Source organism: Sciurus vulgaris (assembly GCF_902686455.1).
Source record: "Sciurus vulgaris genome assembly, chromosome: 14".
Lineage (NCBI taxonomy): Eukaryota > Metazoa > Chordata > Mammalia > Rodentia > Sciuridae > Sciurus > Sciurus vulgaris.
Window position 1 is genome coordinate 2,117,279 of NC_136475.1, and position 72,089 is coordinate 2,189,367.

At 47.0% G+C, this 72,089-nt stretch overlaps 1 protein-coding gene across 1 annotated transcript; it reads right to left on the bottom strand.

Annotated features, from left to right (window-relative positions):
* Window positions 1–10,899: 10,899 nt before the first annotated feature.
* LOC306644414 (uncharacterized protein) lies at window positions 10,900–52,791 on the bottom strand (the record flags this gene model as incomplete). The annotated part of the gene is made up of 10 exons (XM_079111370.1): window positions 10,900–12,597; window positions 17,888–18,014; window positions 37,247–37,528; window positions 46,771–46,910; window positions 48,970–49,083; window positions 50,419–50,494; window positions 50,847–50,937; window positions 51,304–51,371; window positions 51,867–51,976; window positions 52,749–52,791. The coding sequence occupies 10 exons, from the start codon at window positions 52,789–52,791 to the stop codon at window positions 10,925–10,927; spliced, it is 2,724 nt and encodes a 907-aa protein (XP_078967496.1). The 3' UTR covers window positions 10,900–10,924.
* Window positions 52,792–72,089: the final 19,298 nt, after the last annotated feature.

The window sequence follows — 72,089 nt, forward strand, 5'->3', positions numbered from 1 at the left end:
TCGGGAAGGGCAGGAGCCACCAGACCACCCCTGCTCTCTGCGCCCCGGTGCGCTCCGCAGCTGCGCTGGGCTGAGCTGTCACCGTCCCCAGCTGCGGACACGCACTCCTGTGTGGTGGGGCAGGCCGGGGCTCTGCGACCCGGCGTGGAGCCTGAGACAGCCCGGGCCTTCCCAGGGTGGGGGCGCTGGGAGCGGTCGAAGCTGTTGCTTCTCGGGGGCATTTGGGGCGGCAGGTGATCACTCAGCCGCCATCGTTCAGCCGGGCTCTTCTCCACCTGAGCTTTGCTCTGACGCCCCCGCCCCTGCCCCCAGCTTCCTGGGCGCCCTGGATCCACTCACTACCCGGTTCCTCAGAAGCCTGGTTCCAGGTTCCTGCTCACTGCACGAAGCCCAGGTGACTCGTGAGGCTGTGACGCACTAGTGAGGGTGGTTGGGCCTCTGCGTGTTCAGTGGAGGAAGAGAGAGCTTTGTCCCAAGCGGCTGCGTGATGGACTCATCTGCCTGATTTCTTTCCAGGCCATTGACAGGCCTGGAATGCCTGTCTCTGTCCAGGGTTGTGACAGAGACAGGCATTCCTGCGAGTTGAGTGGCCATTGCAGCTCTTAATGACTGGCCCTAGCAGCTCTCCACCAATTTCCTTCTGGGTTCTTTTCTCACGATTTGGAAGAATGAACTTCACGAGTAACAACGGAGGGCGGGAGTGACAGGAGTAGGATTTATTGAAGTGAGAAGAAAAGAGAGAGCACTGTAAGGCTAAAGGGAGACTGGTAGCAGGTTTCCACTTGGGTGTACCAGCCTAGGGACTGATGACCTCCTGGGTAGGGACATTGGTCAAAATCGGTGCTGAACAGGTATTGTAAAATTGAAGCCAGTATGAAAGATAGGCAGTTAATATAGAATAGGTGATCAGGTCCAATGCAGACAATGGCAGCTGATTTGGGTGCAGGAAGTTAGAAACCACCCCTGGGAGATTGGAATGTTCATGTTCCCAGAGCCCTTTGATACCACCCCTCCCAAAAAGGTTGTTAATGAAGCAGCTCCTGAGCAGACAGAACTACTGATCAATGCCACCTGGGCTGCTGCTCGCTCCCTCCCTGCCCAGCACTCTGCCTTGGCCACCTGCTTCCTCCCTGCCATTTCACAAACATCTCCCAGTCACTATGCAGGATGGGGGAATGAACAAGATCAGGGAGAAGAATGCAGGAGAATGAAGGAAACTTTATTCTATAAAAGGAGCAGGGCGCTCCCACTTCTTGAGATACCAGAATACCAGCCATGGTCCCCTTTCTCCCTCCCAGATGTTTGTTACTACCTTTAAATAAAACATGCTTTATATGATTGCCTGGGCACGCTTCTTTAATGTTCAAACATCAACATTTAAGGAGGCAGAACTCATCATGGATAGCTGATGGTATCACATTTGGAGGTCCCATCAAGAACTACACCGAGGTAAGCTCCTGTCCACACAACCCTCATCTGTTTGAGGTGCATCTTTCTGTCTCTTTCTTTCTGGAGGGAAAGCTGTGGGGAGCTATCTATAACTATGATGAGACTCAAGACCTAACCCCAACCCTAACTTGAGGACAGGAATTAGAATTCATGGTGTATCATCCTTAAAGAAAGGGAGACTGTAAAACACCATGTCCCGGTATGTCCACTTTTCTGTTCTCAAAATGCCTAGCCATGTTAAAGGAACAGTGAGAGCAGGCCTGGGCCGGGAAGTCCAGACACATGCTACCCCAAAGGACGTGGCCTTTCCCCTGTGCACACTGGGACCGAGGGCAAGCTGGTGTCCTCTGTGTGAGCCTCTTCCTTGCATGTACCACAGGACTGTTGCTCCTTGGGATGCAGATCAGACAAGCACACCTAGCACGCTAAGGCTGATGATGTCACTAACAAAGACCCCTCTCTGAGTGGGGACACCTAAGGACACTTGTCTCCTGTCCACCAGCCACCACTGTACAAATGCCGTGAGGGAGGCAGCACACTGGCCAAGCCCCAGGAGGGATGGGGAGCTCCCTGTCAGCCTGTGGCCACTGACCTCTCCCTGGGGAGGCCCTGATCTCCCACGAGTTTCTCCAATGAGCCACACATCTCCCTGCTGTCTCCAGGCACTTCCTTCAGCTGTGTCACCATGTGCTCCACGGCCCCAGCACAGCTGGACTGCTGACCTGCTTGTCCCCAGGAGCAAGAGGGAAGGTGTGGCGTTCTCTGATGAAGTGGAAGGACCTGCCGTTCACAGCCAGGATTAAGAGACAGACTCTCCACGCAACCTGTGTGTAGAGCAGCACATTCCACAAGAGCCGTGTTGTGCCACCAGCCCAGGAGCCATCGATACACAAAGGATAAAGAAAATGTGGCACGTGCACGAGGGAGTTCTGCTCGGCCATGAAGAATGAAGTGAGGACGTTTGCTGGTAACTGGACGGAACTGGGGAACACGCTAAGGGAAAGAGGCCCGACTCAGAAGTCACGGTTGAAGGTTTTCTCCCACATGTGAAAGCTACAGAGAAAAAAAGAATAAAAATGTTTATCTTGTAAAGAGAAGGGAGAGGGGTAGAGTGGAAATGGGGAACAAAGGAGAGGGTGGCTGGAAGGAAAGGGGAAGAACTGGGGAATTAAGTCCACCAGCGACACGAGGGGCATGTGAACAAGCCACAGTGCATCCAATGTCACTCATGACTCAATGCACCCCTTTGACCTAAGTAAACAGGAGGAGCAGCAGAGGAAGGGCAAGGGGAGCGGGAGGAAGGGGTGGCACTGGGGTGGAAGTGGAGACAGCCATGTTACGTGCAGTTACGGACGAGCCAAAATGAGCCCCACCGTTACGTATGACTACAAGGACTAAAAATAAAACAGTAATACAGAGTGCAGATTGTCCAACAAGGACAGGGGATGGGGCTCAGAATCAGTGTGGGTCACAGGTGAAGTTTAGGGGAGGCCTGGACAGCGCAACTCCAGGATCACAGCTCCGAGTTAGAAGCCACCCTCCCCTGCCCTCTGAGTCCCGCAGAAGGGCTCCGGCTGCCCACCCCCAGAGCCAGGGGGCACGCGGGACTTCAAGCACAGCCCAGGTTTTCAACCCTGCACCTGCTGTTGGTCTTGACAAACGAATGGATCCAATTGAAGATGTACCTGAGCCTCGTGCTACAAGGAGCTGATGGCGCTGGAACGTGCTAGCACAGCGGGCGTGTGCAGCCCCCAAGTGAACCCCAGGTGGCCCTCAGAAGGCAGTCGCCAGGGCAGACCCAGGCCAGCGGAAAGGGCGGGGTCTGCACAGGCCAACAGGCAGCCAGGCAGGGTCCTGCAAGGCAGCACGTGGAGGCTGTCCGCTGGCCTCCTGAACACGTGCAAGCCGTCCTGCAGGCGTCCCCATGAAGGTCAGCGCAGCCAAACTTACCCAATCTGTAGTCCACACCCCAGAGGGTTCCAGCGTGGGGAGGAGGCTCCCTCCCCAGGCCAGGTGACCCCAGGTATCAAACAAGGAACGCTGATGGGCACTTCCTGGGCACCGGCCACCTTCCGCACAAACCCTTCAGCACCTACTAAGTGCCTGCTCAGTTCTAGGCACCTGGGTCCACAGTGAGAAGAGAACAGATGTCCCCAGCTCCGTTAGTGGGATTGGACCCAGCACCTCAAGGTTGGTAGGTAGGGAGGTAGGGAGGTGGAAGGTAGGTGGGTGAAGAACAGGTTTAGTGATAGACTGTTTGACAGATCATAGATGACAGATAGATGATGGATGATAGGCCACAGACAATAGATGACAGGTAAATGATAGATAATTAGGTGGATAAGCAGATAATCAATAGATGACTGGTAGATTATCGACAGATGATTGATTGGTAGGTGATAGATGACAGAGAAGTGATGATAGATATTGATAGAGGATAGATTTATAATGATAGATGATTGGCAGATGATAGATTGATATTTGATCGATAAATGAAGCATGCTAGGTACATGACAATTGGTAGATGGATACGTAGGTGATTGATAGATGATAGTTGAGTGACAGATGATGGACTGACCCAGAACAGATGACAGGTGACTAATACACAGAGGGTAGAGGGCACCACAGCTTTCCTTCCTTCCAGGTGCCCAGCCCAGGCCTCGGGGTCCCTCTGCACCCCTCCTCTTTAGGGAACCTCGCATCCTCTCATCAGCTAATCCTGTGGCTGCTTCCACAGCTTTTGTGGGGCTGGCCCTACCTGCCACCTCACCACTGCCCTGCCCAGGCCACCCCTGCCCCAGGGTCCCACCGTGGCCCTGCTGGCAGCCCTTCCTCTGCATGCCCAGGTGTCTCCCGCCAGGACAGCGAGGGGTCTGAACCCAGAGGACGGCCTGTGGCCCTGAGCCTCAGACCCTGCTGGGGCTCCATCTCTTTATTCCCAGGGACCTATGGACTTTACTCCTTCATTTTCTTCACTCCACTCTAATTACAACCACTCTGCCCCTCAGGCTGCCCAGCTTGGGGACACGTCTTGGGACCTCCCTTTTCCCGGGAGGCCCAGTTCCCTCTCTCCTTCCCATGGTCAGCGAGGCCTCCCCTGTTGGTCCCCTTGACAACCAGCTGCCCCGCCCTTCCCTGCTCTGTTGCTTCCCATGATTCCTAGCACCCTCTGACCCCACACACAGTAGGAGGGCCATCTGTCCCCACCACTGCACTGCACACATACAGCAAAACTCACACGACAGGTGCTCCATGAATACCCACAGGATGGAAGCATGAGTCTTGGGGCCAGGCTCAGTTAAGAATGGTTTTATTACTTAAAACCGCATGCTGACAAAACTGCACAGTCAGTTGCTCTGGAAACAGTTTGGTAGTGCCTCAAAATATTAACCAGAACTACCCCATAATCCAACATGTTCACACAAAAACTCAACATGAACGTCCACAGCAGCGTCATTCACAATGGCCAAAAGGTGGAACAGCCCACATGCTCATCAATAGACGAACGGGAGCAATGTGATGTATGGGGCTGGAGCTGTGGCTCAGTGGTAGAGCACTTGCCTGGCATGTGTGACACCCTGGGTTTGATCCCCAGCATTACATATAAACAAACAAACAAACAATAAAAGAACCATTGACAAATAAAAACAAGAGCTCAGGAGGCTAAGGCAGGATCATGATTTCAAAGCCAGCCTCAGCAATTTATCAAGGCCCTGAACAACATAGTGAGACCTTGTCTTTAAATAAAAATACAAATGGGCTGAGGACGGGGCTCCATAGTTAAGCAGCTCTGGGTCAATCCCCAGTGCCAAAATAAATAAATAAATAAATAAGTGAATAAATGAATGAATGAATAAATAAATAAATAAGAAACAAAACACTGGTACTAGGAGTTTTTGATGACTCCATTTCATAAATGAAGAGACATGCTTCAGCGACCATCTTAACCTTAATGCCCACCAATCTGGCATGTCTACATGATGGCAGCGTAGTAGGTGGAGCGTGGCCAGCCTGTCTTGTCCTGGAAGGACACCAAGTCTCCTATGGGCAGCCTGCACAGCCTCGTGCCAGGAGGTCTCCCAGCTGCTCCTCTGCTTCTGTGGACAGCAGCCCTCTGCAACCTCACCTGCCTCTGCACCATGGTCTGCAGCTCCAGCCAGGTCTGAGCTGCTGCTCGGCCACAGTCAAGGGTTGGCTTCCGCTAGCAGAACCACCTGCTCTGGACCCCAGCTCGTGTCATCCTGCAGGATGGGGACACCATGCTTACTGCTACTGCTTTTGTGTCCTGTGTACGTGACAACTGTCTGAATCCATGTGGCTTAACAACTCCTCACAGCCTGCCCTGGAGAGTGACTGGCCAGCAGCTGCTGCCAGGTGCTCCACAAGACCCCCAGGACCGCCAGGCTGTTGCTGTGGGCACACTTAACAGGAGATGCAGAGAAAAATTCGTGTTCCTAGGTCCACCACCGTGGAAGCCAGGTCCTGTGGCAGGGGGTCTGACTTAAGTTGGAGAAAGTGAAATCTGTCTGGCATGTTATCTGGTATGATGAGAACTTAAAGTGAAGGCCATTCCAGAAAACAAGAGGTTCACTCTAGTGTTCTCTGGCCCCTTCCAAAAGTCTACTTACCTTTACTACAACAGATTCTGGGAAATCAAAGAGCTCAGAAATGTCCTGCAGGCATGAAGACAGAGACTGCCAGGAACTTCTGGGTTGACTGTCAAAGAAGCCACCCAAGACCTCAGAAGCACTGAAGAGGAACACGTGAACACTTCTTCACAGAATTGGAAATCAAGCTGGTGCTCTTTAGGCTGCACGGGAATGCTGTCTCCAGGATGGCCACTGCAGATTCCCAGGCAGAAAGTCCTCCTCCACGAGGGACCCTGGACCTGTGGCACCCTGACCCTGCAGCTCCTCTTCTGTCCTCAAGATGACCAGCTGGCTCATTCCTGGGAACCAGAGGCAGCAGACCCTGAGGAGTCTCATCGTGTCTGTAGTGCAAGACCTGCTTCAGTGGTCACGGGGTGTGCAGGGAGGGGCCTTGCTCCCTCCTTGTTCTCTGAGACGGGATCAGCACCGGGAAGCGGCTCCATGCTGTCAAGAGGCTGCTGTGGGGCCACAGGACCATGCCTGGGAGGCACCACATCCCCAAGCAGGCCCAGACCTCTGAGGTCTTGACTCTGAGCCTTGCTCCTGCCCCATGAGTGCCAGCTGGCTGTCATGAGCAGAGATAGTCCATGAAGGCACCTGGTAGCCTCACATCTGGTAGGCGCCAGCCCTGTCCAGGGAGAAAGTGTCTGGGGAATCACACCCCCCCTGGATGAGAGTCCTGGAGTCCAGGCCACTGGAGCCCCCAACAATCAGATTTCAGGGAAGCCCAAACCAGCCTTCCTCAGGGTCCCCACTGAGTGCAAGGTTACTAGAGAGAGAATAAAGCTTGTGGGTAAGGACAGCTGGGTCCTGACTCAAAATATAAAATGAAAATGGCTGGGGACGTAGTTCAGTGGTAGAGCACCCTGGTTCAATCCCCAGGACCAAAATTTAAAAATATCACCCAGCGAGAACACCTCCCTCTTGCCACAAGTTCCCCACCCATGACCCTCTGTGAAGGCCCACTGGCCCTTGTCCTGCCCCTGCCTTGCTAGGCTCTTTCAGGTGACTTTGTGTGGCCGTCTGGGCATGCTGTGCCTCCCTCTGCTAGGACCTGTGAGAACAATAACCACTTTAATTGTGCATGCTTCTCCAAGTGTAATATTAAATTTCTTAGCACTATATTTAATGTTATAATGTTAGGAATAAAGTACATTCAAGGTAGAACACAGTCTCTGCATTTTAGGAATTTATGAGAAGGATATGGAATGGTTAAATGAAACAAACTTCACAAGGAAGTAGCCAAGAAATCATGGTGATCTTAACCATGTGTTACTTAATATTATCTCAAATCATAAAAATGATGTTTATATTATTTAGAGTTTTTGTTTTTAAAGTTCTATATGCACCTGGTTTCCAAGTCTAGCAGTAGCCGAAGTCTATACTGAAACGGCTGACTTGCTGCTCTCCTGTCCTCTGCTCTTCCCTCCCCGCCTCCCCAGAGGCAGCCACAGAGTCGACCTCATTTCCTACCAGCGTCTCTACTTCACAGTGCTCACACGCTGCCCTCTCCGGACAGCTGTCTTGCTGCTGGTCACTGTCTTTCGCGGACTTGCCGCCGGGCAGGAGAGCGGCTGGCCTTCTTCCCGCACCCCTCCAGCGGTGCCCACCTCCGAGCCGCTCCCAGCCCTTGCTGTCCCCTGACCCGGCCTGGCTCCACTGCGGGGCTGGCCTGGACGTGGCTGCTCCAGCCCTGGCCCTCTGGGTCCCAGGGCTGCGCTGGTCCCCACCCTCGGGGTGCCTCTGTTCCTGCTGCAGCCCGCACCCGCGCTCCGCGATCATGCGACTCTGTGGCCACCGAGCAGCGGGCTTCTGCGGCCGCACTTCCCCCCGCGTCCCCATTCTCCCGACTTCCCTGGGGTTTCTGCAGGACCCCCAGAGCCAGAGCTGCGCAGGCTCCTCGGCAGGCTTTGCTGCAGCGCGGAGGCCTCCTTCCCGGGCTCCCCGCGACGCCAGCCAGGGCTGCTGTCCCTTCTTGCCCTGGCGCCGCAGTCTGAGCGTAGGTTCCGCTGTGTCCGGTGGCTGAGGAAGGACGCGCACTGTGTTTGCTGGTCTCCTGGGGTCGCGGTTCTTCCTCGCAAGTCCAGATGCACGTGTTTCCTGTGTGCTTCATGGACGGCGCGGCCAGGTGAGGGACGAGTTCTTGCCTGGACCGCATGGTCACTGGGCTGGTGCAGCTCGCTGGTGGAGCGCGTGCCAAGCACCGCCAGGCGGTCATGTCCACAGAGCGGGCGCTGATCCTCACCGGGAATTCGGCCAGAGATCCCCACTGCCCTGTCTTCCAGTGCTGGCGCTCCGCCCTGCTCCGGCCTAATAACAGCATCCTACCTCTCCATAATGGAACTCCAGCTTCTGGAGGGTGTCTTCCGCTTGGCCACCTTGACTTTAGCAATCGTCCCTCATGATTAAAAAGAATGTCAATGGGTCTCTACTGCTGCCTGTGGTTGGGTCACCACAGCGGAGCCACTTGATTGATCCACTTGAATGACCCTCTAGCTCTAGCGTCCATTGTAGTCCCCAGGAGTGGCTAAGCCTTGGAGGAGCTGATAGGTAGGCAGGGAGGCTACTTTCAGCAGCCTATTGCACTGAAGGATCCAGGGGAAGGTGACCTGCCTCTGAGTCTCTTGAAAATTAAGTCAGAGATTGTCCAGCTCCTGTCAAACAAATCTAGTGTTCCTTTTAAATCATCTTTTTCCTGCCAAAGAGAAAACGTAAAAGCAGTGGACATTTTTAAAAAAAAAAAAAAAAAAAAAAAAAAAAAAATCTCTGTGTGGAAGCAAAATTCTTCCCCTGCTAACAGAGCTGATTAGTCCATGAGTGTTTCTCTAGTCCCCTGGGGTGCCCAGGACCCCCACTACTTCCAGCACATATGGCATGGAACAGCCCATTGGCTGCTATGCCCCATCCCAGCATCACACCCCAAGGTGTCTATGGAGGGCTGTAGAGCAATGGCAGTCCAATGGCCCGAGGGCTGCTACTGGGCCAGTCAGTGTACCGGGCACTGTTGCCCACATACATCAGCAGTGTCTGCTGCTTTCCAAGGGCATGCTGCACCAGACTTAGAGCTTTTGGAGACCACGGGATAAGAAACCAGGGCACAAAGCACTCCTTAGTCCCAAATGTGCCCCCACTTTGCTGGGAGGTGTCTGGGCTGCGCCTGTCCAGTTCATGCACGGTGGGAGCTGCTGCCTGCAGAGAAGGCTCCACTCCACTCAGCTCTCCACGGTCCACAGGCCTTCTGCAGGGCCATCAGGGTTCTTCAGCAGCTGGGGCTGCTCTGCAGTCAGTCTCAGCGAGGGACGGAGTGATCAAGGCCAGGCATCCCGTCTCCTCTGGGGTGCAAACAGTGCTGTCCACCCCAGTTCCAGGGGCACAAGCCCAAACTGCAAGGATGTTTGTCTTTCTTCCTGAGCACCTTTTGGGGTCGACTAGAGGCCCAATTGCAGAGGCTGCAAATTCAGTGGGGACAGAAAGCTCCTGAGCCCTTTGCAGAAGCCAGGGAGTTGGACCTGGCAGGTAATCTGTTTTATTTCTACCCACACAAGGTCAAGTTCACCTTTCATGGTGTTTAGTTCAGTGCCGGATGAGTATCACACTATTTTACGTCTTGAGGCGTATGTCAAGTCCTACAATGTATTGTCCTGTCTTCTTCTTCTTTTCCTCCTTTTAGTCCAGAGGAAGGTTTTTGTTTGTTATATAAAGCTAGGCCTTAAATCCACAGGCACTCTATACCTAAGCTACATCCCCAGCCTTCTTCATGTGATTTTATTGACTCAGAGAGAACCACTATCCACATTCCAATTATCCAGCTTCAATGTTGGATTTGGGATGGCTCTGTGTCCTGTTGGAGGCCTGTCAGGGAATGGCAGTACCTTGTCCTAAAGGAAATTATCCTGCAGGGCTTAAGGCCAAAAGAATGATTTTCTTTGGCAAGTAACTAGGATCTTTACTACAGATAAGAACTATGAAAATAAGCTAAGACTGTTCTCTTCCTGGTGGATGAAGTTTACATTTTCATTTTTGTTCCTGTGTTGATGAAGTCTTCCAAGTCTCAGTTGGGGGTGCTTTATGTCACATTGTTGCTCAGCTTTTCCTGGAAACAAGGAAGGCATAGCTGCAGAAATTTACTCAGGTAGCAAAGAAGCTGCTGAAAAATAAAGGAGAATCCTTGTGCAGTAGAAAATTCCAGTTTTTACCCTGTTTAATCCAGAGTGTGGGATTGGATCTGACCACATAACTAAGCACAAATAGGAAATATTTAGCAGCCTGTTGAAGTCAGCCATTATTCCTACTTCAAGAGGGAAGCAGTAGACAGAGGTGAACTCTTGACCTGGTGTGTCAAATTGTTGTGGATGATGGACGAGCAGGGAGGTGACAGGAACACACTCTTCAAAGGCATATGGAATCTTATAGAAGGATGGTGAGGGAGATGCATGATTGTTACTGTCATCGAAAGAGGATTGAGATTTATTAAGAAAATAAAAATATAGAGACATTGGACGAAGAAAGGGATGGGAGGGAGGAAAAAAGTGAAAAAAGGAAAAGACTAATAGAAAGGCTGACAGAAATAAACTTAGATGGACAAGAAAAACGAAAGGGAAGGAAAGGAAGGAGGGAGGGAGGGATGGAGGGAGGGAGGAAGGGAGGGAGGAAGGGAGGGAGGGAGGGAGGGAGGGAGGGAGGGAGGGAGGAAGGGGGAGGGGCAGGGAGGGACGGAGGGAGGGAGAGAGGAAGGGGGAGGGGCGGGGAGGGAGGGAGGGAGGGAGGGAGGGAGGGAGGGAGGGAGGGAGGGATCAGGCGGATCCCTTCACTCCAAGTCAGCAGCCCTACGAAGCTGCACACCATTGGAAGGTGGTTGAGTGCGTGGTTAGTTGCTGGGGAAACTCATTGCAATCCAGTGCTCTGGGTCCTCGTAGCATGTTCAGTAAAGACAGCAGGTGTTCTGGGATGCTGTCATCGGGACTCTCCTTCTCTCTGGTGTGAATTCTCTGGTGTCGAGTAAGGTGTGCTCTTCGAGTAAAACCTTTCCCACATACTTCACACTTGTAGGGCTTCTCTCCTGTATGGATTCTCTGGTGTTCAGTAAGGTATCCTCCTTGAGTAAAACCTTTGCCACATTCTTCACACTTGTAGGGCTTCTCTCCTGTATGAAGTCTCTGGTGTTGAGTAAGGTGTGATTTTCGATTGAAACCTTTCCCACATTCTTCACATTTGTAGGGCTTCTCTCCAGTATGAATTCTTTGGTGTTTAGTAAGATTTGAGCTTTGATTAAAACCTTTCCCACACTCTTTACATTTGTAGGGTTTCTCTCCAGTGTGAATTCTCTGGTGTTGAGTAAGGTATGCTCTTCGATTGAGACCTTTGCCACATTCTTCACATTTGTGGGGCTTTTCTCCTGTATGAATCCTTTGATGTTGAGTAAGGCTTGAAAAATTCTTAAAAATTTTGTCACATTCTTTACATTTGTAGGTTTCCCCACTGCTATGCCATCTCAGGTGTTTAGAAAGGTTTGAGTAAGTCTTAAAGGATTTGCGACATTGTTCACATTTGTAGGGTTTCTCTGCAGTATGAATTCTGTGCTGCTTAACAGGGGGTGGTCCTTGATTCAAAGTTTTGCCACATTCTTTAAACTTGTCATGTTGATCACTACTGTGGTACCCGTCATGTTTAGAAAGGGGTGCAGAACTCCATGCTTGGACACGCTCCTTCACTTTGCGTGGCTCCCTTGCAGGCTGAGCTCCCCTGTGTTCAGGAGGACTTGCAGTTGGATGGGAAGCTCGCTCACATTCCTCACATGTGCAAGGCTTCTCTTGGCTCTGAGTACCTGGAGGGGCAATGAGCTCTGAGCACTGAGGAGGGACCTTCCCACACCTGTCGTCATGGTAAAGGTTCTGGGCACAATGAGCACACTCGTGTTTTCTCGTATTGCAACCAGAGCTGAAGTTCTTCTGTGTCTTGCTACATTCATACTTTTCTCCTCCAACATAAGTACACTGGTAATTGCTTGGGGCAGAGACCTGGCTGAAGGTGTTGCTTGCTTCATTGCATGTGCTGCATGCTTCCCAGAAATCTACATCTGAATTTTGATTAAGCAGTAATGAGTACACAGGGGCATTCCCACAATCATTGAAAGTGTACATTTGGGCACAGGAAGAAATTCTTTGTTCACTGCAGAATAATGGACAGTTTGTAAAGAAACTTTCAAAATGATCGCTTTGAGAAACTTGTTCTTCATTTATAAATTGAATACTTTTCTGAGATATGAAATGTTCTTGAGGTCTGTTGGCAGTAAAGTTTTCATTATGGACAGTCACTACTAATTTGTCTTGCCCATTATAATATGATTTCTGACCTTCACTCTCACCTAGACTGTTCCATATTTTCTTTTGTTGTAAATGGACAAGGTCACAATTTCCATATCTTCTCTTTATCGCTTTGTTAAATAAATCCTCTATGCCAGGCTCTGGTGAAATTTCCTGGGCATGATGAGAGGTCATGGCTAAAATAAATGAAAATAACAATTATTTGACATATTACACTTAGAATATAACATAAACCATAAATTTATAGCAGCCAGGACATCAGCACAGTGGCAGAATAGTACATCGAAGGCCATCATAACTCCATGAATATATGAGCTAAATAACAATGGAAAGACAAAATTACTTTGTGAGAATTAACCAAAACATCTGAGTTCACAGTATCCCAGATGAGTATGTCATTAAGGTGAGTAACATAGCAGAAGAAAGGAAAGTGTGCTACTTTTATCCACTACAGGCCTTCCTCCTCCAGAATACACCATGGTACAATTAGGAAAAATTCATCTACTTCCTTCTTCTCACTCAATAGAAAAAGGGCAATGTGAAATGTGAACATTTTTGCTTTCTTGGGGACTTTCTGAAAACCATTTTCTTTCTACCATGACAGAGACCTGGATGTAAGAGAGAGATTTTGCATGATAATAACAGATATTTCAACAGGGGTAAAGAGCCTATGGTCTCTAAGGAGAAAATATGGACAACTCTTTTTAATGGGAAAAATACACATGTGAACACACATACACACACACACACACACACACACACACACACACACACAGCATATATCAGTATTACCTGGATGGAATCAACACATGGTGATCAAGACAAATGACTTGCCTTATAATTTTTATAATTTTGGTTATTTATTGATTCATTTCATTGGCAAATTAAATTTAACATACTAAGTATATCAAAGTATTTTAAAATAAAATACATGGTGAAATGACTAAATCTACCTAATTAACAAATGCATCATTTCATATAGTTATCATTTTAGTGCTTAGAAAACATTGCATTCATTTCTGTTAACATTCATCAAGAATACAATACGTTAGCAATTGCAGTGGTACAAGCTGAGAATCCCCACAGTTGGGAGGCTGAGGCAGGGGGACCTCAAGATCCAAGCAACTTAGAGAGGCCATAAGTAACTTAGCAAGACACTGTCTCAAAATTAAAAATAAAGAAAGGGCTGGGAATGTGGCTGAATGGTGTAGACCCTCTGGTTCCAATGCTTGATACTCACTCCCTCCAAAAATAATACATTCCACTCACCATGGGTACAGAACTCTTGACCTTCTTATGTCCATTAAAATAATATTTTGCAGACTTTGATCAACATTCCACAACACAGTAGCTAGTAACCATTTTACTCTCTGCACTTCTGAGTTACACATGTGAGTCTGATGAGGCTTCAAATTACTTTGTGTCTGCCTTATTTCACATGATGCAAAGTCCTGCACATTTGTCCCAGGTCACTTTAAATGACAAGATATCTCTTTTTAGTGTTAATTGATTGTATAGCAAAACTATATTTGTTTATTCATTCAGTTACTAAAGGGCACCTAGGTTGAGTCCATGTCTTGGCTACGGTGAACAATGCTTGCAATGAACAAGATAGTTGAAAAATCTCTTTCACATGTTGATTTAATCTCCTCTGGATACCTATTTAGAATGTGCATTTCTGGATCATGGGGTCATTCCACTTTTAAGTGTGGTGCTTGGGATTAAGCCCAAGGGTGCTGTACCGCTGAGTTAAACACAAACCCCTTTAAAACTGTTTATTTTGAGACACAGTATCACTAAGTTGCTCTGACATGCCTCAAACCATCTCTTGACCATCTTCCCAATTATCTGGGATTACAAGCATGTAGCATTGTACCTGCCAATTTTTCAATTTTTTATCATCATATTGTTTTCTAAAATGAATAATTAATCTGCTATTGGCTGGGTTTTAAATGGACAAATCAAAAATAGTACAGTATACAAAAATAAAGGGACACTTGGCTTACTCAAAAAAACAAAATAAAACATTAGGGATTGAACATTAGGAAAGTAAGAGTTATGAATTAATCAAAGAACCTAAATGAACTTTTGAAATAAGTTTAGTGAACTAAACCAGAACACAGAAAACTGAATAAAATTCAGATCAAAATCATTAGTAGTAACAGGGGTGGTAATTCTAGCAACTTGGGAGGCTGAGCCAGGAGGATCACAACTTTGAGGCCAGCCCCAGCAACATAGTGAGACAGTATCAAAAATTAAGAAAAAAAAAAAAAGGTCTGAGGAAAAAAGACAGTGGAAAATAAGTTGAGTGCAATTTCTAGAAATCAATAAAAAAAAGTCTGAGATATTAAAAAATGAGCAATAAAGTGGATATCAAAACTCAGGAAGCTCAATTATCTTCCAAGCAGGAAAACAAAAAAAGACTTGAAGCACATTTTACTCAATTTTTCAATATTCACAAGGAAAGAATCTTGAGAGCACCAAGAGAAAAAGATGTGAAACCGAGAAAGGCACTTGAATATAATTATTAGTCAAATTCTTAGTAGAAGCCTTGCAATGCAGAAAGGAACTGCGGAGTAGCATCAAAGGGGTCAAAGAACAGAATTACCGACTAAGCACACTGCAACCAGAAGTACTAACCTTCAAAAGTGAGGAAACATAAAAACTTTAAATATACATAAATGCACCGAAACATAACTACTTAACCTGCCCTTCAAAATATATTAAAGTGGATCTTTCATATTAAAAAATAAAATAAATGTGCACAGTAACACAAGTCTTATGAAATCTTTTCCTGGCAAGGGAAAGTCAAATTGCAATATAGAATTCAATTTTACTGGAATGATTGGGCATACAATACTTATGTTTTCAATAGAATTTGAAAGACAAAAACAAAAAAATCACCATAAACCTCTTAATGGTCATGCAATATAAATATAACTGTGCCATTAAAAACATAATTTTCAAAGTGCAAATAAATATACTGAATTTTGTTATGAAACTGAAGTTAATTTGTTGTCAGTTTAAAATATAGTGTAAGCTTTAAATGATTTTTTTTTTTTTTTTTTTGTGGTGCTGGGGATCGAACCCAGGGCCTTGTGCTTGCAAGGCAAGCACTCTACTGACTGAGCTATCGCCCCAGCCCAAATGATTTTTATAAAATACCAAAGTAAATGAAAAAATACTGAAAGAATGAAGGGAAGTGAAAGAGGAATCAAATAATGTCACCAGGAAAATCAGCCAACCACAAGTTAAACCAATAAGAAAAGAAAGAAAAAGAATTAAAAAGAAGCAAAGGAATGTTACCAAAAAAAAAAAAAGCAACCATATGAATTTTACAGTAGACTGCAAATCTAAGGACACAACGTGAAGCAAAAGTATATAAGAATATTACACACAAAAGTGAACAGAAGTTGGTGTGGCAATAATTATCACATACAAAACATACTTTAGAATAAGACCTTATGAAATACATTTTATCTCAAATGTACTTCTATTGACAAAAGAAACAAAAATTAAAAATAAAATAAAAAATAGAAGCAAATACAATTTTATTGGCAATGGAAAGAAGGTTCAGGCATATTTTAATTTATTCTTACACTGCCCTAATTTGTGAAACATTGGAAACTGTCACTGAATCATAAAATGTAGGTTAAAAAAATAAAAACTTTCTTAACTGATGAAAGGAAACGTACAACATAAAATCTACTCTGCAAAATGAAACACAGAAAAGGAAAAAGAAAAAGGAAATTTAGCCAACAAAATTCTGAATAACCATGAATGTATAATTTTACAAACCTCCCCGCCTTCTTTTTTTGTTACCAGGGATTGAACTCAGTGGCACTTAACCACTGAGCCACATCCCCATCCCTTATTTGTATTTTATTTAGAGGCAGGGTCTTACTGAGTTGCTGAGGACCTCACTAAGTTGTTGAGATTGTCTTTGAACTCTGGATCCTCCTGCCTCAGCCTCCTGAGCCACTGGGATTATAGGTGTGCACCACTGCACCTGGCTACAGACCCTTTTACATAACTACAATTTTTACCTGTGACCAAATACCCAAAATGAGCATCCATTGTGAATCACTGACTTTTATTATATGTGTTAGGGTTTAGATATGGTGTCCCACAAAAGCTCACATGTGGGACAATCCAAGAAGGCTTGGAGAAGACATGATTAGATTATAGTCTTAACCTTATCAGTAAATTAAATCATGATGGGATTAACTGAGTAGTAACTGGGGGGCAATGGGGTGTGGCTGGAGGAAGTGGTTCAATGGGGGCATGGCTATGGGGTATTGTATTTGTATCTGGAGAGTGGAGGCCTCTCTTTTTGCTTTTTGATCATCATGTGAGCTGCTTCTCTCTGCCACACTCTTCTGCCATGATGTTCTGTCTCACCTGGAGCCCAGAGGAATGGAGCTGGCCTTCTAAGGACTGAAACCTCTGAAACAATAAGCACATACATAAAACTTTCCTCTCCTACAATAGTGCTGGTGGGGTTGCTTAGTCAGCAGTGAAAAAGCTGACTGAAACAATATGACAGAAAAATTCCACAGAAAATCCATTATAAGTATTCATAATAAGTTCTGATAAGGTAATTTCAATGAATAAATATGCAACTGAAATTAGAGAAACTGCCTTATAATGCTAATATATTATAATGGCTTCACCTAGAGGTCTCCAGAAATGTGCAGAGATTTTCAAGAGAACCCCCAAACAATGGAACTGCTGTCAGATCATGCTGACCCTCATAAGCAAGGGAAGTGTTTGGGCTATGTTAATTTGAACATACTGGAACATCATGTCAGGAGAAGGAGGACAATAACGAAGTTGAAAATATGCTAAACACAGGGCAGTGCATGTAGCAATGGAAATAAACCTAAGCGTCTAAGCTTCTGGAAAATCATTTCTGTGGCATAATAACTTCTCCACTAACATTTGGAAGACTGGCTTCCTTGTTGACCTTTGGACCTCTTAACTGTGTCCTCTGCTTCATGAATTTCTGTCTACCTGGGTACGTGGCTCAGGGCTCTCTCCTTTAATCAAGAGAACGTGCCCAAATGCAGCTTAGGAAAAATAAGATGTGTTCATTGGAAAATTAAGTGATTGTTTGTTGGAATTCTCCCTGTGACTATCGATACTTCTATTCCGGTACCATAAAGGGAAGAAACTCGACTTTGATGTGTGGGTCACATCATTCTGTATCACTGAATTACTGTAAGTACCACTAAGGTAAAGTGAAGGGCATATATCACCTCCAGAAAGGGAGCGATTAAGGACTAAAAAAATGATATTAACATTTTTGTCTCTGTAACAAAAACTGCCCAAGTCTTTTGCTTGAAAGCAAGAATCTGAAATTCATTCATAAAGAGCAGAAGCTCCCAAAAAATATTCTGCAAGGGAAGGAAATTATACAATTAGGAATTCTGATTAATGAGGAATTCTGAAGGAGGCTCTGCTCACCCAGGAAGACCAGGTTTCTGTAGGTCTCCAACATCACTTCTCGGTATAGACTCCTCTGAGCTGGCTCCAGGCATCCCCACTCCTCTTCAGAGAAATCAATGGCCACGTCCCTGAATGTCAGTGGCTCCTGAAACAAAAACGGGTAACTTCATAGCACGTTCACCATATGATCATTCGCAGAGCTTGTAAGTTGACTGAAGTTGAAATGGGAGTTGGAAGAACTGGTTCTCAAGTATGTGAGTGACTTTAATTGTTCGAGAAAAGACTGGGTAACACAGTGGTATTCTCTATTATCTAACTCAGAGGAAAGAGGGTCATAAGTCCACAAAAACCTGTATAGACTCCAATTTCATAAAATAAAATGTAAAATTAAGGCATCAATGTAAGAACATAAATTTTAATTGTGATTTTATATATCATAAGATAAACTGTTTATTTCTCAGATGAGAAAGTTGTGGTGATTAAGAAGGGTGATTCTCAAATTTTAAATGTACAAACATGAACCAGAGAAAATGCAGATGCTGGTTCAGTAGCTGGGATGAGTCCTGGTTTTCTGAACATGTAGCAGTGATTCCAATCTAGTGGTCTAGTGCCAGTGGTCCAGGAGGAACTCTTGAATAGCAATGAGGTAGACCACTACAGGAAAGAAATCATCGATGAATTTGAGTTCAAGTATTTTAAGGGATTTATATACTTTTATTAAAACAGCAACTAGAAACAACAATTCTTTTTGACCATTTCAAATATATACTTCTAAGAGGTTTTCATGTCTTAATGGAGAAAACCAAAAGAATATGATAGCAGTAATGATATTCAACTTTTATGACATTTTGTCGAACACTCAGTAAAAGGTAGAGTCTGATTTTTACCCAAGTTTTTTTTGACTTGTAATTCAGAAAAAAAAGGGAGCATTAAAGTCAGGATAAAGTGTGAATGGTAGAAGTATTTTCAGAGCCAGGACCGCGATTATACATGAGAAGACTAATGGAAACATGTTAAGAAGAAACAAGATGAAATTGATCAAATATCTATGTTTCATGTACACACACATAGAAATATCAATGTTATATATTGAAGCAACAGACAATTTTCATGCAAATGAAATCATATAAGTCAATTTGGGATGGATGCCATTTTAAAAGACACCATTGAGATTCACACATTTAAGGATAGGGAATAAAATAAGTGACTGAGTCTTTTACGTGCCTAATTTTTCCCTGATAATCAAAAGCTATTTGGAGGCGGTGCACTTTATAACCTTCAGACTCTTGGGAAGATGTGATGCCGGTTTCCCTCCCTGAAAGGAGCCACAAGGGGCGTGTCTGTGAGCTGCAGGCAGGACACAGTGACGCCCACAGGGCTGCGTCTGCCTCCGGAGCTCCAGGAATAAAGCCAGGGTCTCCGTGACGAAAAGGCAGAGGCTGCACGCCCCCAAGCAAGGCACAAGGGAAAACCACCAAGAAAGGAGGGTTTCTGTACCAAACATGATGGCTCCTGTAGATTATTTTAAAAATCCTACCAAGATGCCTAACGACCAAGAGAAAATATTCATTTTAGAGAGAAAATCTGGTGGACAGCATTTATACTAAGCAAGTAAGATTAAAACAACTGTGAACCATGACAGAACAAATTGGTTTGAAGTATCAATCAACACAAAAGGACACATCATCACTGCCACAAAATGACATAATAGCGTATTTCAGGAGACTTTCCTTGGCATGCTAGAGATTGAGTCTTTACTAAGCATTCTGTTCTCTTAGGACTCACTAAGTTCTTGGTGGCAACCATGTGAATTTTATGGATTCTTGTATATTTACAGATAATGGAGCACCCAGATGGAAAGGAAACAAAGCACAATTCACTTCTTCAGCAACATCTAATGATCCAAAAACATCTCCAGTGGAAATTGAAGATAACAAGATTTTCTGAGGTTCATTTGTCAAAACAGAAAACCTTTTCAATCCTGCAGGTCATGTGAGCCTGGATGGCTTAGATGAAAGTGTGCAACAGAAGGCTCCAGATGTAGGGGGTGTATATGGACATACATATTTTAAAGAGTTAAAGTTGACTACTCTGAGAAGAAAATTAAGCCAAGTGGCCAAAAGATGTTAAACACAAACCTGAATGGTAGAGAAGTAAAGGTCTGCACATTCCAAAAAGAGGTAGTTTAGGAGGAAAATTTAATGCCTGGCCTAGGCCACACATGTGGAAACCAACTACACCTTCCTCCTTCTCAGGAGTGATGGCCTACAATTTAAACCCACACACAGACAATATCACTCTCAAAAACAAAACGCAGGGTCCCCGGGATCCTCTTTTGCAGACTCAAGATGAACTTAACTAGAAGTCACTAAGCTCAGACTCTCTGCATCCTTATTTCATTCATTTAGTTTTAAATGAGAAGGACCCACTACTTAGGGGTAAAAGTATTCGCCCTCAGTGGGATTTTGTCTTGTAGTAGGGACTGAATCCAAGACTGATTACAGACTTTCCACTAGCAACATCTGCAGCCCTTCTCATTGTTTTGAGACACCGAGTCCCTAGGCTATCAAGGCTGATAGATGAGCAATCCTCCTGCACCAGCCTCCTGAGTAGCTGGCCTCCCAGGCATGCACCACCCTACCCCTCGCCCGGCCAGACTCGGTGCTGTTGTCTATGGGAGGCGACAAGTGTGTAAAGCAACAGCACGCACACTTCAAGAGGAAAAGCATCCAGTGTTTTCAGAAAATAAAGATATTTGGTTGCTATCTCCATTATAACAAATCATTTACTAAATCATAAAGCATGTGAATAATTCTAGAACTTGCCAAAAATATCTCACATATTTTAGTATTAAATTCTAATATCCAGATAATAAGATCTATTACTTATTCACTCTCACAGGCCTTCATGGATGAGGAACTGATTATTTGGTAAAACTTGAATTCTCCTATGCAGCTACCACTCGTTTTTTAAAAACTGCATTCATTTTTCTGCAGCTATGATGAAAAAGGTGTAGAGAAAAATGGAGTCTTGTTTGAGAGTGCTTACAAAAGGTGAAATCAGGGCAAGGAGTAAACAACTGCATGAGAAACTCAGTGGTCTGGAAGTGCCCCCGCTCAAGGACAGCTCTCTGTCCCAGAACATTAAAAACTTAAAAGACATCTGGTTTCTGCTCTCAAGGCCTGGCTCCTGGCCAGATCCAGGTCTGGAGACCAAATGTACTGATGGCACTGAGCCCAGTGGCTCCAGACAATAACTTTACATGTTTACTCCAGTGCATTTAAGAGAGATGAGAAGAACTCAGAGATGACAAGACTGCTTTCTTTGGTTATGTATGCTGCAAAATGCCCGTGATGTCTCTCCGGTGCTGAGTTGGCATGCTACCTGGGATGGTTTTCCTTTTGTATACACTTTATATGTCTCAATAACTATTATCTTTTCCTATGTGGCTTGTGGTGGTACATTCAGCAGATCGACCCATATAAATTACAAGTCTGGGCACAGCCATGGGAAATACGTTCCCGGACTAGAGGGATGTGGAGAGTGGTGACAGGATGGAAGAGCAGAGACTGAGATCGGGGCTCTCTGATGCCCTCATGGCTGTGGCGTGCCTGCTGTCTGGAAAAGTTTCTGTGCAAGGGCACAGGATGCCTAGCTGCTATGGTAACACCCTGCCTGTGCAAGAGTCTCATCAGCTTTGACCTTGATCTCAGGCACACAGCTACTGGGACAGCGAATATTCATGCTAGAGGGCCACAGTATTTCCCCAGACTGCTGCTCCTTAGCCTGCCCGCTTAGCAGTGAATTTAAACAACGGACCTTCTTGAGTGCTACACAAATCCCCTAACATTGCAACTGTGGAAAAGCTGCACAGATGTTTCTACTTCTTTAACTTTCTGAGTACAAAGAATAATGCTTGCATACTCTTAAACTTGAGAATGAGACATACATAAAGAATGCTGATGTGGGCTGGGGAGATAGCTCAGTTGGTAGAGTGCTTGCCTCATAAGCACAAGGCCCTGGTTTCAGATCCCCAGCACCACAAAAAAAAAAAAAAAAAAAAAGATTGCTGATGTGACTCTTTAGATCTGCTCCCCCATCAGAGAGCAGGCTCCCATGATCCCACCTTCGCCTTCACGATCTGTGTGTGTCTGTTTTTCTAATCCCTGTCACCCCTCACCAGAACCACAAGATTGGCAGCACTAGCTGCAGCAGAGATTTTATCCATTTATTACTTCTGTTAGGATTTCCAAAGCCAAACCCTGGAATTCTACTTGAAATCACCTCCCCAAATACACAGCACATGAGAAACCCATGAAGAACACTCTGGAGAAGAAGAAAGGTAAATAAATAAAACATTTACATAAAGAATGGAAAGCTGGCTTCCTTTGCTAAAATTCAATTCTATCCTGTAGCTTTGGATTTATTTTCTTATGTTTGAAGCTCTACTCATCAAATATATTTTACAGTTAGGGAAAAGTTAAAGCTGAAGTAAGTAAAGAAATCTTTTCAAGGTGAGAAACCCAGGAAGAGCAGAGCTGACTAAAATAGACAGGGCTGCCCCAAGGCTAAAGTCAAGTCATCCTGACACCTGGGACATTCTCCCATCCCTACTCTTACTCACTGAAGTACATTATGGATTCCTGAACCCTTGCAGGGTGAGGGTTTTCCTTGAACTTTGGAGTATTCTCCTTACATTCACAATTCAGAGAAAAAGGCAGAGAAGAGGATGAATTCTGCCTTTCCCCCGCAACACCATGATTGAATTCATTTCTGTGAACTTAGTAGCTAAAAGTAAAAATGTAGAAGTAGAAATACTTATTTTAGCTCACAGTTTAGAGGAATCAGTTCATAGGAGGCTCACTCCAAGACAGAAACATGGACCACCAAAAATCTCCATGTAATATAAGTTACAGGAAAAAGATTCATGTTCCACGGGGTTACAGATGTAGATAAAATGGATAATGGAGAGAATTCTAAGCCTTGGGACAACCAGCTTTCCCCCAAGTCTCCACCCCGATCCTCAGTCTGTCCTCTAAGAAGAGATGGCCAGGAGGCTGGTGGCCTGCAGACAATCTAAGAGAAATATCCCTGTGGGTACTGAGTGTCATCACCAGGCAGTTCTGGAATCCAGCACCAGGGAAAAAATAGGACACTGAATAAGGACATGCCTCTCAGAAAACTTTCTGTTGTACTGAGCTTTTCATTTCTGTGAACTTAGTAGCAAAAAATAACAACTTAGAAGTGGAAACATTTATTTTAGCTCACAGTTTCAGAGGACTCAGTCCATGGTAGGCTCACTCCAAGACAGAAACACCATGGAAGAGGAGTATGGAGCTGTTCAGCTCATGGCAGCCCAGGCAGCAGAGCAGGAGGAAGGTGCCGGGGGAAGAGGACCCGGTTCAGGGCCACCCCAGAGACCTGCTTCCCCAGCGAGTTGCCCTCCCAGCAGCACATCAGCTGTCCACGGATGAGTCCACAGAAGTCGGAGCCTGCACCATCCAGTCATGTCTAAAGCCCATCTCTCCACCTTGCTGCCGTTGGGACCATATTTCAACATGCGAGATTTTGGAGACACCCCAGGTAAAAAACCAGAATATTGAAAAACATATAGTGATAAGATGACTTGTGCCTGAGGAAGAAAAGAGGAGGCATGAAGATTTTGTAAAGCGGAGCCTGGTGATTATTCTCTGCTCTCCACCCATGTGAAACATTAACCTCTTGAAAACAAACATTTTCAAAAGCATCATCTATTACCTAGGGGTATATGATAACTAAAATTCTGTGTCAGCTTCGAATATTGCATGGGTAAACATTGTAAACAATTCTGTGAAATATCAAAGGGAAAATTGATATTTTGGAACCTGAGAAAGAAACTCAAAAATGAAGGATTTGTTGGCAGTCCTGTGAGCAGCTCTAGAGAGAACAGGGTCTAAGTTTTGAGATCCTGCCTCTCATATTGTGGAATAATAATCAGAGGAAGTGAATAACCCTTGGGAGAAGGGAAAGGTAGATGTCTGCTGTCAACAAAGTGCACAGGGCACAATCTCTCTATAGCCTATTCTCCCTTTTACCAAAAAGCTGCAGATTCTGCATTTTCTGGCATTCCTGGTATCCTAGCACCCTTCACAGAGTTCTTGCATGACCTGCAGGTCAGAGGTGACACAGGCCCAGCAGAGCCACCTGGGCCTCACAAGCAGAGGAGACCCCAGAGCCCTAGAGGCATGACAGACAAAGTCCCAAGCAGCTGTGGAAGACACTCCCTGATTCCTGCCTGCGGCCTCTGGCCAAACACTGTCTCAGGACCTTGCTTCTCTTACTTTCGTTTCCTCCTCTCTCCTACAGTTTGTTGATGATCTTCTACGTAGTTCCTCTCTCAAGGACTGACTCTCAAGGAGACACTATTAAGCTTCTAAATTTTCTGGCTCACAGAGGGTATAGGGTCTCTCCAGCAAAGGTACAACTTTTCTAGCCTTGGGTTGTTTACTTAGGAGTCAGCCTCTCACCTGGATTTAAGGCCATCAATGTAGAGAGAAAAGCATTGCTGCAGGACACGCCCACTCCATCCACCAAGAAGAAATCCTTTCCTTTCTAGGGTCAGCAGGATACTTGCGATCCTGGATCCCAAATTTTTCCATCCTGGTGGCCCCCTTGTGTGAGGCTTCAAAGGGCGCTCCCACTGACACTCTCCTCAACCTGGTGGAAGCCCCTTTCCAGACCCTAAGGAAAGCTCTTCTTCAAGCCCCAGCCCTACACCTCCCTGACATCACCAGACCCTTCTACCTGTTTGTCTCTGAGTAAGGTGGGTTTGCTCTGGGGGTCTTAGGACACATGTTCAGTCCCACCTTCAGCCCAGAAGCATACCTATCAAAAAGGCTAGACCACACTGTAAGAGGCTGGGCACCATGTCTTAGGGTATTAGCTGCAGCATTTGTCTTAACCCAGGAATCAAAAAAACTTTCCTTTGGGGCTCCCACTGAAGTGCTCTCCCTCATTATCTGTCCTAGCTTCTTACATAAGGTCTGCAAACTCTATCGCCCTGTTGGGTGTTAGCCTTGCAAACTGCTCTTATTGAGGACTCTTCCATTTCCTTTAAGACAAGCCCTCCTTTAAATCCAGCCACCCTCTTACCCCTGCCTTCCAACATTAACGCTTCAATATTCCATAGCTGCTTTGAGACCCTGGAGGAGTTACTCCCCTGCCCCTCCAATGTTCAGGAGGGGGCCTTACACAACCCTACTTTCATATGGTTCACTGATGGGAGCTTTTTTCTCCATGAAGGGATTCGAAGAGCTGGATATGCCATTGTCTCCCTGGAAAAGGTTGTAGAGTAGGACCACTACCTGACACTACCACCAACCAACAGGCAGAACTAATTGCCCTCACCTGCGCATTCACCCTCGCGAAGGGAGAATCCCTCACAATCTTAATCCAAATACACTTTTCACATTGTCCTTTCTCATGCCACTCTGGAAAGAGAGGGGCCTTCTTACCACAAAAGGGACTCCATGACCAATTCTAGCTACATCCTAAACCTCCTTGAGGCTGCTCGCCTCCCAGCAATCATAGGCCTTGTACATGGCCCAGCCCATCAGACAGACCAAGCATTCATCTCTTCAGGCAACAACAAGGCAGATGAGGAGGCTAAAAGGGCTGCCTGTCGTCCACGCCAGCCCCCATTATGACTCTCCATGATCCCTCACCTCCACTGCCACCCAACCGGGAAATACTTTCCTACCTCCACTGTCTATTCCACTCCAACCTTTCTTCACTCTTATAATTTGCTAAGACTCATCTGCAACTCTCCTCCTCTGACATCTCCTTTCTGAAGGAACTCTCCTCCATGTGTGGAGTTTGCCTACTGACCAATCCTACAGCCGTCAGGCCCCCCACTTTTCCAACTCACTAGGCCCATGGTGCCATTCTAGGGGTAGACTGGAAACTTGATTTTACTCACATGCCCACAGTAAGAAAATCTAAATACCTTTCGGTCATGGTGGACACCTTCTCAGGATGGGTTGAAGCCATCCCCACCTCCAGCAAAAGGGCACTAACCGTCTCTACCTTCACCCTTCATGAAATCATTCCTTGCTTTGGAGTGCCTACCTCCTTCCAGTCAGATAATGGGCCTGAATTCATCTCCCCAGTTTCCCAACAACTTGCCAAGACTCTTGGAGTCCACTGGCATTTCCACACTCCCTTTCACCTTGGAGTCCCTTGGCATTTCCATACTCCCTTTCACCCAAAGTCATCAGATAAAGTAGAATGAATGAATCAAACTCTTAAAAATGTCTTACCCAAGTTCTCTTTAGAACTTCACCTCGACTGGGTTAAACTCCTGCCCTTTGCTCTTCTGCGTCTTTGTTCACTCCCAAAGAAACCTGCTAATATTTCCCCTTTCGAGCTGATGTATGGTCACCCCATCCTTCCCCCTGGGATAGTGCCCCTTCCTTCCCCTCTTCCTTATCACATATCCGTTCCTCTCCTAAACCACATTCGAGCATTCCTCTGGGGTTATGCCAGCTCCTCCCTGCCTAAGCCTTCGTCTGGCCCCCTGGCTCAACCTCTTCAATAGGAGACCAAGTTCTTATTTCTCCTCAGGAGGCTACAGCCCCTCTATCTCCCAAATGGCAGGGACCCCATATGGTGATCCTGGCTACACTGATGGTTGTCAAGGTGCAAGATTTACCAGGATGGCTACACGTTTCTTGGGTTAAACTCTACTCTCAGTCTGCAAACCCCTCTCCAGCTTCTAACCCTCAGGTTTCTTCCAACCAATACTCGGACACCCCAGTGGGATGTCTCCATCTTAGGCTGAAGGCCATCAAGCCCTTCACTCTTCTTCTTCTTCCAGAGGCTGAGGACCAGAACACTGAGGACCAGAACACCAGACAACCACGCCCAGCTGTGAGGACTGGACTGCCAGCTACATTCTTGCCTCCCCTGCCATTCACTCTGTCTGCCATTTTCCTAACTATTGGATTCTTTCCCAATAGATCTGTCTGGGTACCAGTCATTTCCTCCTCCCAGACTGCCCACCGGACTGCTGGAAGACTTACTCCTACTGTCCCCAGGGGTGTCTCACACATTTTACATACATTCACAGCTGAGGATCCACTCTTAACAGAGACTCAAATTAACTACCCTCTCATGGCCCCGGGATGTTGGATGTACTTGAGAGCGGGTTCTCTCATCTCCTGGCTAGCGCCCTAGACTTTAACAGCTCTTTGGCTCTCAACAGCACCCCCTTGGAGCAGGTGATCAGGAGTGTCTCTCTTCCAATTTGCTTCCAACTTGTTCTGATGGAAGTCACCCTGTGGGTTCACTAGAAAAGGGAAGTGCTCTCAGGAAGGGTACTGCCTGGAAGTCCACCAATCAGGTATTTATCAGCTTGTATTACGGGAATATCAGGACCTCACAGGGAAGAACTGGAGTCTGGTTATAAGTGCACTCCCCAGAGGAACTATCCAGTCCCCAACCCCCACCTGCTGCAATGACACCTCCCTCCCCTGAATCGGCTCTATGTCCACACCCAGCAGGAAGCAGTTACTGAAGATGGATCATTGCCCACGCGCCCAAAAGGATTTTCTTATAAAAACAAAAACGGGGGAATATAATACTCGGTGGGCTGCCTGGAGGGCAGACGCAGCTGCTGGTGCATGCAGCGCTCTGTCCGCGTGGACCCACTGGGTGTCTCCTGGCTGTGGCAGGCAGCAGGTGGGTGCTAGGTTTGCCCTGCACCGCGGCCTCACCTTGGGCCTTGGGTTGCCTACAACCAACGCATCATACTACCTTGCAGGGCTCCCTCCTGGGTGGTAGGGGCAGGACACCCCTGTGGGGGAAGGAAAGGGGGCAGGACAGCACCCCAGCTGTCAGCCTGCCATCCTAGCCAGCTATTGGTCCACTTGTCAGCCTGTGCTTGGAAGCCACTGGCCTAATCCCTAGGCGGTGAATTTTAACTACTCAGCAACTGGCCCGTTCAACTACTTAAGCGAAGCTCCCTCACCATGCGCTCTTGCGTGCTCTCTCTCTCTCTCTCTCTCTCCAGGGCAGACGCTGTTCATCTGCCTAATAAAATCTCCTGCGTGAGTTCCCACATCCAGAGCAGTTTTCCTGGGTGCTTCTCACTTTTCACCCTGCCCCTGAGAAATTATATGTATGAAAAAAATATGAATGAAGATGTATTGTCAGTAAAATATGTAAAACAGGAAGATGTAATAAACATGTATTAATTAAATGTAATAAAATGACGGAAATTATTCTTAGATACAAACCACATGAGAATAAATGCTCAATGTCATAGATTATCAAGATCCATAAGCAGTGAGTGAGTCAACTGGGCACAACAGAGTCCCCGAGAGCAGCACAGCAGCACGTGTCCAAGAGACCCAGGCAAAGAAACGGTAAAAAAGAAACATGATCCTAATGGAATAGCGACGGAAGGAATGTCACGGAACACTCAGAAGTAATGTACCCACGCAAAACAATGACCCTTGAGGAACACACAGTAAAGTCAGGAGCAGGAACAAGAGTCCCAGGACCGTGGTCCCTGTGTGCAGGAGGAGGACACAGGGAGACGCACCAGAACTGCCACCACCGTGTTTACCTACTGGGGCCCCAGGGTGTTTGGAGTCTCATCATTAAACTCAGCATGGCTTGGTGGGAAAAATGACCTGGGCTTCTTCAGAGCGTTTCACCCCATTTGCTCAGATTTCAAACCATAATTAACAATCTAACACTCAAATCATAAAATAAAAATCCCAAACACGAGGGCAAACTGGAACCGTGTGGCACAAGATTTCATGAAGGAGGCAACAGACTCCAGCCGGGTCGGCAGCCTGCAGTGCCCGCGGCTCAATGGAAACTGACTCGTTAGAGCGAACAGATGCCCACGTTGGGCGCACTCTCCTGCAAAGCCGCAGCCCTGCAGGGGTCACTCCTGAGTGTAGCGAGGACATCGAGAGCTAAGGAAGCTTCTGTGAGGTCCACTCACCCTGTGTCCCTTTTCACAGTGTGGGGATGCTCCCTCACCCAGGCTTATGATTCTCACGGGGAACAACACACGGCTAGATGCAGATTAAGGTCCTGACCTATGATGTCTGTTTTCTGCAACCACTTCTAACAAAAAAGAGTAAATTTCCACAACACCAACCAATGTCCTAGCAGCTGGTTATTCAATCATTCAAATCTGACACTGGCCAACAGATGTACCACAAGTGTGGGGCTCACACCTGCTGTATTCTGCCTAACTGGGAATCCACTTAAGGGGCCAGGATATCACCTACACCTCTTACCCATTTCCTATAAATTGGGGGGACTACAACTACCTAACATGTTGAATACTTTGAAATAACTACTCAGACTAAGGGAAAACACTACGTTTACCGGCTTCTCTGCGGGGGCACTTGGCAAATAAGACCCTTACCAGAGCATGACAAGGTTCCTCTGGAAGATGCTTGCAAGGTCTCATCAGAAAACTGGGTCCTGCCAGGAAGCCATCTGCATATTCTGGGGTTTTCTGTGCCTGCTGTTTTTACTGACATATTATTCATTGCAGAGTCTCTCTCATGGAATAAATGCATTGGGGGATAAAGGGAACACAACTTTATTAAATGATTTATTCAGGTTCCAGACAAATGATACCTATGAGACTTGTGCAAAACAAAACTCTATGGGTCTTAGGGTGAAAAATATTCTTGAGCAACCGTGTCCTGTGTCTTTTTCTTGGGAACAGTGTTTTGACTCCCTTAGGATAATTTCTATTACAGATTTTTCCCAGGCTTCTAAGGCAAAAATAAAAACTCCTTTAGCTCGTTAGTTACATCTAGTCCTGTAGAACATCAGCTGCCTCCCACAGCAGGAACTAAATAAGGATAAGCTTTTCAGATCAAAGGCAGGCCTCAGTTTTCCCAGAAAGAAAACCTATTAAAAACATACACTTTGATCTCCAATTATCTTCCACCAGGTGACTTGATATAATACATATCTAAGAAGACACTGGCCTAGAGAACCACAAAAACCAATATCAGACTACAAAGACTGAGTGTCAGCTAGTCTATAACTTAAGTGGCAGTGTCAAATATAGGTCAAGGAGAAGTTAGACTTTAAATAATATTTCCACGTCTAAGCTATGTTCTGAAGGTGTCGGGTCAAAATAAATTCATTATAAAAATATTTGTTTAATGTTACTTAGGTTAGCAGAAATATGTTAGTTAATAAAGATAAGATATTACCAGATGGCGCCTGTTGGCTAAATGCCCAAATCCTTCTTCTGTTATCTATGCCCTTGAAACTTCCTCCTTTATTCTTAGTAAGTTTGTAAAGGGTATAAAAATTGCTGGTGAATTCAATAAACTTGTCAGCAACCTAACACTGACCTGAGTCTGTGTGGTTGCTGTCCATCGCCGACGCTGCGCCGTCTAATCACTCGGGGCTTTTATATTTCAGGCCATCAAGGACCCCTGGACTCTGCTGCTTGGGCTGGTCCCCGGCACTTCTCGTAACTCAGGACATTAACATGGAAGAGAGGCACAGAGCATGGAGAGCAGCAGGGGAAGATGGGTCAGGGAGGTCATCTCAGGAAAGAGCCAAGGGACACATGGCCCCTCCTCTGTGTTCCTCTACAGCAGTGTAGGAGACAGGCACCCTTCAGACCCAGGAGTGGTGAACACATGTGTAATCCCAGTGGTTTGGGAGGCTGAAGGAGGATCTTGAATTCAAATCCAGTCTCAGCAAATGAGAGAGGCCCTAAGCAGCTCCATGAGACCTCATCTCTAAATAAAATATATAAAAGAGCTGGGGATGTGTCTCACTGATTAAGCACCCCTGGGTTCAATCCTGGTACCTAAAGTAATAAAAATAATTTTTAAAAAGGCACCCTTTCCATTATAACTATGATGGTCTTTTTTTTTTTTTTTTTTTGGTACAGGGAATTGAACTCAGGGGCCCTCAACCATGGAATCATATCCACAGCCCTATTTTAAATATTTAGACACAGGGTCTCACTGAGTTGCTTAGCACCTCGCCATCGGTGAGATTGGCTTTGACTCATGATCCTTCTACCTCAGCCTCCCCAGCGTGCCCAGTGGCCCTCCTTATCTTAACTATAACTATCCAAACATTCATAAACAATTAGCTGGACAGTTTGCTTTTAAGTTGCCAGAACAAAATATTAGTCAAGTAAAAATGCTTAAACTTCCCTGCTGCCTACAGCCCACGGAGTCTGACCCACCGCAGCCTCAGCCAACACACTCTTCTCCCGTCCCCTCCTAAGTACGTGCTGGCTTCATGGTAGAGGATTCTTTGATCTCACATCTAATTTTTTTTTCCTGGTCTGGGGACTGAAATTGCTTATCTATGTTATTTAATTCTATCTTTGTATATAGTGTTGAACATACTATTACATAACTTAAATTTACACAACAACAACAAAAAAACAAAGAATAAAATAAACTAGGAAACTATGCTCCTGGCCTGATTTTATCCAACTGAAAAGAAGTCATCTAAAGTATGAAAAATAAATCACGTACCTATTTTACTGTGAATTTGATGATAAAAGATAACGATATGCTAATTATCTTTTAACCTGTTGCTCACTAAACCAATGTGGGAGTCTTCAGTAGATTCTATTACGCAGAAAAACTCCTCCTGTGCAAATTATGAAGAGTAGGGTGATAGGACATGTGGGACTCATGAGCTTTCTGCAAACTTACACTTTCAGAGTTCCGTTATTTGTCCCCAACCCTCAAGTTCCCTTCATCCATCAATGAAATCCTGAGCCGTGTGGGTGTCTGAGAGGCAGGCGGAGGTGGCCCTGAACTGACGCGTTTCCGCACGAACCAGGCCAGCAGTCTGCCCACAGGCTCCAGGGCATCACCCACACTGACATTCTCAACAGCCAAGGTCGGAACTGGGCAGAGCTGTCGTGGGCTCGCGTGAAAAGCTGGGGTGTGTGGGCGGGACCAAGTCCTGACAGGATCATCTTTTTTTTTTTGGTGGTGCTGGGGATTGAACCCAGGGCCTTGTGCGCGCAAGGCAAGCACTTTACCAACCCAGCTTCATCCCCAGCCCGAGGATCGGCTTTTTTTTAAAAACACTGTCCACTGCGCTGTGTCCACTCATCTCTTCTGTGATCCTACGTTGAACCCTCAGGGACTGATTCTTCACACTCAGGTGGCTCAGCGTGGATTTGCTCAGAGGCCTCCTCTCCCCTCCCCAGAGCCCTTGATCCCATGTCTCTTTCAAATGATTATTTGTACACTCTCTGGAAAACCTTTAAACACTGACTAATGGGCGGGTGTCAGTACTTGGAGTTCACCTCCTAAGGTATCCTTAGCCATTCCCTCTTTTTGTGGCCTTTGTCTTCTACCTGTAAACAGGGAGCTCGTCCCTGAGCCAACCTGTAATAATATGAAAATCAAAACGCAATCCCCTTTAAAAACATTTCTATCTTACGTCTCATTTGGAAAAAACACAAAATGGACACAGAAGGAGACAAAGGCAGGTTGCAATGCCCCTGTGTTTGACAAAGTTGAAGATACTGATGAGAATCTCAGCCAAACTCTAGTCCCCGTAAGTCAGAACCTGAGAAGACAAGAACACAAGTTGCCACAAGCACAAGAGATGACAGAAACACTGGCCAGCAAGCGTACATGTTCTCCATCTAGTAAAAGATAGTATCAGGAAAGAAATCCGGCAATTTCCGAAACTAAACCAAGGATTATCAGGAAATTCATGTCAGGATCATCCCTGGAGGGTTGCAAGATTAGTGGGACATCCGTGTGAGATAAGGAAGCTATCGTGCCCTCGCTCACACCACATGAGAACTCAATTTCAGGTGCAATAAGTACTGAAATAAAAAGAAAATGTAAAGCATTGGAAAGTCGATGTAAGAAAGGGTGGGCTGGGTCACAAGTGGTAGAGCACACGTGCAGTCTCAGGTGCTCTGGAGGCTAAGGCAGGAGGATCACGACTGTGAGGCCAGCCCCAGCACTGAGCAGCACAGTCTCAAAATAAAATTTTAACAAGGGCTGAGGATGTAACTAAGTGATAGGATGTCTTGGTTTCATTCTCCAGTATCACAAAAGAAGGGGAAAGGAACAAGAAAAAGAGTTATTTCTTTTTGAAGTTAAACAGTATTTTTAAAGTTTTATAAATTACATTAATTTAATACATTATTAAAATAAAAATTCTACTAAATGATACCATTAAATGGTGCAAGGAGAAGTGCAGAGTCAAAGAAACTGATTGCCTCACATATAATCAAAGACTTATAGAAAGAAAGAGCTAAAGAGGAACCCCAGAAGAAAACAGGCAAGAGACTTCAACAGTCACATTACATCTAAGTGCTCAATAATCATAAAAGACTCAACCTTTTTGGAAATTAAGAGAAATGTGAAATAAAATCACATCACATGCACGAAATTAAAAAACAGTATTGATGAACATATGGAATAAATGAGTTCTTGTGAAGTGAAGATGGAGTTTAAGTTGTTATTATCTATTTGTGGAAATGCTTTTTCCATTGAAGATACTTGATACTCCCCCACCAGAAAAGAGACTCCTAGAAATGGCAACACCTGTGAACCCTAATGACACAGAAGGGTCTAAATGTACTGCTCCACAGAGCTGAAGCCCAGGGGCGTGGCCAAGGAGCACGCACCAGAGAGAGGAATGAGAAACTGGGAGACCACCATTTCCAGGAGCAGACACAAGCTTTGTCATATTACACCCAATTTTTAAACTAGTATAAAACAACATGTAAGTTTTCTATAAGTGCCACAGGAACGTTGTATTTAATCCATACACATGTTTTAAAGAGAAATGTGTAGAATTTGAGAAAATAAAACATACAGAAGTATATAAAAGATATATTATTCTAGATTAACTTGGGAGAAACGATCCTCTTCATGAGTTTTGTCATCCACACATGTGGTAGGTAACTGAATCTTTTATATACTTCTAAATATTTTATTTTCTCAAATTCTACACATTTCCTTTTTTAAAAAGCACAATACACACTACCATCTCAATCACACAAAATGGGATATTTTGTATGTTTATGCATAACCTGGAGGGACACATCCAACTGAGCTGCTGGGACTAGATGACTTTGTTCTTTGCTTGTAATGCACACATTACCTTTTAAAAAATAAATGCTATTAAAACATTTTCAGTATGCTTTATATTTAATAGAAGAAGGGATCAAAGCAAGAGGTTCTAAAATTCTTCTGGAAGGATAACTATATGTGAAATTAGCTATGAAATCTCTGAACTATAAGAGCAAAACAGCAGCTATCATTACTTGACACTACTGTGTATTATTAAACTATAATATTAAAATAATAAAGACCCAGGAATAACAATACAGAAGATTCCATAGATAAATCCATACGTATACAGAAACCATTTGTATTAAGTGCAATAGAAGGGCCCACATACATCCAGCCATATCAAGATAGGTATTTAATACATATCAAGATAGATATTTAATACATATCAAGATAGGTATTTAATAGAACGCAACCCAAAGGTAGATGTTAGAACTGGAGGCAGCGTGTGCAGCTTGGGTGTGGCCCTGAGGTTATAGCACAGTACTCCCCAAGAAGCAGAAGTTAAGGGGGCTGATATTCCAAACAGAGCAGAATAGGGGGCTCCTGGCTCTCCCTTCATGATACACCAAACACCTGCTCCTGTTTTGAGACCCTCTTAGACTCATAAATGAGTTGAGAGATTTATATACAATGGCAACCGAGAAAATATCTACCCTCAGATGAGTAGGAAAAGTTGGGGTGACTTGGGCATGAGTCCTGCCTTGAGCAATGTGCTTATAGTTGGGGCAGAATACCCCAAATCCAGTGTCACCCTGAGTAAAGAAGACTGGGTCACAAATATGGCATACCTAAGCTGAATGTAGTTCGGATCTGAATTTATCTGATGCACACAGAGGAAGGGACTAGATATACATCAGAGGACAAGGTGGTAGTTTTCTATGGCCATGACAATCCCTGGGCTCCATTCACTGGGACCAGGACAGAGGAAGTTAAACCTCCAAGGTCCCAGTTGATTCCTAGAAGGGATTTGCCAGCAAACTCTGCAAACTGCTGTTGGTAAGAGCTGAGCTTCCGTGTAGCCAGCACCGAAGAGTCCCCCACGGAAGCCCAAGGGGAGCGCAGCACTTCCTGGCCCGCTCCCCAGGCCCCCTCAGAGGGATGGGGCCTACCAACTCCTTCCCGAAGGAATCTGACCAAGCACTGAATGTCCCAACTTTAACCCATTGCATTCAACGGAATACACCCCAAACCCCAAATGTTGGGAGAAACGGTAACCATGCATGTGTCCCTAGATCACGGAGGAGTGGCTTTGCACGGGTGTGTGGGCACTTCCGTGGGCAGCAGTCCCCACCAGGACTGAAGAAAAAGGGTTAAAGAGAACAGATCCTGAGTTGGGTTAGGTGGTGGTGGTGTTATTTTGTACCAGGGATTGAACCAAGGGATGCTTTGCCACTAAGCCAAGATGGTAAATAAATGACTTCGCTCTCCTCTTCATTGTGGCAATGTTCACAAGAGTCAAGGTAAGGAGAGAGGTGAGTGTCTTCTGCATAAAAGGTACAGAATCTCCCTGTAGGAGATTCCCTCCTGCTGCAGGGCACCCGGCTACTCCAAGAGACTACACACCCTGAATTCAGACTGCTCCCTAACAGGGTGAGACCCAGGTACTGATATCCACAAGACACTGCAAGAGAACTGAGACATGCCAGCCGTGGGATCTTCAGGCCAGGCAGTTCTGAAACAGAGGACCAGGAAAGTGTCAGAGGAGGAAATGAGAACCCAGTGACAGAAAGTCTACGTGGGGGAATCTTAACCGAAGACATTTTGACAAGGCGAGGACAGACACAACTGTACACCATGTAAGCTTCATATGGAGTCACATGGATGTTGTATTTCACACCTGAACACGTTTTTAAAAAGAAATGTGTGGAACAGAATTTATGAGAAAATAAAATATACAGAACTACATAAAAGACTCAATTACACACCCCATGTGCAGATGCCAAAACTCATCATTAAAAAGACCAATCTATAACATGAGCCCATCAAAAGTGCTATTATATATGAATGTGTCACATATATGTATATGGACATATATCACATTCATATATATATATTTCACCTTTAGATTTATCTATAAGGCAGTAGTTTAAAAATATATAAAAAACAGAAGGAAGACCAGGAGAGGAAGGGGAATGGGGAGGAAGGAGAGGGAAAGGGATTGAAGTGGAGCAAATTATATTCCATGCTTGTATGATTAGGTCAAAATGAACCCAACGTTATGCACAACTATAATGCCCTAATTAAAAAAAAAAATCCAGTATGCTTTACTTTTAAAGGAAGAAGGAAGCAAAGCATAAGTTTCTAAAATATAACCACAAAATAAATTTTTGTTCATTTAGCCCAGAAACCTTGTAATTATAAGAGCAAAAGACCTAGTTATCATTGCCGGGCAGTGTATATGTGGAACTATAATATTACCATAATGATCAAGGAATCACAGGATAAACAAAGCACATAGATCAGTCCACATGTATGTAAAATTTGGATTGTTGAGTTCAATAGAAAAGTCTATAAATCCAGCCACATCAAGGCCAGTCTCAGCAACTTAGCTAGACCCTGTCTCAAAATGAAAATAGAAGTACTGCTGTAGCCACGAGAGGACCACTCCGATAATTAAGCTTCTTGTCGGCAGGATTTTTAAATTTTATTTTCTGCAGGGCGCTCACTGCGGGTTGAGCCTCCTTTTTCTTGTGAAAGCCAGGTTTGCAGAAAAATGGCGTGAAGGCTGCGGCAGGGAGCGCGCTGTACCGAGGTGATTAGTTCCATTTTCCTTGGTAAAAACCTGTGACGCCTCTGTGAACGCTAAAAATTCGGGACAAGGAGTAACTGCTATGGAACCCCACTGACTACGACCTCGAAGAATCTCCCCACCCGGGTCCCGGGCGGCCCCTCTGGGCCGCCGCAGCCCGAAGGCACCGCTCGCGCAGAGTCCCGGGCGTGGGCCTCCCTGCCCGGCCTCCGTCCCGGGCTGAGGCGGGTGGTGAGGCCCTTGCGGAAGGAAGGTCAGGAAGCAGCAGCGGCCAGGGCTCGCGAGCCCAGGAGGGCGCGGCTCGAGGCCACGGCGCTCTCCTCTCCGCAGGAAACGCCCCTGCAGAGGCGACTCCGCTGGCCGCCGCTCTGCAAGGCGCTGCGCGGGCCCCGCCGGCTCGCTCCCCGCCCGCGGCCGCTGCGCCCAGGGGCGCGGCCGCCCCCGGCAGCTCCCGGCCCCAGAGCCTGCCCGCGGGTGCAGCGACCTGGCTCCAGCTCCAGGCGCCGGCAGACTCACCATCTCCTGGCTCCCGGGGGCCGTCAGCATCTGCAGGCGGAGCAGCGCGGACTGCGGGGCCGGGAGAAGCCCAAGCCGGGCGCAGGAATGGCGGCGGGAAGGGTAGGGCCCGGGCCCGCCCCTCGCCCGGAGCCGGGGATTGGACGTGCGCACCGAGGGCGCGGGGGGCGCGGGGCCTCGGACCCGCCCCGAGTCTGAGCCCGCGAGCTTCCTCCCTGAGTGACGGCAGATGGCCTCCAGCCCGGGGTCGGCGAGGCCGGAATGGCAGGCTCCCGGCTGCAGCTTTTACACTCTGCCTTGAGGTCTGCGAGTGGACAGGAGAGCCTCCTACCGCAGACCTAAGGCGGCGCTTCCGCCCGGAGAGCACTGTCAGGCGATCCCAGCGCGGGGATTGTTCACGTCAGCGTAGTACTCAGGAATCGAGAGGATACAGCGACGATTAGCATGTCCTTTAATTTTCCTGCGCTCTCCTCCTGTGAGACCACGGATTGGACTTTGAACTGCGAAGCATTCCCTTAAAGGCACCAATGTCCAATGAACTAATATGTGAGGCCCAAGGATGATTTAAAACATTCTAATATTTACACTCAAAAAAGGAAGAGGTGAAATTGATGGTAATAATATCAACCAATATATACAGAATATTATCTGAAATATATCATATTGATGTAGCTTAAAAGATCATCAGCAGGATTTTTGTTTTATTTTTTTGCAGAGAGCTCACTGGTTTGAAGCTTCCTCTTTCTTATAAATGCCAGTGTAACAGGAATTCACTTGATGCTTTGACTATATCTCTTGTCACTGAAATTTACATGTTTTTTCTTTCTCCCAACCTTTTCCCTGACCTTCTCCCTGGTCTTCTTTCCCCTAAACTTCTCCTCCCTGATCTTCTTTTCCCTGATCTCCTTCCTGATCTCTTCTCCCTGATTTCATTTTCTCTGAATCACCATTTAAAAGCCCCCTGTTCCTGCTGATGGGCAGCATCACAGCCTTTGGGGCAGGAGTCCTCTGTGTTTCTTCTTTGCTAGTAAAGCAATAAACCTTTTTTATTTTACTTTTTCCTTTTTCTCAAAACGATGTCTTTGTTCTTGGATTGGCATTGGGGACAAAGACCAAGCTTTTGGCAACACCAAGTTTGCAGACAAATTGTGTAAAAGATTCTGTCTCAAGACAGCTTGCTGTACAAAACTAATTATTTGTTTTCCTTGGTAAACAGAAATAATTGGTAAAAACTTTTGAAACCTCTATCTACTCTAAAAATAAGGGACAAAGAGTAACTGCTATGTAACCACCCACTGTTATGTAAACATCCACTAAGAATAAATCTCAAACAATTTCCCCACCTAGGATCAGAGAGATTTTTTTCGAGTTAGCTCCTCTGAATCACTGCAACTTAGACAAACCTGCTTCCTGCAAATTCCTCAGGTGTCCAGCCTCGTCTGTCCTACATCAATATGACCCATATAAAATTACTAATGATGTGTATGCAATTGTGGATCTCTACCCCAAAACTCACTGGATTTAAAGCCTCCAGCATATATTAGTTTGCTGCAAACACATTGCAGATTTGACAGCTGTGGGTCCACTGACCTCGGGAAGGGAAAGAACCGGGTCTCCTGTTTTTGATGCTACAGGTGAGGGATACAGTTCCTTAATAATATTTCTCCTCAGACCCAGAGACCCAGGGAGACAGTGCCCTGAGTGAGCACAGGGAAGTGTCCAAAAGTAGATCACTCTTTCCCACATGAAGGTGATCACAGGTCTATTCTCAATGCAGCTATCAGACAGCAAACAAAGGAAAACAGGGTCCCAGCCGTGGGGGACACATATCTTAAGATCTGTCCACAGCCTTGACTCTATTGTTTCAAACATGAAATGAATACTTATTGGCAATTTGACTTTAAACTAATGGCCAGGTTGTCGTATCTGTTTTATCCTGTGTTCAAAACCCCACAACTAATTAACAACTGGACTGGGTCTTAGCATGAACTGTACTTTGTTCCAAAGCCAAAATACCTCCACCAGACCAACAGACTCATGCAACATTGCTTATTCTCATCAGACTTGGAAAAAGGAGCATTTGTGATTCTATGCATATAGAATATAGGACTATGTATTGCATATCATAAAACAAGCAGAACTTTCTCATATACCTGAGTAGCTCAGGATTCTCATTCCAGGATCTAGGGAAACTTGGCTCCATTTACATCAAGGACAAACACCAGCTAGAATTAATCTCAACCCCCCCTTTACAAATAAAAACAGGTTAATATCGAAGATGTGGTAAGTTTAACAAGGGTCTATGAATTATGGAACGGGCTGCTCAAGAGGCATGTAAAGGACCATCAAGTGCTATGTTTTCAGAACACGGATGGACATGGGCTACAGAGAAATGCGGCAAAGAACTTCTCTGTCGGAGGCACAAGAAGAGGAGGGCAAGGGGGGACGTGTGAGTACTGGCAGCCATGAGCCTTCTGCTCATGGAATCTGGAGTTCAGACAGGGAAGGTTCAACATGGTGTATCTGGGCATGTGGGTGGCATGTGGGTGGCATGTGGGTGGCACGTGTGCCTATGGGGAAAAGGCCATAATACGTTTTCAGAACAAAACTGACGTGAGGCAGGCAATGGTCGAACAACACTATCGGCGAGGTGCACTCCCGTGCTTTGCCGGAGGTGGAGCCTGAGCGCTTAGGTGTTTCACAGCCTCCATGGAGAGCACCGTCCAACAGGGTCCTCTGGAAACTTCCGCTGGGTAGGAAAACCCAGGCTTCGATGTGACAACTGGCTTCTCAGCGTGGGCATCGGAACTGAGAACTGCCCACAGACAGAACTGCATGAATTCCTTCAAAGCTGCTCGGAGACTCGTCTGCTCCTGCCCGGAGAAACCCTCCCCTCCGTACTTTGAAGAGAGCACCTCCAGAAGGCGTCCCAGGAGGCCCTTTGGCTCAAGAGACAATGGCTTCTCCTTCTTTTGTGTTCTGGGAAGTCTCCAGAAACAGCTGTCAACCCAGGTTCCTCCCGGGGCAAAGGCTTGGGCAAAGGCAGGGAGCAACCAAGCACACCACAGGGCCCAGAACCTGACCCAGGGGAGAACAAACCTAAATGGCGGAGGATCAACTGAAAAGCGACGCACGCTGATGGGCTGGGAAATTGGAAATGAAAGGAATAGTGTGATTTCATTTGCCAGATGATGAGAGATCAGCCAAAAGAAAAAGGACGCCAGCACCCAGGAGATCCTGCCTTCGGAGAAGCAGCTTCCGTCCGAGGTTGCGGGTGGCAGTGTCCCTTTTGCAGCACCAATGTGACCACAACCTGCCTGCGGCTACTTAGGGTCCATGTGCACGTCCTTTCCCTCAGGAGTCCCTTTCCCAGAGTCAGTCTTCAGCAGGACACTAGTGGACGTTATCAGCCGCGTTGTGTCCCCTCCCCAATCTCATGTTGATGTTCTAAACACCCAGTGCCTCACCCTGTGGCTCCAGTTGACTATTTGGTTCTTAAAGACATAATCAGAGTTAATCCAGTTATTTGGTGTGGGGCCCAATCCAATTAAATCCACTTGTGCACTTATAAGAAGTGACAATGAGAACACATAAGCATAAAAAATGTGCAGACATAGAGACAGAAGATGCAATCCACCTGCCAGAGGGCCTAGAAGAAGCCACCCCAGCAGGCACCTTGACACACAGCCTCCAGAATCAGGACAAATACATTTCTGTCCTCACGCCCACGATCGATGGCATTGTCACATGGCAGCCCTGTGAAACACAGGCAGCCCACTAGGTCACACGCACTGTCCCTGCAGCATGGCTGGATGTGGGGCGACTGGCTCACATCGCCTTCCACCAGCACTGAAAGACTGCAGTGCTGCGAGCGGTCACCTCTCACTGGAGTGGAAGGAGGCCCGTGAGGACGCAGCCCCCCACCCGGTGGGCCACGGGGACTGGTTTTGTGACAGGGCAGAGCTCCAAACAACAGGCGACAGGGCTTAACCTCCTCTGTCTGTGTGACCCTACCCCTCTGGGCGTAGATGCTGTCCTGGTGAGGGTGCTAGTTGCTAAGTCCTCTAACAGGACTGGAAGCACAGTGGAGTTGACGGCTGCGTGGCCACCTGGGGCTGGGGGCTAAAGCGAAACTAGCAAGAGTGGAAAAAAAGAAATATACGCACTGCCCAGTACAAATCGAAAATGATGCCAAATGCTTTTGCTGTTATTTCTACAAGTTTGTGATGGGGAAGTTCACACTCACTACGTTACCAGGCGGGTAACACAGTTCCAATTTCTGTGGGAACTGAAATGCTGGTCATTCCAGTGGTAAAGTGCTAGGACCCAGCTTAGAGGAGTCCCCATTCCTGGGTATTTGTACTCCGACCCTGGCCATCTCAAGTATCCGACTGTGGAAACCCTTCTCAGAAGGGCCATCTAACCTCAGACCAGGACAGCACAGTTGGTTCAGTGCTGCACTTGCTTTTCCACCAGTGACACAGCGTTAATAGGCGGCTCCAGGATGGCCTGCATGGACCTCTCAAAGGATCACCACACTCAGTACGACATGTAACGCTGACCCCTGGCTGGTCCCACAGGTGACACTTACACTCACATCAGGTATATATAAATATGTGTACAGACCTCCATCCAGGGGTGACACCAGATCTCAGAATAAGGTCCCTGGATAAAGACCTGAGTAGAAAAATTGCTGTTCAATGCTTCAATATCCACCCTGGCCAGCCATGTCCAGTGGTTTTAATAGGAAAGACCACCAGAGTTCCAACATCTGGTAACCTCCTCCTGCCATTGCAGACCCCCTGCAGTTCCCCTCTTCTCTCTCTCTCTCTCACACACACACACACACACACACACACACACACACACACACACAGGGGAAGGGGGAAGGGCTTCCCAGATGTGATCACAGAAGAGGGCTTGCCTAGAAGGGTCTTCTCTGGCCTGCCCCCTTTTACTTGGGGTGCCTCCTGATAAATGGCCATAAGGTCTGGTGTTCAGTTGAGTAAACATGTAAAAATGCTTCTGCCCTGGACATTTTCGTGGCTATGACCTTGGGCATTTGGGACACATTAAGAAAAGAGCTTGTTCTTTTGAGCAACTCCCTTCATGTGACTATCTCTAGAATGGGTGTCTGGTTACCAGAGTTCTAAGTTCTGTTGGGTTTAAATGCCAAAAAATTGATGCATCTTCTTCAACGTTTAATTACCTGAGCCTCTTCCTATAGTTAGGCTTCCCAAAGTGCCCTTAGGGTACTGATATTATATCCCCTTCGCGACTTAAAATCATGCAAACACAGATGGCCTTTCAACCCCTTGGTAATTCATCAGTGCCACAAGGGTCTTGGTTTAAGGAGACAGATTTCTCTTTTCTTACCGTTACTGTCACCCTAGAGAAGTCATTGTGCCTTTCAGCCTCTCCCAACACACGCAATGGGGATCACATTGGCACCTACTTCCTGCGGGGATCATAAAGTGTGAGTGAGGTGAAGCCTATGCAATTCACATTTTGGTGTCAAACATAGAAAATGCCAAAACCTGCAAAGGTGAGAATTACAAGGGGTGAGAAACACCATGGAATAAACTCCAACAGGCCTGAGTTCCAGCAGTACAATCCGGGAAAGTCACTTCTCTAGGACAAATTTTTCTTTCTGCATCAGCCAGATCCTTTTTGAAATCAAAAGAATACTATACGTGGTCACCCTCAGACAAGGAACCCTGCAGTGTTGTCCCGCTATGTTTAGAATTAAATGGACGTGTTGGCCAGCTCAGCCCCAGATACAATGGGGCCTAACACTAAGCAGTTAGTGACTCGATTCTTAACAATAGTGTGCAGTAAAACTGAAGGAAGGCCGCTTCTCTATACGAAAATACAGTTCACTGTAACAAAGTTCCATAGGCTAGGTAGCTTAAGAACAACCTCAATGTATTTTTAACAATTCCAGAGCATGGAAGGGGTCCAGCAACATATATCTCTCTTTCTAGAGACTCACATTGCTCTGAAGGACTTCTAGGGAACTCAAAGTCTTGTTTTCCCCATAAAATCAGAGTATGGTGTGTTCTCAAAGGAGAAATAAAGCCAACATTCCTGAACATGAAGTCATTCAGTGAAAGCACAGCAATGCGTATGGGAAGAAACTGAAGCTGTACCTCTTCTTGTCCTTGTTTTACGCAAGGTAGGTGGACCCGTCTTAGTTTTAACTAGTAGAATATAAAACTCCTACCTGTTCTCTCTAGAACTTTGGACAATTTTTAGGTACTCCTGTCCATTTACTTGACCCTGGGCATATGAAACACAAAAACACATCACTGCCCCACGGCCCACTTACCTCCAAACTGTGGATTTTTCCTCTAGTTCCTTCCCCATGGTCTTCTGCTTCTCTGCCATCACCAACGTGGTGCCAACCTGAGAAGTTGCATGTGTGTGCACACATGTGCATGTGCATGCACACACCTGTACCTTTGTGTGCTCATGTGTGCATATGGAGAAGAAAATGGCTCATGTGAGGAGGGACGTGAAGGGGTTTCCAGTGTGAAAGGTGACATCATTTCAAATCAAACATTATGGGAGGGGGCAGATCCCCACAGAACTTTGCTCACCTGTGGTCTGGACCAGTCCCTTTCAATCTCTGGGCCTCCGTTTCCTGATAATACAGTGAGGAGCTGGATGTGAACCAGCATAAGTATGTACTAAATGAGGACATGGGTTTGGCTCCATAAATACTGCAGGAGGTGCCAATGTGGGCCAGGCTGGCAGGCGCAGGTTTACAGGCCTTCTGCCAGGACTTCTGCAGATGTCCGTGAGGTCTGGGGCAGCCAGGTCTCTTTTACAGCACCATACACTATGCCCAGTGCACAAAGGTCTTGGCCCTTAAGGCATTACCTGTGCATTTACCCACATTCAGACTCTACCTGCTGTGAGTAAAAAGAGGTGATTTGTAAGAAAAATACAAGCAAACCAGTTGGGGGAAAAATGGGCAAGTATCTGTCGAGTTATGTCCCAAAAAGATACAATATTGCCCCCGTGTATATGCAAAGGTACCCCATATCATGAAATTCAAATTAAAATTGCAGTGCAGGGCTGGGTTTTAGCTCTGGTGATAAAGCACTTGATTAGTATGTATAAGGCCCTGGTTTCAACCTTCAGTGCCATACACATTTAATAGAAAGATTCCAATGTGATTTAAATATGCAGTGGCTTAAAACCAATGATGAGAGTTGTAAGGATGTCAAGCAAGTGGAATCTTACACACTGCCATGCATGTAAGTGGTCACAGCCACTTCCAAAAACTCTGTGGTGGCATCTCTTAGAGATGGAAATAGACTGTAGCTGTTGCTCAGTGATTCCACTCTTAGACATAAACCTGATGGAAATGCCTACCTGTGTTCACCAAGAAAGAATGTCTACAGGGACTGGGGCTGTGGCTCAGCGGTAGAGTGCTGGCCTAGCACTTGTGAGACACTGGGTTCAATCCTCAGCACCACATTAAAATTAATCACTTAATTAAAGGATTGTGTCCATCTACAGCTAAAAAAAATCTAAAAATTTACTACAGCCTTATGTGAAAACTGGAAACAATTTAAATATGTATCAGTAATGAAAAGATAAATAAAATGAACTCAATAATTTTAAAGTGGAATTTTGCACAGAAATTATCACCACATTCAAAGGATTTATGAAACTTGTGATTCTCATTGTGGACTTCACTGAACCATGTGTAACAAGATTGGGGTCCAGATGTCCTACAACCCAGGCCAGCCAGTCACCTCCAGTGAGTGATGACACAGGATCCTTCTTATCCTGGCTTTCTCCCACTTAGCTTTATCTAATTTTGCCTGGTTATTTGTGTAATTGCAGGAAGAAAAGTGATTGACCACATAACAATCTCAGATTGTTCCTTTAAAAGTCTCTGGCTAGTTAGCCATCCTCAGGCAGTTTTGTCTAAATAAGATATAAACAATTTAAATATAACATGTCATTGAACACCTTGGTAATATAACCAAGATTTCAATTTGAACCATGTTACAAGGAGAAACACATTCTTTCTGGATTTACCTAAATCAATGCATACTGCTGAAGTAGTACTTCTGAATAATTTTCAAAACTTAGATGGATCGAGGAGGGAGAGGAAGTGGGTATTCCCACTTTTCCTCACAAAAGCACACCTTACTCTGTTAGAACACTTCCAGGCAGGCCAGCTTCCTAAGGAGAAGGGTTGATTTTGCTTAGACTGAAGATTCCACAGCATGACAGCTGGACCATCTCAGCCTACAAGGGCTCTCCTGGTTGCCTCCAGTCTTGGTGGATGGCAACAGGAGGAGGCAGGATGAGAGGTCCCGCCTCTGCTCAGGAAGCCAGGAAGACTGATGGGAGATGGCTCAAGGTTTGACACCAGCTCTCATGAACACTTACTGAGACGAGTAAGGATCAACCACTGCAGAAAGAGAAACAGCTGTGGAACAAGGCAGATGGCCAGAGGAGAGAGAAACTGACTATTGGGTTCTGGACAAAGAAGCAGCTAAGCTCTGACCAAACAGGCTGAAGGCCCTGGGCCCCCAGGCTGCACTGCAGCTGCACCACAGCAGCAGGGTCCTGCCCATGGAGAGATACATAGGAGCCACCTGTCTGGCCTCAGATCCCAGGGCCAAAGAGGTAGCAAAGAGAGGCAAGGCCTCCAATGCAAGCTCCCTCACTTTGTGTGTCCTCAACCTCTGAACTTTGGCCTGGAAGCAGTAGCTCCGAGTGGAATCAAGCCTTGTTCCCAGAGCTCAGCAGGTAGAGTGGCCTCCTGAAGTCCCTGTGCATGCAGGCACCTGCTTCTTGGCCATTCTGGTTTCTATAGAAGGAGACCCCTAAAAATTTCTGCATGGACTAGCTGTGGTTGTGCACGCTTATAATTCCAGCAACGTGGGGGCCGAGGCAGAAGAATTATAAGTTCAAAGCCAGCCTCAGCAACTTAGTGAGGCCCTAAGGAACTCAGTGGGGCTCTGAACAACTTAGGGAGACCTGTCTCACAATAAAACATAACGAGGGCTGGGAATGTGGCTCAGTGGTTAAGGGACCTTGGATTCAATCCCTGGTTAAAAAAAAAAAAAATCTCTGTATTGTTAATGTGACCTTCATTGGGCAGAGTACCCTGGTCACAGAGAAAAAGCTTCAGTTGGTGGAGGGGCAAACTGACATACACACTCACAGCTATTGAGATCGTCTCTAAGGTCCTGCCTGGAAGAACAGAAACTGAAGCCAGCTCGTGTCGTTGGCAGTCCCCATGAAGAGGTCATCAAGGAAGCCTAGAGACCGCACGGGAAGGCCAGGCCTCTCTTGAAAATGTGCCCACAGTAAGAACAGGCCCAGCAGGAGCCCGGGGCACAGCTGACGGTGGGGACTCACCGGAAGCCCGTGACCTGGTGATAATGGCGACAGGACCAGTCAGGCTCACCACGTCCTGTGCCCCCACCCCTAGAATGTGACCTGGGAAACGGAGGCTGAGGCAGGGCTTCGTACACGCAGGTTGTCCAGCGCACCTCCTGGACGAGGTCTGCTGTGTGAGCTAAGAACTCAGATACCCTCTCACCCAAAAAGCCATAACTCCACTTGCAAGTGCCACCAGACGTGTCCTGACCCAGTGTCCACTTGTCATCCAGGAAAGGCAACAGCTGCTCTGCTGGAGGTCAGCAGTGAGTAAGGCTGTGAGGGCCAAAGGACCATGAGGAGGACGATCAATGTCATCACCAACAGGACGTTGTTTAAGGAGGGGGTCACCTGCCCAGGAGGAAGCAGCACCCCTCAGGAGAAGCGCTGGCAGGGATCCAGCCTCCTGTGGACAAATTCTTAAAACACGAGTGGGATTGGCTTCACCAAATACCCTGCAGTACTCCAGCCCTGCTTGTAAAAAACAAAACAAGTAAACTCACACCGATGAGTACCTTGTGCCACAAGAGCTAAGAGCTGTAACTCACATTGAGTAGGACATTCAGCCCCAGGACCTAATCCGTACACCCTGCTAACTGCAATGCCAGGAAACCATGGCTGGTTCAGTGTGCTGCATTTAAAAGCTGAATTCTTTTGCACCCCCTGAAAAGGCATTCCTCATGACGGTTTATGGCACAGCATCCTTTGGAAGGCAGAGCCTGCGCTGTGCAGACGCCTTGCCTGGTCTCTGTGGCTACTGCTCGGGTTGCTTCCACTTCCACCTCCGTGGGCTGCACTCCTCTGCTCCACCTGCTGGGCCAGTTGGAACCAGTTTGCACTTCACCTGGCGACCCAGGTGCTGCAGGCCAGGAGCGTGGTAGATGGAGTCCTGGGACTGCAGTGTGTGGGTGGTGGGTCCGTGGGCAGATGACCCCTCCATGGCCTGGAGGGTGACTGCTGGATTTGGAAAATGACAAACCCCCAAATCGTCCTGCCTGGGAAGAGGGGTGTGGATGAGAGCAGCATTTGACAGCACTGACCCCGTCCCAGTGCGTTCTTTCCCAGTGACAGAACAATCCCTAAAAGGAAGCCAAAGCATCCATCCTTCCCCAAACACATCCCTTCCCAGTGACAGTACAAGGGGACCCTGAAGGGAAGGAGACACACCCTGAACGCTGACCCCAGACCCTCCATTCTTCTCCAAATAAAAATGTTGCCCAGTAAAAACAGATTTCAAATCCTCAAAATCTGTTTCCCGAGTGCCCAAACTGGCTGCTGACCCTAGGCCCCACCCCCATCCCACCCAACAAAACAGACCCAAATTAGTGTCCCAAACTAACAAGCGCATTAATTAAGTCACCTCTCCATGTAACCTATAAAGTGTAGACTCCCCTTGAGCCAGGGGCTCATTTTCCACCAGCAAACTGGGTCCCTCAAGGCATCACTCAATTCCTGAATAAGACTCTGTTCCTGAATAAAAGCTATGCTCAAATACTAATTGCTTTTGCCCTAATTGTTTGCTGACCTGTTTATTGTTGTCCTAGTGTGATCTCTGACCGAGATATACTACACCCAGTCACTCCAATATGGCTACCATGGACCTCTGGCCTGCCCTGATGCTGAATACCAGTAACCGTTCCTGCCCCACCAGTTGGAGAACAAGGACTTCACGTCACTTGGCCCCAACTTGTCCTCCCTCAGCAGAATGAGAAAGCCAGAATGAGTTGATACCCAAGACCCTAAAAGAACGTAGGTCCCAAAATCCTTTGGGGAGGGAATGATAAGGGACAGGCAGATGTGATTGGTAGGAACATAAAGTTAAGGGAGTAATAACACGGGCCCCCTTCACTGACACCCGCATGTCTTCTTGTCCACAAAGCTATTTACCTGCAGCCCTGCCTTGCTTAAGTGGACAGCATAGGTTATATTCCTCAGCAAAATACCTGTTATCTGCAGGAGCAATGTGGGCTTAAATAATGCCAATAAGAGGAACACACATTGTTCTGAAGTGGGAGGACGTTTGTGACACTTACACAGATCAAATCCCAAAACTCAGGAAAATTAGGATAATCCCCTGTAAGAACAGGTTCCAATTAGACCCACGTAGCATGCCAAAGTGAGGTAGACTGGTCGTGGCAGGGGGGCCTTGAAGTCTGATGTCATTGGGCTGTCAGGACAGTGAGGGTGGACATCCCTGGAAACAGAGTGCCAGCCCCTGAGCCTGTTCCCAGCCTGGTGATGACCGGAACGTCAGCCTCCAGGTCTGGGCAGGCCCTCATGGGAGGCCTGAGTGCCTCTCCTGGTGGCCTCACAGCTGCCAATCACTATACTGCAGGAAAAGCTGAAGCCCGCATCCAAAACAGGCTGCGGCGCCCAGAAGACCGAGGAGATCACGGTCAAGTGCAGGAGGGAGTAGGTGCCTGGATCTGGGTGGGCCAGAGAAGCTTGAGGCTGAGGGTGGGCTGGCTGGAGCTGGGACCCACCCCACGGCTGGGCAGCCCATGACTGGGTGCCTCACCTCACCTCTCCAGGCCTCAATTTCCTCCTCCGTGATATATAAGGCATTAAAGAGTTTCTCAGAGGGCCAAAGCTACCCTAAGGACTGAATCATCTCCTGGAACTGTGTCACGAGCGTGAACCACCTCCCGGCACCGTGTCGCGAGCGTGAACCACCTCCTTGCACAGGGTCATGAGCGTATTCTGCAGTTCAGGGAAAGGTGGAAGGTGTCCTTATGGAGGGCCCTCCAGTAAGCTGGCACTTCCATCCAGCCTCCAGGTCCCACCCCAGAGCTCAGCAGCAGCAACAGGTTCCACTCCAAGTTCTGTGACCAATTCAACTGCATTTCTGAGCACCCAGGAGATTACCAAGATGCCCAGAGTAAATGGTCCAGCTTCTGCAGTTCCATTTTGAAGCTAACAGCATGAGTTTTGTCTCGGAGCCTCCAGTGGCCGGGAAGATAACATGAATGTCCACAACTTCGGCATTTCTTCCTGGTGCCAGCGTTCCCCAGTCTACATCCACAGAAGGGACCAAGATGCCTTGGCTCCTGAACATAGATCCTTAACCCTCTAGAGTAGAAGGGCAGACTGGATCCCTGTGGGGTCTGGGCTTCTGCCAAGGATGCCACGTTCCACAGTTCTGGACGTTGGCCTCCCCAGGCACAACTGGAATCACCTTGGCTTCCAGAAGCACCTCCTTTTCTTCAGCCTGGACCAGGTTCATGGCCTGTACCCACAGGCTTCTCGTCTTGGTTCTGCAGCCACCGCTCCCACCACGCATCACAGGTGGGCGATGCTGCATCTCCCACTTAAGCATGGGTGTGGACGATAGCAACACGTGTAAGAGCTCCCTGGCGAGCTTAGGGGCAGGGGTGCCCCGTGGTATCGACACTTGTCCTGGCAGCAAACACATGTACCATGCGCCATCCCCACCTTCCTGGAGTTAACCTTCTAGTGGGTCGGGAAAGATGGATGAGAATAAAGAAGGCAGCAGTGGAGCTAAGGGTTTGGACTGAAAGGAGGAGGGCATCGGGATGCCCAGCTCCACTTGAGAGTGAGCCAGTAGAAACCCAAGACTGAGAAGTAGGCCTCTGGGGAGATGGAGTCTTGGAAGTGTCTAGGGTGAAGGCTGCACTGTGTGGACCTTGACTTTCTTGAGGAGGTACATAGAGCCTCGGAGACTGGAGCAGAGGAGGCAGCCACGACTTTTGGCATCACTGTGGGAGATAGGCTTCTGCCGGGGAGGGAGAGAGGCTTGTTACCCGGCTGCTGTTGCAGGCAGCCGAGAGGGGACCACAGCAGGCTGGTGGCCATGGAGGAGGCCAGCAGCGTCCGAGTCTACATGTCATTTTAACAGGGAATTGAGAGGGTCTGCTCACAGAGTGTGTAAGGACATGGAATGTGGACCCTTGTCCTCCAGGAGTCCAGCTGCAGGTGGACCATTTTAACCCCCACCAAACCCGGGTAAGGTGCCGACTCCACTGAACCTCTGGAGGCCAGGAGTTCTCAGGGGTGTCACTGAGCACTCTCCTGCTTGACCCGTGCCTGAGTCCCACTTGTGCCATGGCCCCTAATGTCTCCCTGGGAACTGGCTGGCCAGTGGTGAGGCACTTTCAGACTAGAGTGTCCAGGTAAAGCAGGCCCCTTCTGACCACCTGCCAGCTCAGGCTGGTCCAGACTCCAGACTCACCCCAAACCTCTCCTCCTGCCAGGACTGGAACCTGCCATTCGACAGACCGACCAGCTCCCATGGAGCATTCACTGCCTCGGTGCCTTCCGCCCTGTGGGCAAGGAGGGCAGACAATGGGCAAGGCACCTGCCGACCCCTGGGCACTGCTCTCTGTAGGTTCCCTGACACCTTCGCGGGGATGGTCTCCACTCAGGGGCAACCCTCCCAGGCACAGTTCACTGCTCGCAGGAACCCACGGCACCACCAGCTCTGACCTGCAGCTCTCTCCTGGTGACCCCAGACACGGGCCGAGACCCTTGCAGGGTCCTGGTCCCTCCTCCTACCGCCGTGGCTTTTTTTCAGACTGCACCCGAGTCCATCCTCAGGACACACTGAGAGCAAGGATATCTTGCCCACCACGTACCAAGCTTTCTCTGGGAGTGAAGAGAGAGGCCCTCTTAGGAACCACACTCGTCACCTGACCTCGAGGAGAAGCCCATTGGTATCCAACCTCGTGCCACAGGAACTGCCATTGAACACTGCATCCTAAAAATCCATGGAAGAAGGGAGAAAGGGGATCTAAGGGGAAGCATTTGGGAGACTGGAAGGTCAACTGGGTATTTGTTTGAAAAGGAACATAAAAGTTCACTGATGAGGGCAGGGCAATATGTGTTGCAAATAGTGCTAGAGTTGAATATTTTATCAAAATCCTGATTCTACCCCAGCCTGGTCATTCTGGCTCGGTTTGTTTTGGCTTCCTGTGTTAATGGAAATGAGATAGAGACTTTTACACTCATGCTATAAAGTGATACAGCAAGGGAAAGAGTGGCCATGGCATTTTCCAGCAGTGTAACTTTGATATGGAAGGAGCTACAGCTTCAGAAGACTATCTGGAGCTCCAAAGGGGGAGATTAGAAATCCCTGCAGTTTACCTTTGTTTTCAAGTTTTAGCATTTAAAAAAATTATTTGTATTTTGTCTTCTTCTCGGTGCACTTTCTTTTTGAGTCCCCAAGATCAACAGGCACTTAGGCTATACTTGCCTGGATTGGTGAGTGTCCAAGCTGCCCGTCCATCTGGGCACAGGCATGAAACGAGCACAGACCTGAGGGAAGCTCTGGGGCAATGGAGTCACGGCTGCCACTCTGCAAGCCTGTGGAGTGGAGAAGGGGAGGGGCTTTCACCTGGAGCTGGGGCTCTGAGCTCTGATGAGGAGCAGGGCCGACGGGAACTGGGAGGCCAGGGCTGGGTGGGAAGGAGTGATTCTGCGACTTCCTGCCGTGAGAACACAAGGTCACAGGGATGGGCCGGCATGTCCCCCAGGCCTCCCCCAGCACATGGACTGAGGCTCTTGGAACAAGGGTGCAGCGCCATCTGGATGGGTCCACAGGCTGCATTGCTGAGAGAGCTGGGAACAGCCTGGAGAGTTATGCTCCTGTCCCCAGTCACAATATAGAATTGGGCAGTGTCTGGAGAGGATTTACTCCGAGGAGGATGATGCCTCCTAGGGACTGTTACCTCCTCCCTGTCTGCAGCCGGGACCTGAAAATCATTTGTCTTGGGAAACGAAGACTGTCAGTGGATGGCCTTCTTTATCAATCCCTTTTCCAAGGTTACACTATCTTGGGAATTTGTTCATTTTCCATATCTATTAAAGGCCCTGTGGACTTTTGCCAACCAGGTTATAGGCACAGAGCCACACAAGCCCTTTGGAGGGAACATCACAAGGTCACGTGCCCAGATGCCAGACATGGAGATACAGAACTTGTTTTCCTAGCTGGATTTTGGGCTTACATTGGTCCTGTTCCTTCTTTCTATGCCACTATTTCTCCCCAATAAGGAGAAGTGAAAATATTTATTCTGTGCCATTGTATATTACATATATGTATTTGCTTTTGATACAGGGAAAAGAGCTTAGAATTTGCCTTGAGTCTCAGAAGAGATTTTGGACTTGGACTTTTGGGTCATGCTGGAACTGTTGAGGCTGTGAGGACTCATGGAAATGCACTGAATACATTTTGCTTTGTTAGATGGGCATGAGCTTTTGGGGCCCCAGAGCAGATGTTATGGTTTGGACATGTACTGTCCACAAGCGTTCATACATGAGATGATGAAAAAACAGTCAGAAGTGAAATAGATTTTCAAGGGGTAACATGATCAATGGATTAATACACTTGAATAGTCTAACTGGGTGGTGACTCTAGACAGGCAGACTGTGGCTGGAGAAAGTAGGCACTGAGGGCGTGCCTTTGGAGGTTGCATTCTGTCCGTGGTGAGTAGAGGTCTCTCTGCTTCCTGTTGTCATGTTCCGTGCTGTTTTCCTCTGCTCTGCCCTTCCACCACAATATTCTGTCTCACCTCAGGCCCAGAGCTATGGACTCAGCCAACCACGGACTGAACCTCTGGAACAGCAAGCCAAAATAAACTTTTCCACCTCTAAGTTGTTCTTACCAGGTATTTTGGTCACAACAATCTGAACCTGACTAAAACACCTATCTTATTTCTCACCCATTTTCCTCTTTGGGTAATAGAGTTGTGAGGTCATTAGTAATAACTTTTTTAGTATCCATTGACACATAGTCTGCTCCTACATTACCACTGTACTAGTTGCTACTCCCTCTTCTCAAAGAGATACTTTGATTATGCTGATCCTGTGTTGAAGCTAAGATATATTCCCAGGCCAGGGTTTCTGCTACAAAAATAATAACTACTGCTCACTGAAGACACTCACATCAAAGAGAAAAATAGGTCCATCACAGCAGATGTGCAAATATAGAACCTCAGAAAACAGGTCAATAAGATGCCTCCAAAAGTTTGCAGGTCAAAGGTTTGCAGCCACCCAATAACTGAATCCATAGATATTGAAGTGAATGAATCCCCAGACAATGATTTAAAAAAAATGATTGTCAAAACAATTAGTGATTTAAAATAAGGTTTAAGGAATGAAGAAATGGAGAAAACACAGATTGCAAAAGAGCATTTCAATAAAGATTCTTGAAGAGACCAAATATAACTATTAGAAATGAAAAACTGAATAAATCAAATAAAATACAGTTGAAAATCTCTTCAATAGATTAGGTCAATTAGAACATAGAATCTCAGATCTTGAATATATGGTATCTGGCCTCAAATATTCAGCTAGTATTTAAGAACAAAAACTATGATGAGAATATACAAGAAGTGTGGGATAACACTAGGGACTAAACTTAAAAGTCATTGGAAACAAGGAAGGAGTACAGGTACAGGCTAATGGAATTGCTAAAATCATAGCCAAAGTATTTCCAAACCTTGAGAATTAGACAGACATTCAGACACAGATTTATTTAGAACCTCAAATAGATAAGACCAGAAAAAGAACTTTTCCATGACACATTATAATTAAAATGCTAAATATATATAATATGCAGCTAGACTATTCTGTGTAGAGAATATACAGTTAGAATCTTTTTTTTTTCCCCATGCTGGGGGGATTGAACCCAGGGCCTTGTGCTTGCAAGGCAAGCACTGTACCAACTGAGCTATATCCCCAGCCCACTTAGAATTTTAAAAGCCTTCAAGAGAGAAACATCAGGTCACATCTAGAGGCAAACTAATCAAATAAATATCTGATTTCTTAGAAGAAACTCTAAAAATTCCATAGTGCTTAGATGGATTTCAAGTCCTGAAAGAAAATAATTACCAACCAAGATTATGATATCCAGCAATGCTATCCTTAGAATCGAAGTAGAAATAAAAACCTTACAAGATAAGCAAAAGCTAAAAGAATTCATGACTCCTAAGCCAGCATTGCACAACATACTTAAGGAAATCCTGCACACAGAAGACAAAAAGAGCTGAGCTAAGGAAAGACTAAATCTCATTAGAAGAGTAGTTAATGAGAATTGGGATGAAATTAAGTATAAGAAATAAATCAGAATGGCAGAAAATAATAAATAACTCTATAATAACACTGAATGTAACTGGTCTCAACTTTTCAATTAAAAGACACAGTTATAGATTGGTTTAAAAAATAAATCTGGGGCTGGGGATATAACTCAGTTGGTAGTGTGCTTGCCTTCCAAGCCCAAGGCCTTGGGTTCAATCCCCAGCACGGCAAAAAAACAAAAACAAACAAACAAACAAACAAACAAACAAAAAAATCTGGAGCTGGGTGTGGTGGCACATGCCTGTAATCCCACCGTCTTGGGAGACTGAGGCAGGAGAATCTCAAGTTCAAAGCCAGCCTCAGCAACAAGGGACTAAGCAACTCAGTGACACCCTGTTTCTAATAAAATACAAAATAGGGCTGGGGTGTGGTTCAGTGGTTGAGTGCTCCTGAGTTTAATCCCCGATATCAAACAAGAAAAAAAATTCTGACTATGTGTTGCTTGCAAGAGACACACCTAACAGGCACAGACATCCGCAGAAAGAAAGTGAGTAGAGAAAATGATAATCCACTTAAATGGAGCGAAAACAAGCCGGAATTGTGACTCTCACATCCAACAAAGCAGACTTCAAATCAAAATCAATCAGAAGAGATGAAGAAGGTCACCCTATAGTCATGAAGGAAACCATCTAACAAGAAGATATTGCATTAGAAAATGTTTATGCACCAAATATTAATGCATCTAATTCCATAAAACAACACTACTCAACATAAAGGCTCAGATAAGCAATTCAATATAAAATCAGCAGACATTTCAGACCTACAAAATACTTTAAGTCAAATGGAAGGAACAAATATCTATAGTTTTTTTTTTTTTTTTTTTTTTTTGAGAAAAAGGAGAAAGGTTTATTGCTTTGCTAGCAAATGAGAAACACAGGAGCCTCCAAAGGCTGTCATTCTGCCCATCAGCAGAAACAGGGGGCTTTTAGCGAGGCGATTCAAAGGCTACATTCCACGTGTTCTCTGCTGGAGTTGTAATTCACACATTAATTTGGGAGACAGTCATTTCTGAGATCTTCTGGTGCCGTCCCTGAAGTCTGGATTCTCATTGTGTCTTGCACAGTGAAAGAACAATTCCCAAATGCAGACCGTGAGCCGACCTGTAGTGGGTGGTTCATTTGGTCAGCTCGTCTCTTGGTCTGGCTGTCTTTAGCGGAGGGCTTATGTGGACTCTCTTCCGGGCATCTGCCAGTGCCCATCTCCTTTTCCCCTGTCTTCACATGGTCCTTCCTCTGTGCAGCAGCAGCTCGCTATCTGCAGAATATTTGATTCAACAACAGCTTAATTCACTCTTTTCTCAGCTGCTCAGGAAACTTTCTCCAAGACAGACGATGTTTTAGGTCACAAAATGAGTCTTAGCAAATACTGGAAAAGTTAATACAATTCATTTGAGCCTATCAAATAAAAAAAGAATTAAGTTAGAGGTGAAGAGCAAGTTAAGCCACAGAATCTATATAAAAACATGGAAATCAAACAATACACTTTTGAACGTGTGGCTCATAGGAGAAATTGGGAGAATTGAGAATTTCCTTCTGTGTGTGTGTGTGTGTGTGTGTGTGTGTGTGTGTGTGTGTTATTGGGGATTGAATCTGAGACCTCACACATGCTCGGCAAATGCTCTATTACTGAAACATTCTTTAAATCAGACAGGAATGACAATACTACAGTGGGTAACTGACCCAGGCCTGGACACAAAATAAACCAAGGACACTGTCTGAAAATGAGTGCTTGGGAAAGGGAGAGTTCCCCTTTCCTTTCCCATGAGCTGGTTTTCAGGGAACCTAATTAGAACTATTCACTCCTACCTTTTGGATTATAAAGGAATAGGACTTTCCCTAGGAGCTAACTACTTTCCTGTGAAGTTTAAACGCCCCTGTGAAGTGCTCAAGGGTGTGCAGAGCGAGGCTCAAGAAGCCTGAAAGGGGGCTGGGCTGTGGCTCACTGGTGGAGCGCTTGCCTAGCATGTGCAAGGCATTGGGGTTGGTTCTCAGCACTGCATATAAATAAACAAATAAATAAGTATAGAAATAAATAAGTAAATACAATGAAAGTACATCGACAACTAAAAAAAATTAAAAGAAAAGAAAAAAAAAAGAAGCCTGAATGGGCTGCGGCCTGGTGCTGGGCATCCTTCCTAGTATCTGCAGATGCCTTTTGGATTGTAAAGGGCTTTCCCTAGCAGCTGACAACTTTCCTTTGAAGTGTAGATGCTGGTGTGAAAGGCTTGTAAGAGGATCTAGTCCCCTATCACCACTCTGCCTCTGTAAACATGCTTCCCGTTTGAAAACACTTACACACATGTTTTTGGAAACCTTGTGCGCAAATATGTATCATTTTAGACTAGAAAATTTATGACTCTAGAAGACCTATAAATATAAAATACCAGTAAGGGGCACTCAGAATCTGTAATGCTGATCTTCTCTGGGCCTGCTGGCATAAAATAGAGCTCAATTTCTCCCACTTGTCAAGTCCCATTTGTGCTTGTTACCTGATTCCCACAAATGGGAATCTCTTGGACACTATGAAGCCGGTTCTAAGAGGAAACCTCTATTGAATCTAAGAGGAAACCTCTGCATGTATTTTAAAAGTCAGAAAGGTCCAAAATCAACAACCTAATGTGTGCATTTCAAGAAAAAAAAAAATGAACCAATTCCCAACCCTCACCCTAACTTCAGGAATTAGAATTCCTGGTGTATCATCCCTAAAGAAAGGGGGACAGTAAAACACCAAGTGAAAGGACATTCGCCAAGTCCAAACAGAGTCCAAGCACCACACCACATGCCAAAATCTCACACAAGAGACTGTCATGGCACACGGGCCAACAGACAAGACTGTCCCCCAGGGAGAGCAAAGGCATGTCGGTACTCACAGAGCAGTTGTATAGCCTGCACTAGGAATTTTAATGCATGCTTAGGGACTGCATCATGGGCTGGGGTGGGGTTGACCTCTACATTTTAAGGGCAGCTAAGGGGCAGTGCCTTGGGACTGAAACTCAGGAGCCCCCTAGGTAAAATGGCTTCTGACCTAAAATGGCAGATTTGATGCCAATATTCCTCCGTTTTTTTTTTTTTTTTTAATAGATATGGGGGAGGTGTGGGATGATGGTCTTTCTTCTGTAGCTTCTTCCTGCTGGTCAGAGTGAAGAGTCTCATTCCTGTAAAAAGGTGATCAGGGAGGGCTTTAGGTGGGAGCAGAGTTTTTGGAGCTGGAGGTGTCGACAATGAGTGGCAGGTCTCGGCCTTGGGTGTCAGGCTGGTAGTCTTGAAGGAGAAGCAGTTAATCGACTGATTGGTTGGTGAACTTGGGTATCTGATCTTGTAGGAACTGCTGTAGGCAATTTAGCAGGCATGGTCCTGTTTTGAAGATCTGTAGGCCTTAAACTGACCAAAACTTCCTGACTCTGGCCATTTCCCTTGACGGTTATCAGGCACTCCTGCCTAGGACATTGAAACCATTTTTTTTTCAATTGCTAATTGAACAGGTTTGCTTTTGAGAATGAAGATACTGTATGAAGATCCTTAGTGAGATATGCCATTGGCTGTTGAGCTGCTTTGTCCATGATTGCCTATCCAGTATTCTGGGTGAATATTTTCAGCGTTATTTTTCCTCTCAGAGGCAAACAGGTTAGATCTTGCTCCATCCTAAGTATTGAACCTATTGATGGCATAATTAAACTTTCTTCTTTGAGATCTTATAACCCCTGTCAGCTGAGAAGTTTAAGAGCTCTGTAACAGCCTTTTGACATTCCTCCTGGGTGGAGGCACATAAAGGATGTCATCTACATATTCTAGAACAAATATAGATGTTTTATCCCTGAATTTTGCTAAATTCTTAGCTAGGGTTTGTCCGAACAGATGAGGGCTATTGCCAAATCCTTGAGGCAACACTTTACAGGTTAATTGAGGTCCACTATCTCACTCCTTAAAGGTGACAGAAATTGCAATCAAGAGTCTAGGGTACACAGAAAAGCATCTTTTAAATCTAACACAGTAAATCAAGCAGTAGCTGGAATCTAAGATAACAGAGTGTATGGACTAGGAGCTAAGGGCAGAGGAAAATGACTGCTTCATTAATTATTCTAAGGTTTTGGATTAGGCTTCATTCACATTTGGCTTTTGAGCTCTTAAAATGGGTGTATGGCATGGGCTGTTGTAGGACGTTAAAAGTTTCTGCCATTTGAGTTTTTGAATGATCTTTAATAAGTCCTTTCTTGTCTTTTGTTCCCTTTCTTTCTTTTCCTCTTGATCTCTATTGTAAAAAAATGAAAATGCAAGCTGGAGGAGATCATCCAAAGATTGGTTATATGCCATTTTTTGTAATTTTCTCTAAATGTTTGGGGCCAACTGAATGATAAATTTATCCACTAAAAGTAGGCAGCTCTCTATGAATTTAGGATCTAGAGTGGTGTTCTCTTATTGCCTTCCTGAGTCTCTCCATGAAAATAGCAGGACTTTCCTGAAGGACTTATATATTAGTTTTCCAGGCATCCTGTTTATCATTTGGATCCCAGGTAGGATTGTTTCTGGGAACTGCCTGTGCTTTAGATGGTTAAGTAATAGTCCAGGTGAAGTCAAATACCTGGCATGAGTTCTGAAACATCTCAATATATTTATTTGGATTCTCCAAAAAACTCCCTAAATTTATTTTTATCTGTCTTAAGTTGGAAGGGTACCCTTGATTTTTTTCTTAGGAGATGATTCCTGAAGACTTTCTACTCTCATGATAGAGATTATTGAGGCCAAGCATGGTAACAAATGAAAGGCACTTTTCTTGATCATTTGTAATTTTGCAGTATGCAGACTAGCTGTGAACCCGGCAATACTGTTGAGAGAGAAGCTCCCTTCTGAGTTAGAAGTAGTATTAGGCACGTCTCCCTAAGTTTGAGCTTCCACACGGTCAGAAAAACCCATGTCTCACCACCTGGCTTTGTCAAAGTTATTTTCGGCTGTCTTCGGCAAAGTGCTAGGGTCCTAGTTTGTCCTGTGCTAGAGACCCTTGGAGGAGTCAGACTTAAAGGCATCACTGCTTTCTTCCCTGCCACTATAAACTCCTAATCATGAAAAAAAACAAGACAAAAGTAAAAATTGCACATTTTTGCCTATTTTTTGCCCTGTAGACTAAAGGGATATCCAGAGGGTGAGGGGACATCTATTGGTTGTTAGGTGTATAATGCCCTTCTCTTGGAGGGTCTCATGGGAGGGGTCTCAGAGAACACAGCGAGCACATTTAAGCACAGGAATAGGAATGGGGAGCTTCTAGGTAGACTAGTGAAGGCTAACTACACAAACAAAGGGAAGCTGGGCATCTTGTTACTAGTCATCCTTTTTAGCAGAAGGTTGAGATGGGTAGGGAGGGAGCTCGTCAGCAGGGCCAAAATCTAGGTTTTCAGGAGGGTCCTGGGTTGAGGGGTCTTAGGGGCTAGTGGAACCTGGGTCAGAGAACAAGAAGAGCAGAGGGACAGCTTGGAACAGAGGAGGGAGAAACCTGGACATAGGGGATCCCTGTCTGTTTCCCCAGTGCTCACAAAGGCTGAAAAGTACCTCAAAATGTTGGGATCCAGGGTGCCACTAAGCAGCCATTTACAGTCATCGTCTAAGGTATAGACGGGCCAAATTTGGTTGTAAAGACAACTAATTTTTGTGCCTTCAAGTCAGGGGTAAGACAGAGTGAGTCCAAGGGGTGTCTGAGGGGACGGCAGAGGTGGCTGCACCCGTGGCAAGAGAGTTGGTAGGCAGAGGCAGAGGTGTCTCTCTGTGTTCTGTGGTACCAAGTGAGGTGGAGCTGACCGTTTTGGGAGTCATCACTGCCTCAGGATGGTAGCTGGGGCTGAGGCCTGGAGGGGTTCTCGGTGCCTGGCCCCAGGGCTTTGAGCCAGAGAGTGACCAAGACCTGGAGAGAAGGATCTTTTACCAGGGGTGAGGCCCTCTGGACCTAGGGACCTGGTTGACAGTGGGGATCAACTGTGGCTCCAAAAGCTACGGTTGTGTGTAGTTATCTAGGACGGAGGTCCTGCTGAGGGTGAGGACGACGATTTCCCCTAGTGAACACAGACATCGGAGACCAGGCTCGGAAGGCACAGGTCTCATTTTACTTAGGATTGTACAAGACATATGTAGGCACATTATCCAATCAGGTTAAGACGCTTGTTAAAACACAGCAGAACAAACCTATAAGTAAGGTATAGGTCGTACTCTTGTAAATAAACCAAGTATCCCTAAGTGATTCTGTCTCACAACAAGTCTGAGACAAAGGACTGGGGGAGGTCAATCTCCAGCACACAGCATGAGGCGAGGCAGAGCGGGTGAGCTCACACCACAGCTGGCGATGATGCCTGCTGAGTGAGGCTTTCCCTCAGCTGGTAGCTCAGCCTCAGTAACTGAAAGGCCTACAGTCCATGGTGAGTCTTTACCTTTTCCTTGGTTTCTCCTTCCAGACTGTTTGGTTTATTTAAACCATGGTGTCAGCGACTGCTGTCAAGTAAGCTTGAGGAATGTTCCCTATAATTGTGGGTATACCCGGCCAAATGAGGAACCCTGGGCATGCTAAATGTTCCACAGTCACTTCCCAGGACCCACAGGCCCTTTGAATTGACCAAGGGCAGGGGAACTCACCCGAATCAGCCGGTGGTGGATGAGAAGTCAAGTCTCGGTGAAATGGAAGGTGAGTTCATGGGGAGGGTGGGCTTAGGACCCAGTATAGGATTCCAAAGCAGCTCAGATACCCACAGGGAGAGCAGCAGTGTGTCAGTACTCACAGAGCAGTGGCATAGCCTGCAGTAGGAATTTTATACAAGCTTAGGGATTGCATCATAGGCTGGGTGGGGTTGACCTCTACGTTTTAAGGGAAGCTAAGGGGCAGTGCCACAGGATTGAAACTTAGGAGCCCCCTAGGTAAAACTGCTTCTGATCTGAAATGGTGGATCTGATGCCAATACCAGGGACCTGCTCAGCCTTAGTGCCCAGCAACCTGCACATCTACACAGCGGCAGCACAGGGGGAGCTTGGCCAGCCTGCCTCCCAGGCCTGGAGGAACCCGAGTGTCCTCTGCAGCAGGGACACTGAGCAGCCTGTACCAGGAGGCCTCCCAGCTGTCCCCCAGGCTTGTGCTGCCAGGCCAGTGCTCCTCCACCTCCTCTGCCTCTGTGGACAGCAGCCCTCTGCAGCCTCACCTGCCTCTGCACCACGGTCTGCAGCTCCAGCCAGGTCCAAGCTGCTGCTCAGCCACAGTCAAGGGTTGGCTTCTGCTAGCAGAACCACCTGCTCTGGACCCCAGCTCCTGTCATCCTGCAGGACGAGGACACCATGCTTACTGCTACTGCTTTTGTGTCCTGTGTACGTGACAACTGTCTGAATCCATGTGGCTTAACAACTCCTCACAGCCTGCCCTGGAGAGTGACTGGCCAGCAGCTGCTGCCAGGTGCTCCACAAGACCCCCAGGACCGCCAGGCTGCTGCCGTGGGCACACTTAACAGGAGATGCAGAGAAAAATTCGTGTTCCCAGGTCCACCACCGTGGAAGCCAGGTCCTGTGGCAGGGGGTCTGACTTAAGTCGGAGAAAGTGAAATCTGTCTGGTGTGCTATCTGGTATGATGAGAACTTAAAGTGAAGGCCATTCCAGAAAACAAGAGCTTTGTTCTAGAGCCCTCTGGCCCCTACCAGAGGTCGGCCTTACCTTTACTACAACAGATTCCGAACAGTCAAAGAGCTCAGAAGTGTCCTGCAGACATGAGGACAGTGGTCTTGGGGAACTTCTGGGTTGGATTCTCAAAAAGTCACCCAAGACCTCAGAAGCATGGGAGAGGAACATGTGCAAATTTCTTCACATGGTTGGAAATCATGCTCCTCCATTAGGGACACTGGAACTGTGGCACCTCACCCACATTCCCCTACCACACTGACCTTACAGCACCACTTCTGTCCTCAAAATGACCAGCTGGCTCATTCCTGGGAACCAGAGGCAGCAGACCCTGAGGAGTCTCCTCTTGTGTCTGTAGTGCAAGACCTGCTTCAGTGGTCACGGGGAGTGCAGGGAGGGGCCTTGCTCCCTCCTTGTTCTGTGAGACGGGATCAGCACCGGGAAGCGGCTCCATGCTGTTAAGAGGCTGCTGTGGGGACACAGGACCATGCCTGGGAGGTATCAGACCTGGGAACACATCCCCGAGCAGGCCCAGACCTCTGAGGTTGGCGCAGCTTGACTCTGAGCCTTGCAACTGCCCCATGAGAGCCAACTGGCTGTCATGAGCAGAGGTATGTCCATGAAGGCACCCGGCAGCCTCATGTCTGGTGGGCGCCAGCCCTGTCCAGGAGAAGGGGCTGGGGAATCACACACTTCCACGCCCCTGCCATGAGAATTCCCTGACTTCCTGCTCTTATGGTAGCAGGGACTTGTCAAGTGAGGGACTTCCCTTCTGAATGGTCTTGAGTCTGAGCATGGAGTATGCAGGGTCAGGTTCCTCTCCTCTCAGCAACATCTGGGTCAAAGGGTGTGCAGAACACAGCTCGAGAAGCTTGGAAAGGGCTGGGTTGTGGCTCAGTGATAGTGCACTTGCAGAGCATGTGTGAGGCACTGGGTTTGAGTCTCAGCGCTGCATATAAATAAATGAATAAAATAAAGGTCCATCAACATCTAAAAAATATTAAGAAAGAAGAAGAAGAAGAGGAGGAGGGGTGGGGAGGAGGAAGAGGAGGCTGAAAGATCTGTGGCCTGGTTCTGGGTACCCTTCCTAGTATCTGCATCTACCTTTGACTCACTTATGACAAAGGTAAGGGGACAACAAAGCACCCACTTCATAGTGTCTGAGACTGACAACAGAGCTAACATTTATAGGCCCTTAGTTCAATTAGCAAATTAAGATGGGTCAGGCGCAATGGTGCACACCTGTCATCCAGTGACTCTGGGGCTGAAGCAGGAGGATCTCAAGTTCTAGGTCATTCTCAGCAACTTAACAAGGTCCTAAGAAAATTAGAGAAACCCGAATCAAGGGTTGGGAATGTGGCACAGTGGTTAAGTGCCCCCGGGTTCAATCCCCAGGATCAGGAAAAAAAAAAAAAAAAAAAAAAAATGGAATTTAGATGGATTATTTTATCTCATTTCAATTCATCTGGCATCATCTCAATTTGAAAGACGGCAGCTGAGGCCCAGAAGGACACGGATCCTCTCCCAGGTCACGGATTGCCCTCTGAGGTGGCCAGGGCTGGGTTTCCCACCAGAACGAGGTCTTCACAGTTTGGGAGCAAACAGGGATGAAGTTCAGGAAGTGGCCACGTGGGGGCAGTGGACTCCCACGAAAGGAAAGGCGACTCCTCGCCCAGCCCAGCCTTGGAAGTTCCCTCTGGTCTGTTTTACTACTTTGCGGATTTCCCAGGCCGTCCTGGGAACTGGGTAAACGCTGGTGTCTGGTGAACCCTTCCGTGTGTCCGGTGGCCCACGGCTCTCCATCACCGGTATCCAGACGTTTCCATCACCCTGTACCAGCCACACTGCGCGTCCTTCTGAGCCCGGCAGCCAGCATCCTGGTTCGCGCCTTGGCTCACCTTGCCAGGCGCTGCACTTGCAGAATCATGGAGGCTCACCCTGCGTCCCCCCACCCACTGGTTCCCCAGGCTCCTCCACATCGCAGCCTCTGTAGTCAGACTTCTTTTCTTTTTAGGGCTGAGTCTCCCGTTGTACCCAGCATGACACCGTGTGGTAGTCCCTTCACCTGCTGAGGGCCGTTTGGGTGGTGTCCATCTTTTGGCAGTTGTGACCAATGCTGCCACAAGCAAGCGCACACAAATATTTCTTGGAGAGCCGTGTTCTCACTTCTGGATCAACACCTGGAAGTGGAGTTGCTGGGTCCTGTGGTAATGTCAGGCCTAACTTTTGAGGAATGGCTAAGCCGCTTTTCGCAGCGAATGCACCATTTTACATTCATACTAGTAAGCACATGCCTGCCTTCCCAGACTTGGGAGGCTGAGCCCGGGGATTCCAAGTTGGAGGCCAGCCATAGCATTTTACCAAGGCCCTAAGCAACTTAGCCATACTGTGTGACAAAATAAGATATTTACAAAATGGCGGAGGATATGGCTCAGTGGTTAAGCACCCCAAATTCCCAGCACAGATGAAAAAAAGAAAAAGACAAGAAGTTTTTACTTTGAAATTAGTAGATTACTAATTCAATTTTTTTGTTTTCCGTGGATCTATTTAGCCTATTTTTCCTCGAGCACTGGTGACTGAACGCAGGGGCACTTTATACTTACTACATCACCAGCCCTGTTTTTACTTTGTCCTGAGACAAGATCTCGCTCCATTACCCAGGCTGGCCTTGAACCTGCAGTTCTCTAGCCCCAGGATCCTGAGTCACAGGTGTCACCACCAGGCCTGGGAATTTTAGCCATTTCCAAGTGCACAGTTCAGTAGCATTGAGCACATTCATGATGTGCAACCACCATTGTTATCCATTTCCAGAACTTTCTCATCACCCCAAGCAGAAATTGTATCCATTTAAAAATAAATCCTTGGGGCTGGGGAGATTGCTCAGTCGGTAGAGTGCTTGCCTTGTAAGCACAAGGCCCTGAGTTCGATCCCCAGCACCCAAAAAAAAAAAAAAAAAAAAAATCAAAAATAACTCCTAGACCAGCAGACTGGCTCAGTTGCAAGTGACTTCCTAGAACATGCAGGCTCTGGATTCAAGCCTTAGCACCCCAATCCCTCCTCATCCTCCCCTGGGCCCCTGGTAGCCTCTACTGTACTTCATGCCTATGAATTTGCTTTTAGTGGTAGCCCAGGCCTTGCCCTGGGCCCCCCTGGGGAGGAGGACAGGCTGAGCCACACAGGGACAGCCTCCGTCCAGGGCACTGCTGTGAGCACCTGGTAGGATAGGCTCACAGAGGCTGCTGACTCTGGTCTCGCCTCAGCCTTGGAGGGACAGGAGTTTGGGGAGAGAAGGTCCTGGGAATTAATGCTGGAGAAGAGAACTTCACCTTCGTCACGCGTACCTCCACCTCCACCTGCTGTCCCTCTGGGACTTCTATGCTCAGCCGGTTTCTTACCTGAGGCCCCACCTCCTAGGACAAGCTTGTCCACCCCATCAGAACGTTTGGGGGCTGGGATGCAGCTCAGTGGTAGCGCTTGCCCAGCACGTGTGGGCCTGGGTTCAACCCCAGCCCTGGAAACCGGCCTGTGCCATTCATCTGTGAGCACTTACCATGCCAGGCACCTGCTGAGCACTGTGGCCACCACACCGTCTCCTGGGACCTCCGACAGGTCTTGGAGGAAGTTGCTAGGCTGCCATTTGGCAGAGGAGGAGACTAGAGGGGAGGCTGGTCACTGTCTGGGGACACTTGCCAAACAGAAGCTGCTTCATTGATGGAGAAGCGAGGCGAAGGCCCAGTTCTTAACTGAACCACGTGGTCACTGGGCTGGTGCAGCTGGCTGGTGGAGCGCTTGCCAGGCACTGCCAGGTGGGTCGTGTCCCCAGGCGTGGGCTGGGTCCTCACTCAGAATTCAGCCACAGCTCCATTGCCCTTTGTTCTCCAGTGCTGTGACTCTTCTCCCTATTAAATACCACCCTGCTCCAGCCTAATAACACAGCATCCTGTCTCTCTGCTAATATGAATTGCAGCTTCCCTGAGGATTTCTTCTGCTCAACCACCTTGAATTTATCGATCCTCCCTCATGCTACAGTGAATATTAAAGTGCTGCTGTGGCTCAGGTCACTGCAGTGGGCCACTTGAATGATCCCCAGGCCTTGGCATCCATTGTAGTCCAAAAGGAGCATCTAAGCCTCAGATAAGCTGATAGAGGACTGAGAGGCTCCTTCCAGCAGCCTGGAGGCCACTGGCACTGAGGGCTTCGGGGAAGGAGGCCTGTCTCTGGGTCTGATGGGAATTAAGTCAGGGATGGTCCAGCTCCTGTCAGAAATCAAGCAACTCGCCCTTCCGGGCTGCAGTTTTCTGATCTGCACAGCAGAGATAAAGCCTACTTGCCTTTCTCACCCCAGGATGTATTTGCTAGTTAGCTGGGGAGTCCTGCCAGCCACCCAGGCCTCCCACGGAGGGAATGCATGTGACAGCGCCACGTCACAGACCTTTCCATGCAGGGGGAGGCTGTGGAAATGTAGTGGCACCCCCTCCGCCACCAGAGAGTCTTAATTAAGCTTCCCCAGACCTTCACCATAATTGTCTTTACTAACAGAATATCAGCAAACAATTTCTCCAAAGAACTCAATGTAGTTTAGCATTTCCTATTTTCTGTGAAGACTCAGTTGCTCCGTCTTGCAAAAGCTGAATTTGCCGTCTAAGTTGATGGTATACAAAACTGTTACTTCTTCTTTTGTGGTAAAACTTGTAACACCACTGACGAATCTAACAACAAAAAAGGACAAAAAGCAAATTTCTGTGAGGAACCCCCCCTCCCACAATATTTTTATGTAGACCCCTAAGAAAATATAAACTTCCCAACCCCTCCTCCAGGGATGAACTTCAAAGAATTTCCAGATTCATGGTCCAAATTATTCTGAGGTGATGGCCAGTCTGGACCACTGCACCTAATAGACCTGCTTCCTTCTAATTCTTAGGATGTCCAGCCTCATCTGTCCTATATCATTTTGCGACCCAGATGGGACAGTGGAGGTGAAGAGGGCTTCTTTGCCTCTCTTGTCTCCAGGGTTTGACTTCCCCAGGACACTGGAGGATGCTTCCCCTTTGGCATGCAACACAGGTGACTCTTTGCTCGAAGGCAGGGCAACTCACCAGGCACTGCAGAGTTGCTGCCCCAAAGCACAACAGAACCCACGAGGAGCAGGAACCAGGAACAGGGAACTTGTAGCACCACCCGACTGAACAAGGACTCGGGTCCATTAGGGGATCCCACCTGACGTCCCCAGAGAGGCTAAGCAGGTGGAAGAGAGGCTTGATCAACCTCTGAGGGTGCCCAAGTAAGCTCCAAAAGGAACTGAATCCAAAAAGGTCCCAGGGAGCCCCAAGTAGTCTCTGTTCAGGGTCGGTGAGCAGAGGGGAAACTGACTCCTTCTTTGGTTTTGGAATTTTTGGAATTGAGGTGATATGGAAATTTTGCTGTGACCATGTGTGAATGGGGCAGGCATGGAAGGGTTCTAACCCAACAAAGGGGCCGAGGTGAGTGGGAAGTCTGCTCTGTAGTTCTGTGGTGCCTCATACAGTCTAAGGTGGAATTCCACCAGCCTGCAAGGCTAAGAGGACCCTAAGTTCCCAAGAGGGGAACAGCCAGAGATGGATGAAGTGAGTCCTATCCTAAGTGTGTGACACCGAAGCAGGATGCAACATGGGAGGCACACAAAGTAAACTGAGCCCCTTAAACCCCTTGGAGGGTATGTTGAGAAAATTTAAGGTTTTAAGGGAGACCGTGGGGTGAAACTCACCCACAAAGGTTGCTTACTCTTTGTGAATTAGAATAGCCAACCTTAGATGTGGACTGGTCACCAGAAGGAACTTTCAACAAGAATGTCATTGCTGAGGTCCTTTGAATAGTTTCTGGAACCCCTGGACACCCAGACCAATTCCTTTATATTGATTGCTGGTAAGAGATCATAAAGAGACAGCCTGTCTACACGGACTGTCCAAGTTGATGTTAGCTCAGACTACAGCAGCCTCTAAGACCCAGCAAAAGGGAACGAAGCAGAGAAAATCTGACAAGGAAAAGACAGAAAAGGAACCAGTTTTGCCCAGTGAGCCAGAAAGAAACCATCACCACTCTATCCAACCTTGCCAACACCTCCGAGATAACAGGTTGTCCTCTCAGCCCCCTCAGCCCCAGAGACAGCAGATGGTGTCCACTTGACACAAACCACTCCTTCCTCAGGGCTAGAGATTTCTCTAGGGCCAAAAACACTTACTCCTCTCCCAACACCAAGATGGGGCCCATTCCATGACCAGAGCCACAACCCAAATGGTTGGTCTGGGTGTCCAGGGGTTCCAGAAACTATTCAAAGGACCTCAGCAATGACATTCTTGTTGAAAGTTCCTTCTGGTGACCAGTCCACATCTAAGGTTGGCTATTCTAATTCACAAAGAGTAAGCAACCTTTGTGGGTGAGTTTCACCCCACGGTCTCCCTTAAAACCTTAAATTTTCTCAACATACCCTCCAAGGGGTTTAAGGGGCTCAGTTTACTTTGTGTACCTCCCATGTTGCATCCTGCTTCAGTGTCACACACTTAGGATAGGACTCACTTCATCCATCTCTGGCTGTTCCTCTCTTGGGAACTTAGGGTCCTCTTAGCCTTGCAAGCTGGTGGAATTCCACCTTAGACTGTATGAGGCACCACAGAACTACAGAGCAGACTTCCCACTCACCTCGGCCCCTTTGTTGGGTTAGAACCCTTCCAGATGCCCCTGCAAGAGACTGGAGGACATGCCTGTGTGGACCAGGGGGGAGATGTCTGAGGGGGTCTGCATTTTTGTGTATCAGCCTTTCACCACCACTGATCTCTTGAATTGGAAAAATCATATTCCTTCCTAAATGGAAAAATTTCAGGCCATTATTGATCTGATGCAGTCCATTATTCAGACCCACCAACCTTGCTGGTTGGCTGCTGGAAGCCCCTCTGACTTGATTCAATATGGAGGAGTACAGATGGGTGGCCCAAGAAGCTTTAAACTGGCTGGAGGAACATGCTCTGGATGCACAAGGCAACGTACAAGCCTATGCCCCAGCCAAGTTCCCTGACAGACCCAGGGTGGGAACCCAGCAAGAGGAAGACCTCCTAAAGATAAAGAGATGTCAAGAGGCCCTCAGAGGTGGCCTAAAAGGAGGGGAAAGGTAAGCCCTAAATATGAACAAGATATCAGAAGCACCCCAGAAGCCTGATGAAAGTCCCAGCCTGTGCTATGAACAGCTGTGTGAGGCCTTTCAACCTTTCACTCACTTTGATCTTGAGGCACCAGGCAACCAGCAGATGGTTAATGCAGCTTTTATGGGACAGGCCCAGGGAGACATTCACTGAAAACTTAAAAAACTAGAGGACTTTGCAGGAGGAATGCCAGTGAGCTGATTGAAGTGGCCACCATAGTGTTTGTCAACCAAGATTGAGGCTTAGCAGGAAGCAGACTGAATTATAAAAAAGAAGAGGGATCTCCTTGCAGCTTTCCTTATTGCAAACCCAGAAATCACCAGAGGGGGGTTCCACCAGGACAATGCCCACACAAACGTCAAATTGGGGCTGGATGCAGGGCCAGAAGGTCTGGATGGAAGGACCACCTCAATCCAGGGATTAGACTGAGACTAATCTAATGTGCTACTGCAATCTAGGGGTCACTGGAAAAATGAGCGCCCTTAACTGAAAAAAGACATCTGGGCTGCGGCTACTCCTTACTGGATAAGAGAGGCCAAGTCATTCACGGGCAATACAAGCCCTACACATGTGTCTCCCATGATGCTCAATTCCACATACATCCCTAGGATGCCTCTGAGAGAGACGTCTTGTGACTGGCATTCATGGAAAAGTATGATGGGGACTAGAACTAGCTGGGCTCCATTGCTTTGGGCCCCAAGTACTTATGGTCTGAATGCTTATGGGGGAACAACCTATGGATTTTATGGTAAACACTGGGGCCCACCATTCCATGGTGACCCGACCTGTGGGCCTACTTTCAAAGAAACGAACCACGATCACGTGAGCCAGCGGCTCAAAGCTCATCATCCTTCCCTGTTGCCCGTCACTGCAATATAACACACCATGAAGTGGTCCATGAATTCCTGTATGTGCCAGCTTGCCCAGGGCCACTGAGAGGCTGAGACCTGCTGAGGAAGCTCTGAACCCAGATAACCTTTGAACCTTTGATGCCAAAGGTCAGGTAGTCCTATCACTGGGAAAACCTGAAGCAAAGGTTTTAACCCTCACAATCCACCAGGAAGAGGAGTGGCACTTCTTCAGACTCATAGAGACACCACACAGGGACCACAGCTCCCTTTCCAAGGACTGGGAGTATGGGAGGAGGACAATCCTCTAGCCCAAAACACTCTCCCGTTGGCGGTAGAAAACACCGGGAGCCGTACAGGCATGCTTGGAACAATACCATATTCCTCACAAGGCACAACTTGGAATTCAAAAACATTTGGACAGACTTTTACAATGTGGAATACTTGGGCCTTGCCTGTCACCATGGAATATACCTCTTTTGCCTGTCCAGAAATGAAGAACAGATAATTTCTGGTCAGTCCAAGATTTACGAGCATTAAATCCAGTCATGGTCATCTTACATCCTATGGTCCCCAATCTGTACGCTCTCCTCAGTCTGCTCTAGCCGAGGCAGACTATTTCACGTGCCTGGACCTTCAAAATGCCTTCCTCAGCATCCAACCGGCACCACAGAGGCAGCCATGCTTTGCCTTCCCATGGGAAGACTCCAGTGGTACAAAGGCTAACTGACCTGGACTAGGCTACCACAGGGCTACAAACACTGACCAGTTATCTTCAGGATGATGCTGGCGTCTAGCTTAAAAGCCCTTCATGCAAAAAACAGTGGATGCACATGACTCCAATATGTAGATGACGTTGCTGGCTGGACCAATCGGAGAAGACTCCGTGAACGGGATACAATTGCTCCTCACTCTCCTATGTAAGGTCTGTTACAAAATCTCAACCATGAAAGCCCAGATCTACCAGGAAAAAAGTCAGCCAGCTTGCTTTCTATCTGACTCAGGGACAATGACATCTGGGCCCTAGGAGAAAACAGTTGATCTGCGTTATTCCAGTCCCTTCAACCCATCATCAGATCCGAGAGTTCTTGGGTGCTGCCTAATATGGATTCCCAAATTTTCAGTTATGGCAAAGCCCCTCTATGCAGTCACATAGGGGGGAGAATGGGGTTCTCTGACGTGAAGCCACTGCGACCAGGCCTTCGAGAACATTATCCCAGGACTCACCAGTGCTCCTGGACTAGGACTCCCTGACCTTCCTGTAGGCCCACGGAGGGTCCGGAAGGGTTGCAGGAGTCCTGTATCTAGTGCGGGGGTTGCAGGGGTCCCGTATCTAATGCTGGGGACAAGGCACCATCCAGAGGCCTCTCTGTCTAAACAGCTGGACTCCGTAGCCCAAGCCTGGCCCCTTGTTTAGGGGCCATTGCAGCCACAGCCCTCATGGTGTTGGAAGCTCACACACTGACTATGGGACAAGAGTTGGTTGTCAGAATGCCTCATTCAATTTTAATGTTTTTGGAATACAGAGGACAATGTTGACTGAATGATGAAAGGATGGTCAGCTACGGGGACATGTTATGTGGAAATCCATGTATCCACGTGATATCATCCGAACTCTAATCCCAGAGACTCTGCTGCCCCTTGGAAATGGACAACATGATCACAAGTGCATCTAGGTCATGGGTA